This window comes from Lathyrus oleraceus, chromosome 1 (genome assembly GCF_024323335.1).
Source record: "Lathyrus oleraceus cultivar Zhongwan6 chromosome 1, CAAS_Psat_ZW6_1.0, whole genome shotgun sequence".
Lineage (NCBI taxonomy): Eukaryota > Viridiplantae > Streptophyta > Magnoliopsida > Fabales > Fabaceae > Lathyrus > Lathyrus oleraceus.
The window spans coordinates 96,043,743-96,115,831 of record NC_066579.1 but is presented as its reverse complement, the minus strand read 5'-3'; the positions used below and the strand labels follow the sequence as shown (position 1 = coordinate 96,115,831).

At 33.2% G+C, this 72,089-nt stretch overlaps 2 pseudogenes; both read right to left on the bottom strand.

Annotated features, from left to right (window-relative positions):
- Positions 1–30,250: 30,250 nt before the first annotated feature.
- Positions 30,251–58,952, bottom strand: LOC127093447 (uncharacterized; annotated as a pseudogene).
- A 759-nt stretch (positions 58,953–59,711) lies between these two features.
- Positions 59,712–66,096, bottom strand: LOC127093437 (uncharacterized; annotated as a pseudogene).
- Between the last annotated feature and the right edge of the window lie 5,993 nt (positions 66,097–72,089).

Sequence of the window (72,089 nt, the reverse complement as noted above, 5' to 3'; positions counted from 1 at the left end):
GAAGATGATCGACAATGGTCAGATGACGTCAACCCAAAAGCAGAAGCAGAAGTGGACGTTGTTGATGAAGAAGAAGAGGAAACCGAGATACAGGTTGATCACATGCTGAACAACGATGATGAAGATGATGATCAACCACCACCAATACCTCTTAGTCATGTCTACAATCCGCCTCAACATATGACAAATATGGATCTTCACGACGATGAAACATCCAACAGTGTTTTCTATAATCTGTATCCGAGATCAGAAGGCGAATTAAAGGTGGGAGACATGTTTCTTACCAAAGAAGAATGTGTTCTGGCAATAAAAAAATTCCACATGAACAACTCTGCTGACTTTACAGTGAAACACACTGATTCTAGAAGGTATGTTATCGAATGTCGTAACATGCTTTGTAAGTTTCGTTTGGCTGCGTCTTACAAGAAGAAAAACGACTCTTGGGAGATCGCTTCAATAGACCCACCGCACAGTTGCATTGCAACTAACGTTGAACAAGATCACTGTAAACTAAGCGCAGCTTTGATATGTCAAGACATTCTGCCGTTGGTTAATAAAGACCCATCAGTGAAGGTGAGTACAATTATATCCCATATCAGAACAACATATAATTGTACTCCATCTTACAAGAAAGCCTGGATTGCAAGGACAAAGGTTGTTGAACAAGTTTTCGGCAACTGGGAGGATTCATACAAGGAATTGCCACGGTTTTTATGGGCACTAAAAACATATGTCCCAGGAACTGTGGCAATTATGGAGACATTGCCAGAGATGATGCCAGACGGAACTTGTGCTACAAGTAATAGAATATTTCACCGTCTCTTTTGGGCATTTGACCCGTGCATCAAAGGTTTCGCATTCTGCAAACCTATTATTCAAATTGATGGCACTTGGTTATACGGAAAATACAAGGGTACTTTGCTCATGGCGGTTGCACAAGACGGCAACAACAATGTCTTTCCCATTGTCTTTGCTCTTGTTGAAGGTGAAACGGCTGGTGGATGAGGTTTCTTTCTTCGACATCTCAGAACGCATGTGGCTCCACAAGCCAATCTCTATTTGATTTCTGATAGACATGCTGCCATTGAGAGTGCCTACAACAACCATGGCAACGGATGGCATGATCCTCCTTCTACCCATGTCTATTGTATCAGACACATTGCACAAAACTTCATGCGTGCTATAAAAGATAAGAATCTTCGCAAAAAGGTGGTGAATGCTGGGTATGCTTTAACTCAGCCGCCATTTCAATATTATCGTGATGAAATTAGATTGTGTAATGAAGACGCAGGGAGATGGCTAAATAACATACCAGTAGAGCAGTGGACAAGGGCATTTGACAGAGGTTGTCGATGAGGCCACATGACAACAAACATTGTGGAATGCATGAACGGGGTACTCAAAGGAATTCGAAATCTGCCGATAACCACCTTGGTAAGATCAACCTATTATAGGTTGGCTTCTATGTTCGCAACCAGAGGTGAAAGATGGAGTGCGGTGTTAATGTCCGGGCAAGTATTCAGTGAGTGTTGCATGAAGGTCATGAAAGAGGAGAGCATCAAAGTTAGCACACACGCTGTAACAGTCTTTGACCGTCATATACAAAATTTCAGCGTCCAGGAAACAATAGACCATAACGAGGGGAGACCAAATTTAACCTACGTTGTTAGACTAAACAGAAGTTGGTGCGATTGTGGAAAATTTCAGGCCTTCCGCATACCTTGCTCCCATGTCATGGCAGCATGCGCTTATACTCGTCAAGACGCTTACAACCATTTATCTGATGTGTACAAGGCCAACACCATCATGAATGTATGTACTCAAAGCTTCTCAGTACTACCAATGGAGGATTATTGGCCTCCATATGAAGGTGATATTGTTTGGCACAACGACGAGATGCGTAGAAAGAAGAAAGGAAGGCCAAACATCACATGTATCAGAACAGAGATGGATTCAACAGATAAAATGATAAGATTATGTAGTAACTATTGTCAACCAGGACACAGCAAGAACAACTGTCCCAATCGAGGAGCATCATCTAGGTCTTAAGCTTTTTGTAACATTGTATTTCTGTAACCTTCAATCATTATATATCATTAAGTTTTTGTTACAGCGAGGTTCACAAAAAACATCAGTACAAAACATCTGAAAACATATATATTTCTAACTGATTACAACAATCAAATTGATGTCGTCTCGACCGAACATCATTTCCCTAGCATCCTTATCAGTCTTCATTCGCACCCAACCAAAGATACTGTCAAGTCTCTCAATACTTCTGATTTTTCCCCTTCTGGTATTTTCCCATCTAACCAACGAACCAGCTCCCTCTTTAGTTGATCGAACGCGGTGATGTTCCAAAACAGCATCATCATTTGAGGTTTGTCTCTCGCATAAATCACATTTCCGTGTCGGCGACGAACACCAAACATGATTTCCAAATTATTATATGAGATGTGGAACAATTAGTCACACAACGCATCTATTTATAAGATAAAAAATGCATTTATAAGATAAAAAATGCATCTATTTTAAAACCTACATAGGGGCGCCAATTGGATTGGCTAGGGCACCTGCCCTAGCTAATCCAATTGGCGCCTCCATTCAAGTTTTAAGAGGAGTCTCCAATTCAATTGGAGACTCCTCCTAAAAGTGGGGTATTTTGGGATTTTTTTTGAAACCAGGGGTATTTTGGGAGTTTCCTTGAAAAAATGGGTTATTTTTGTAAAAAGAGCCTGGTTGTGCTATACATGAAAAAAAATTATAACTGATTCGTATAAGTCAAAGACGCATAAGGCTGAAAATAGACCTGACAACACAGTGGAGTAGGTTCGGTTTCTAGTATTACCAATCTCTTACTCGTCTTTTTATATCAACCTCGCCCCTGTCCTGAGTTGAAGGTAATAATTTGTCTCTCGCCTCGATCCTCAATAAGAAACGGCACCTGCATAAATTTTATTTTTTGATGGTTATTTTTTTATAACGATAAAACTTTATAATTAAACTAAATATTTAATTATTTTAATAATTATTATAATATTTGTCTATTTTCAATTAATTTGTATTTCTTTTTAAACAAGAATAATTAATTATAATAAAATTGATATTTTAAGAAAGGTTAATGGATAATAAAACTTATAAAAATTAAGGATAATAAATTAATTTTAGTAGACGGATGTGGGACGGGTACTAGCATCCCCTACACCTGCTCCGTTCCTGGAATTAAAAATCGAGTTTTCTCTACACATGCCTCCGCCTCCAACTTAATCAATTTTTCTCTGTTAGATTCAAGGGACGGGCAAATCCAGCTTGGTCAGAATTTCTTTCCAATGACATTCTAGATTGGATGATCTTTTTCCATTCTTCATCATCATTTGATAAGATTCTAATGGTCAATGTTTGAATCTTCATTTTGGTGATCTTCTATATGACTTTAATATATGTATCTTGACTTGTATCTTATTATTTCCCTTGATCTTTTTCTTGATTTTTGTCTTCCAGAGATATTTCCAAAATACTTATACAATCAATAACATCTACATCTACCTGCTTTGAGTTAGACTCATAAAAGGTAACATGGATTAATTCTTTTATAGACAATGTTCTTTTATTGAAAATTTTAAAAGTTTTACTAGAAGTGGAATATCCTAAAAATAAACATTCATAAGTTTTAGCGTCAAATTTTTCAAGATTATCTTTCATGTTATTGAGAATAAAACATGTGTATCCAAACACGTGGAAGTGATAAATATTATACTTCTTTCCTTTGTATAGCTCATAGGGTGTCTGGTTTATAATTGATATCATCAAGACATTATTCATCATATAGCAAGTAGTGATAACCGACTTAACCTAAAAGTAACTAGGAAGGTTAGTCTCATTGATCATCATCTTCTCTAACTCTTCAAGAGATCTATTTGTCTGTTCCACTGCCACTACAATATTTTCATCCTACCCAAATGAAAGAAAATAGTTGCTTTGACCCATTGTGAAAAGTCACATTAAATCAAAAGCTACACTTAAGTGCTTATTAAAATTACGACGAAAATTGTTGTGGACGCACCGTAGCGTCGACTCATTGGGCTATCAAACAAATACTAAGTGAAATATCACATGCTCGAACTCACACTCCTTTCTAATGCGGAATTTTGATCTCCAATATTTTTTTCAATTTATTTTTGGTCTAATAGTATAAAGGATAATATTTTACCTTTTAAAAATAAATAATTGAAATATTATTCAATTTTATTTACTTTGGAACCTCTCACATTTTTCAATTTAAGACCATTTAAACTAAATTAAAAAACTTTCAAAATTAGAAACTTAATTTATCATTATACAATTATATAAATATCAAATGAAAGTAAATAGATCTTATGTAAATAAAATAGAACAGTAATTTCTGTTGAAAATCCACCACAACCTATAGAGAATTTCAATCAATCTTGATGAACAAGATTGTTATCACACACAGAATAACAATGAAAAGAGAAGAACAATGGAGAAAGAAAGAAAGAAAGAACGAAGGAGAAGATTAATAAAACTCTGCAGAGTTTCTCTCAGCCCACAAATCGTGGAAAACTTCTTATTCGCTTTGCAACTGCGAAATACTGTAAATACAATGTTATGAATGCTCTATTCACACCATTACAAGAATAAGTGTTACTCCCTCTATTTATAGATTTATTTTAACTTGGACCCCAAGTCAAAGCCCAAAACCATACAAGCCCAAAATAGCTAACACTACTAAAATAGGCCTAAGTCAAAATCTTGTGTGAAGCAACATGCTTCGACACACTAACACAACTCAACACAATAGGTAGTTCGACACTTCCTTGTTATGTCAAGAAACTTGCTTCGACACAAGGAATTATAATTCAACACACCACCTAATTCATTATGTCTGAGCTATCTACATTCATCATAGCTTTTAGTCTTTTGAACACTTCGACATGCACTCCCTTTGTCATTATGTCTGCAATCTGATTCTCAGTTCTGTAGTATTCCACATTCATCTTCCCATCTGCTACCTACTCTCGAAGATAATGGAACCTTATTTATATATGCTTGCTTCGACCATGTGCTATCGGATTCTTCGCCAAATTGATAGCTGATATGTCGATCTTTATGGTAATTGCTCTATGACTCTTCGTTGTTATCTCTTCGACTAGATTCACCATCCACGCTGCTTGACATGCACAAAGGTAAGCAGTTATGTATTCTGCTTCGCACGACGATAATGCCACTAATGGCTCCCTTCTTGAACTCCAAGCAACTAGTGCACCACCTAGCATAAAAAACACATAGCTGTAATACCCCAAAATTTACCCTTCTTTTTTTTCCTGGAAGCATGGGATTATGTTTTACACTTCATTAGCATCATATTAGGTCATACTCATTGCATACTGCATTAGTGACATGGAGATCATGTTTTGATCGATCACTCCTTAACATAAGGAGCCCACACAAAGCAAGATTGAGAATTGGACTTCATTCTCTAAGTATACAAGTCTCAAGGGTCTCAGGGGGGTCCAAGTATCTTATTATGGTCCTCAGTTCATCAGTGAAGGATTCAAAGCTATCAGAGTGTTCATCTGGATTTAATCAGAAATTAGGGTTTCATGGCTACCTGCAACATGCAATGTTTGGTTGGAAGTAGAGGAGCTCATCTATGTCATGATTAGAGAGGCATATTGGCCTAGGAAGATTCACAATTATCTCAGAAAGATCCATTGGCAATCAGTGCAATCAGTTCTTGATCATTTTGCCCTAAAACTAGGGTTTGGTATAAAATCAGTTTATTTCTGATTCTTTGGGTGAAACTCTTTTCCATGGCCCTCCATATGTCCACAAGGGTCTACATACAAAAAATCAGCTCTTTATTTGAGCTAGAAGTGCTTCAATTAATCAATGGAATCGGGAATCTAACAGTTTGGGAAAAGTCAACTGTGGGGCCAAAAAAGTCAACTTTTGACATTTTGAGAGTGAAATCTCAAAATCCATGCCTAAGGGATCCTACATGTGAAATTTGATCAAGGTTGGATCATGGATTCATCATTTAATCAGGAATTGGAAAAGTTACTTAATTTGGAAATGGTTGACTTCCCATTTAGGGCAAGTTTTCATGATCGTTGCACTCACTTTAAGCCCATTTTTCATCAAGATAAAAGATCCATTTGAATATTTCTCCAACATGAAAGTTGTTCCTCTTGTTCCAAGATTTCTAGATATATAAAGTTTGCTCCATTTGGATTAGAATTGAGAAAGTTATGCTTAGTCAAAGTGAGACATTTATTTAGGACACTTAGAAAAATTTCAAAGTCCAAAATCTTCAAAATTTGTCAAGACTTCTTGGCCAGTTTTCTTGCACTTCAAGGCATTATTTGAAAATACTTTATTCAAAACAATTTTACCTTTACATGTCCTATTTCACATCCTTTTGGAATCATCTCATTTGGATCCATGGTTTGAGAGATACATTCATTTAAAGTGGGCACCATGACTTGATTTTCTAGGCAGATTTTGGGTTTGGCTGGCCCAATCAGATTTTCTAAGCATGCTGCACAAACAGTCATGTTTTTACCTCTTTTGGCCATGCATTGGACATCCATTCACTTAAGTTTGGCCCAAAATAACAACATTTTACACCTCACTTCACACTTTTATTCTTATGGATAAATCACTTATTAAAAAGCCCATGAGAACACCTAATTCACCCTATTTAAGAAGCTGAAACCCTAACTCTAAAGGAGCATTGGAATTTCGTGGCAAGGAGGCAAAACTTCATCACATATCAGATTCCACTCCACTTATATTTTCCATTAGGTAATCATCTCTTCCATGGCCATGTTTTGATATATCTATGCTTGCTTACCATGTTCATCACCATTAATCCTTCCGTTTTCATATTTCTTTTTGTTATTTAAAATATTTTCTTCGTCCATAAAATTACCCAAAAATATTTTTCACTTTTCTTAAATTTTTATTTAATTTTATATATTTTTTATTTTCGTATTTTTTTATTATTAATATTTTATTTTAATTATTTATACTAAATGGTCCATTTTAACACGCTTTTTTTATTGATTTTATTTTTATGACTTAAAATTATTGTTAGAATTTGATTTTTGGGATGAAGGTTGACCAATGTCCCATGGTCAACCTGACCTTTTCTTGGCATTTTATTTCATATTTTCAATTTATTTTGGATTTATTTTTGACCTAGTTTGGTTGGTTGACTTTTAATTTGACTTCTGTTTTATTTTAATTAATTCACATGCCAATTTTCATTATTTTTAAAATATTTTTGGGGGATGATGATTCCCTGACCCCAACTTATTTAACTTAATTTTTCATAATTTTCTTAATTAATTTACTATTTATTCTTGATTTATTTCTAACCTAGTCTTATTAATTGACTTTTGGTTTGACCTATGTTTTGTTTTAATTAATTCACGTGCCACTTTTCATTATTTTTAAAATATTTTTGGGGGATGATGATGTCTTGACCCCACTTTATTTATTTTAATTTTTCATAATTTTCTTGATTAATTTTCTATTTATTTGTTATTTTTTAAGTTGACTTGAATTTTCAGTTGACTTCTTTATGATCGATGTTTGACTTAGGGATTGCTTATGGCAATTGAAGAGATCTTTTGATCCTCCCTCGTTCATCTCATATGCCATGTATTAGAGGCCTTTTACCTTGATTTTATTTGTTCCTTACCTCATTTCCTGATTAAATTATTCAGTGGACCTTTCGTGTGTATATTTTCATCTGTTTGATTCATCTGTTATCTTTTATACTTATTTCCTCTCATTCATGCTTTCTATTGCTTGATTATTTAACATGTTCATACTCCCATGCATTGTTTAAATGCTCCATTATTTGATTCTTTGGTTTGATTATATATTGTTTATTTGTCCGATCTGATTGATAATTGTTGCCTACTTGTATGATGTATGAGGCATATATTCTTATTGTTTGTTTGCCATGAACAATCCCCATTCATAACAAATGTACCCCTCTCCCATAAAGTGTATAATATTTATTTCTTTATTTCTTTATTCATCTGTTAATACAAGAATTAAAACGAACATCCGATAACCATTTCAAAATAAGATCAAAAGCTCGATCCAATGTCGAGTAATCATTTTCAAAACTTAACAGAACCAACACGCATTCATCCATCCTCTTGTAAGTCAATTGCCTCAGGCATCGTCATCTACCTGTAAGTCGATTTCCTCCAGCATCGCCATCTACCCGTATCCATAACTCCTCTCCGCGCTCCATCCGTCGACTCTTGTTCCGTTTTGGTAGCATCCATTAGGTAGAACCCTTTGTATGATAACATAGGTAGAATTCCCCTATTCTTTGCATGCTAACATTAGGTAGATGTTCCTCTTTGTAAATCCTAACACATAGGTCCATATTGCATGACAACTCTAGAGCAGAGCTTCCCCACTTTTAGACCTTCCGCACGTCTTCGATCTTGTGGCATGTCAGCCCGTTCTATTGCAAAGAGGTAACTGCCTAAGACTCGATTCAGCGAGCTGTGACACCTACTGCTAGGACGTTGAACACACTACCCACCCTCCTTTGACACAGCTGGTCTCCTGTTTTGTAAGTCCATGTTTAGATGACAATCCTTAACCCCTAGTTAGCCGAACTACGACAACTCTGATTCTCATGTTCAGATGAGATACGTAGGCATGAGACGCGATGTCTTGCCGAGTTTGACTGACGACTAACAACTAATCCTTGCTTGCTTTCTCCCTTGCTGTGATTCTTTTCTCTCGCCCTCGTTGCGATCGAGACCGTCCCTTTCCCTTGCCCTAGTTGTAATCGAGACCATTGTTCCCGTAGTTAGCCGAACTACGTTTTGCTCTGATTCTCATTCCAGATGAGATACGTAGGCATAAGACGCGACGTCTTACCGAGCACACTTCTCTTTAACCCATAGGTATCCGAGCTACGAACAGTCTGATTCTCATACTCAGATGAGATACGTAGGCAGTGGATGCGACATCCTTGCTCATTTTCTTTTAACCTTCCTTTTAGTAAATAGTACTTTAGATATACCTACACCCTTTAGACCAGAACAACACTTATGAAAAGGGCTCCCTAGGAGTACCTAGGATGTTTTGGGTGCTTAAAACCTTCCCATTGCACAACCAACCCCCTTACCCAGATCTCTGACATTTTTACTATTTTTTGATTCGATAAAACTTTTAGGTTTTTGTTCGCTTTCTAACCATTCCTTTGGATAAATAGAAGTGCGGTGGCGACTCGACTAGTATGGTTTACCTTGGATTTAGTCAATATCTCTAATGGTAACGAATACCCCACTACAATAGCCAACTGTGGATTTTCGATCCTCAGCATCACTACACCAACTTGAGTCGGTGTATTCCACTAATTTGCATTATTTTCCTTCATCAACTGTAGGAAACAAAATGCCATAGTCGAGATTTCCTTTCAGATACCTGAGTATCCTCTTCGTCGCTGCTAGATGTGATACATTTGGCTTCTGCATGAATTTACTCACCATACCTACATTATATGCTAAGTCAGATCTTGTGTGACAGAGGTATCGAAGTAACCCAATAAGTCTTCTATATTGGGTTGGGTCGACATCATCTTCATCTGAATCTTTCAACAATTGTAATTTGGGCTCAGTTGGAGTCAAAGTTGGTTTGCAATCTTGCATCTCAAATCTCTTGAGTATTTTGCCTGCATACCTTGTTTGATGCATCATTAAACCTCTACCACTCTTATAGAATTCGATGCCAAGGAAATATGAAATGTCACCCAGATCTGACATTTCGAATTCCTTGTTGAGATCACCTTTGAAGTCTTTGATCTCCTTCATGCAGCTACCTGTTATCAACATGTCATCGATATAAAGACGTAGTATAAGAAATTCACTCTTGTTTCTTCTTACATATACTCCATGTACATATTTTCACTTCACAAGTTTATTCTCCCTTAGAAAGAAATTTATCTTCTTGTTTCAAGCTCTTAGAGCTTGTTTAAGTCCTTACAGGGCTTTATGCATCCTGTACACCTTTCTTTCTTCTCCTTGTTTCACAAACCCAGCTGGTTGTGCAACATAAACTTCTTCTTCTAAGGGGTCATTCAGGAATACACATTTCACATCCATCTGGCACATCTTCCAGTTGTTTATGTTTGCTAGACCAACAACCAACCTGATTGTTTCGATCCTAGCAACAGGTGCAAAAACTTCGTCAAAGTCGATTCCTTCTTTCTGAAGAAATCCTTTCGCCATAAGTCTCGCCTTATGTCGAGTCACTTCTCCTCTGGTATTCAACTTCACCTTGTATACCCACTTCACATCGATTTCCTTCTTGTCTTGGGGAAATTTGACAAGTGACAAAGTGTTGTTGACTTCAATTGACTTCAGTTCTTTGTTCACTGCTTTCATCCACTTCGAATCTTTCAATGCCTTAGTTGCATTGACTGGTTCGACATCTGCGTAGAAAGTATAGTGTATCATCTCACCTTCTCCATTGACCACATCATCTGATGTAATCGCACATTCTTGTAACCTTGCAGGCATGTGACTTATTGTTTGAGGTCTGCTTGGGCCTGCTTCACCTTTGACTTGTTGTCGAACTTCTCTTTTGACTTCACTAGTTGGTTCTTAACATAAGATTCTCACTAAGTCTTTCTTAACATTCTCGGTTTAATCCCATTCCTTAAGCTCGCATATGATCACGTCACTGCTGATCCCCACTTGCTTATTCAATGGGTCGAATAAGTTGTACCCTCCAGTCGAATGATATCCTATCAGGATCATCTGATTCGACTTGTCATCAAGTTTTCTTCTCAATTGATTTGGCATATGTTTATATGTTATAGATCCAAACACCTTCAGATGACTCAAGCTAGGCTTGACACCAGACCAACATTCTTCTAGCGTGATTCCTTCTAGCTTCTTTGTTAGACATCTGTTCAGGATATATGTTGCAATCAACACAACTTCTCCCCATAATTCTTTGGATAAATACTTTCCTTTCAACATACTTCTAACCATATTCATGATGGCTCCATTCTTCCTTTCTGCGTCTCCATTCTGCTATGGAGTGTTGGGTGGCACCACCTCATGCATAATCCCCTCTTTCACACATAATGCGTCGAAGCCTTTCGACACATATTCTCCACCATCATCAGTCCTCAAAATCTTGATCTTTCGACCGCTATGTCTTTCAATCATAGATTTAAACTTGACAAATACCTCGATCACTTCACTTTTCTTCTTGATCAGGTAAGACCACGGTTTTCAACTAAAATCATCTATAATTGTAACAAAGTATTTATTACCTTCAATCGAATCCACCTAGATAGGACCACATACATTAGAGTATATGACTTCAAGAATTGCCTTCGACCTGCTTTCTGCATCCTTACTGAAGTTGTTCTTATGATGCTTCGCTTGCACACATTCTTCACACACTTCGTTTGGAATGTCGATTTTTGACAATCTTGACACCATATTTCTTCTCTTCAAATCTCTGATTTCTTTGAAATTGAGATGGCGAAGTCTATAATGCCATATCCATTCATCTCTATTGGCTAATGTTGCAAGGCACTTATGCTCCATCACATTTAGTTCAATATTGAAGGTTATATTCTGAGACATTGGAGCCTTCAAGATCAACCTTCCATTTGAGTCAAGAACTCTCATCATCTTATCTTTGATCGACACCTTGTAGTTCTTTTCGACTAACTGCCATATGCTGAGCAAATTGCTCTTCATGTCTAGTATGTACAACACATTTGAAATTACTGATCTCTTGCCATCTTTCCTCATAATCAGAACATCACCAACACCTTCACCTGCTAGAGTGTTGTCACTTGCAAATTTCACCATGTTCTTCATTGAGAGCTTTATGTTGACAAACCAATCTTTCCTTCTAGACATGTGTGATGAGCATCCTGAGTCCAAGTACCACTGGTCCTTGAATCTCCTTTCATCTCTTGTTGTAACCATCAACAATGTCTCTTCTTCTTCATGGTTCGCCAGCTTTGCATAAGTTTCTTGATTCTTATGCTTTTCTGGAGAATCACTAGAATAATAACCATACTTCTGACAATTATAACACTGAATGTGACTCTCTTCTGGCTTTTGACCATCACCTCTTCCTCTACCTACAACATCACCTCTTTGGTTGTCTTGGTTCTAGGGTTTTCTCTGATTCAACCAATTTACTTCTTGTTGATTTCGACCAATCAAATTGTTGTAACCTCATCTACCTTTATTGTCATTCTAGCTTCTTTTGCCTTTCCTTTCTTTTGTTGATTGCGCCTACAAAGCCATATCACTCTTCGACTTTCCTGCAGCTCTTTCAGCCATTCTTTGTTCATGAGATTCAAGCGTCCCTTAAATCTCTTCCTTTGTTAGTTTTGACAACTCTTTTGACTCTTCTATGGCTACTACCACGTGGTCTAACTTTGGAGCCAACAACCTCAAGATCTTTCCAACAATAGATCTTGATGTCAACACTTCTCCACATACCTTGATTTGATTCACCAGTTTCGTAACCTTGGTGAAGAAATCAATTATGCTTTCATTGTATTCCATTTGAAGCAATTCATACGTTCTTTTGTGAGTTTGTAACCTCACCTTTTTCACCTTCTCCGCGCCTCCAAACAATTTCTCCAAAATTTCCCATGCTTCTTTCGCTGACTCTGCATCACTAACCTTTTCAAAGTTATTTGCATCAACATATTGATGGATTATAAAGAGAGCTTTATAATCTTTCTTCTTCAATTCTTTATGTGCAACCTTTTCTTGGTCTATCTCATTTTCTGCAAGTGTTGTTACTCCTTCCTTCACAAGATCCCAAAGATCTTGATGATAAAACATAACCTTTATCTGCTTGGACCAATTCTCATCATTGTTATTCTTGAGAATCAGAAGATTTTCTAGAAAATGCCCATTTGGATGATTCATTACCATCGTGATTTTCTTCCCACGAATCGTTTAAATCGGAGCTCTTGATACCAGATGTTGGAAATCCCCCACAACCTAGGGAGAGTTTCAACCAATCTTGATGAACAATATTGTTATCACCCACATAATAACAATGGAGGAAGAAAGAAAGAAAGAAAGAAAGAAGGAGAAGAGTAATAAAATTGTCCAGAGTTTCTCTCTACTCACAAATTATGGAAAACTTCTTATTCACTTTGCAACTGCAAAATACTGTGAATACAATGTTATGGATGCTCTATTCACTTCATTCAAGAATAAGGGTTACTCCCTCTATTTATAGATTTAGGTTAACTTGGACCCCAAACCAAATCCCAAAACTATAAAAGCCCAAAATAACCGACACTACTAAAATAGGCCTAAGTCGAAATCATGTGTGAAATAACATGCTTCGACACTTCGACACACTAATACAACTCAACGCAATAGGCGGTTCGACACTTCCACGTCCTGTCGAGCAACTTGCTTCGACGCAAGGAATTACAATTCAACAGTTTATAGCTATCCGCTATATTAAAAAAATGAAAAAGATTAAAGTCATCAAATGTATAGCAAAATCTAATTAACAATTCAAAAAATTTAGAACTATCATGATATATGGAACATACACATAATATAGTTAGAATATGTGCGGTATGTTTGAATATGAGGGTCAATACGAATTAATTTCATGATACATATCTTACTTATTATTCGCCCCCTTTATATTTTTTTAGAGTCATGCTAACTAGTGCTCCAGGACACTGGTTAAGAATTCAAAATAAAGAAAATATGATATGTTCAGTTCATTGAATACACATAATATTCTTTTAAAAAGTTGAATATTTATGTTTTCAGTGCATTGAATACACATATGTTTAGCAAAAACATATATTTTTAATCTTTTAAATAATGCTCAACTTATCGTTTTAACTTCTTAACCAGTGACCCGGAGACATTCGTTAGCATTTCCCTTTTCTTTATTATAGATGAATGATGGAAGGAGAAATTTCTTGCAAACCATGAAATTAAAGATTATATATAGAAGAAAGTAGAGAAGAAATCAATTTCATAAACAAAGAGATGCAATTATCTTTCATCACATTTGTGATCATACTTGTTGGAGTTAATACCAATACTTCATTGTTGCATAATAGTAGGAAGAATATGAAGAAGATGAAAGAATTACAGAGAGAGAGAGAGAGAGAGAGAGAGGGAGAGAGAAACTATTTGTAACTAACTTTTCAATTTCGAAAATATCTAAATCATTATTGTAACTAACTAAAACTAAATTAGTTCATATACAAACTCAACCAAGTCAAATGAAACGTAAATGTAACACACTTGAATTTGAATTACATTACAACACTATCCCTTGATTCATATTCAAGTTTAAAAATTAACAACACCAATTTCATCAAATTGATGAAGTGTTCAGTTTTGATCACCTTGGTCATCACATCTGCAAGATGCTTCTGAAGCTGCAATGAACAACCTAAACTCTCCATTCTAAACTTGATTGTGCAGAAAATGATACTTAGTATCAATGTGCTTTGTTCTCCCATGCAACAACGAATTCTTGAAAAGACTTATGGCTGATTTGTTGTCTACATCAACTTGACTAGTTTGCTCACCTTAAACTTCAGTTCCTACAACAAATTTATCATCCAAACAACTTGACATGCTGACAATGCACTATCTATGTATTCAGCTTCACAAGTTGACAACACAACCACTAGTTACTTCTTGGAACACCAAGAAATGGAATCTTCTATATACATACACATGTATCATGTAGTGGTTCTTCTGCTTACTCTGTCTCCACACCAGTTAGAGTATGAATATCATATCAGCTCAATATCATATAACACTCCAGATGGAAACAAAATTCCATACCTCGGAGTCTCTTTTACATACCTTAGCATCCTGACAGCAGCTTGGTAATGTGATAATTTTGGCTTACTCATAAACCTACTTACCATTCCAACTGCATAAATATGTCAGGCCTGGTGTTACACAGATATCTCAGATAACCAACCAACTATTTGAAGGTTATAACATCTACATCCTTACCATCAACATTGAAATCTAGTTTATGGTTTGTCTCAGCAGGTGTGATTGTTGACTTATAATTCATCAGCTCAAATCTATTTAGTGGATTAAGTTCATACTTCAATTGATGCACAATGACCCCCTTATCATAGTGTAAAATCTCCATCCCTATAAAACATACCATATTTCCAAGGTCAATCATATGAAATGCATTCATCAGCACCTTTTTGAACTTGTTTATCTCAGAAGTACAACTCCCTGTCAAAAGTATGTCATCTACATAAAGACACGCCAGAATCATATTACCATCAGAACATACACTCCATACTCTATTTCACATTTTTTGAAACCATGATGCTTGAAAAATGAATCAATTTCCAGATTCTAAACCCTTGGAGCTTGTTTCAGACCATACAAGGCTTTATGTAACTTATACCCCATCCCTTCTTTGTTCTCTTTCACAAATTCAGGAGGTTGTAACACATAAACTTCTTCTTGCAATAGACCATTTAGAAAATCTAATTTTACATATAAATGTATTAGAGGCCAATTTTTATTTACAACTATAACAATAATAAATCTTATGGTTTCGTGTATAGCTACATGTGTAAACACTTCAAAATAGTCTAAACCATACTTTTGTAGGATCCTCTAGCTACTAACCTTGCTTTATACTTGGCAACTGAACCATTTGGCTTTAGCTTTATCTTGAAAACCCATCTCACATCGATGGCTTTCTTGTCCTTAGGTGTAGCGGTAAATTCATGACCATCAGGCTATGGATAAGCTAGACATCAATAAAACCAGAGTCGCCACCGCGCTTTTATTGTTTCCAAGGGAAAAGGGAAAATTATGAACAAAACCCAAAAGATAAGAAGTTTTCAAATCAAAACTAAGTCACCTTCAAACTCCATAGTGGAAAACACTATTTCCCCATCTTATCCTTCCACCCCATGCACATTACTCCCTCAATCATTAAACACAATTGGTGTGCAAGAGATAGGTATGAGAGTGTGAGTTTTGCTTTTTTTGTGTTTTTTATTTTGCTTTGAAAAAAATTGTGTGAGAGGAAGAAATTTAGCGGTTTTGAACAACTTACTTGTTTCTTTGGAAATTGAGTGAGAGTTAAAAAGTTATGTTCTATATTACTTTAATGGCCGTGACAAGTGTCAATCAATGATTGTTTGATTCAAAAACATTTGTGGGGGGATTAAGCTAGTTGGTGGAGCGCAAACTCTCCTACTACAATATATTGCTTCTTGTTTCTTTTTATTTTTTATTTTAATTTTATTTTTTTATCATGTTTTTTTTAAGTTTTTGCTTATTATTATTATTATATCTTTAATTGTTAATAGGGTTTAGATTGTGTAAGTTGGGATGAAACCATATAGCTTTCTCCAATTACACCCCCGTGGTGGAATGTATATGTGTTATTTTTGTGATCATGTAAGGTTTCTTTGTTTTTATTTCAATTACGACAGTTTTTATGATTTTGTAAGATTTACTACAAATATTATAAATAATATTGAGTTGTTGTTGTTACATTCATCGCGTTGAATCATTGTTTGAATAGTGGATTCAACATTTTCATGTTGTTATGCCACCATATTCGTTTCAATATATTGATTGTATTTTGCCACGTTATAACCATTTGCATACAACATACCATTTATTGTCGATACACACAAATCGACCTTGAGCATATTAATTAGAATTTTGTGTGCATTTCTCAACTTTTCACTTATTTTGAATTTTGATTGTGAGGTTTACTTAATCACTGTTTGATATTGTTTGCCTTTCCATTGTTTGAATTAAGCTTCACTTTACGATTCCGCTTGTTGAGCGTGCGAGTTTATTCCCATTCCACGCCATTTTGTAATGATACATTTCACGTTAGCATTTCTTTCTATTCATGATAGCAAACAACAATCCAACATCATTGTTGTTTAAATCGAGTTCAAACTCCATTTCCATTTTCCTGGCACGTCCTTACATTATGTGACATTGATTCATATCCTTGCATCATGATCTTGATTCGTGCATGTTTCATTCTTGTTTTACTTCTTTCGATTTAATTAATATGAATTTGTGTTGTGCCTATGACGCGTGTGTTGCTATCTTCTCCTCATGGCTTACTCTTGGGCCTTCTTACAATGAGACCATTTCTTGTGCACGTACAGTCACTTGCTTGCGTTTGTTTGATTAGGTATTTCCTTAATCGTTTCATTACTTCATATCCCCATTTGACGAATGTACCCCCACTCCCATGACATGTAATAATTTTATCATTTTATTCTTTATTTGCTATTTGTTTAGTTAATTTTTAAAAACAAGAATAAAATCAACCCCTTTTCAAAAAGAACAAAATAAAAACTCGATCCAACGTCGAGTGTTTTCTCAAATACATCTCCAAAATCTTTTCAAACCCTTCATCCCAATCCATTTCTATCCATTCCAATTTTCTCAATTTTTCATTTTCAACCATTTCTAAATTTCCAACCATTCTATCAAACATTTTTTCAATCGTTAATCAAAAGTTTGATCCAACGTTAAGCCATTTTTTCAATAAAAATAAAAATACTTAATCAATATTTAACACTTTTTTAATAAAAAGGATGAAAGGAACAAGGTGTAGTCTAAAAGCTCCTGAGTGTTAAGATCCGAGATGTAGTTCTCGTCAATCTAAACACTCATCATCCTAGAATAAATTCCACAACACTTAATAAACCTCGATTAGCATCGAGTGCGCTTTCTCAAGCCAAACTTCAAAACATCTAAAAATATCAAAACTCTTTCACAAATAAGATGAAAAAGGAGTGGAGTGTAGTCCATGAATTCCCGAGAGTTAGGAATCGAGATGTAGATCTTGCCCCATTCAAACTCTCTAATCATCCAAAAATACTTCAAACCAATCAAACTCTTTTCTCACTGTTGTGCGATTGATCCTCAAACCTTTTTTGCAAACGAAAGGTACTTTGTCTTGAGATGACGCAAAAATAATGTTCCGCCTATTTGAACGCGTGAGTAAGCTTGCAACGTTGCTCATGAATGTCGATTTATAATTCCATTCGGTCGTGATGTGAACGTTCCCTTCTCCACTTGTTTTGGGCATCTAACAATGTTTTCGTCAATTGATACAGAGTAGCTTTTGCTAAAATAAACCAATAAATAAACATTTTCTACACAGAACTACGTAAGCCTTGAGTTCTCTATTGCATCCGGAGATACGTAGGAGCAGGAATTGTAAATCTTGTTAGGCACATTAATAAAAAATCGAAAAAAAGTTCTTTTTTCTTTTGTTTATATTCTTCTTCTTTCCCTCATAATAACTCGAGAAGCTTAACATTTCTAAGCTAACACTAATATGCATAACTAACCTAACGGTTCCGGTTAAGTACAACGAACATGTGGGATGCTAATACTTTCCCATTGAGTAATCCACTCCCGAACCCTGATTTTGGTTGCGAAGACCAATATCATTTTTGTTCTTTCTTGGGTTCTATCGATATTTCCCTTTTTCTTTTTAGGAATAAATAAAGTTCGGTGGCGACTCTATTTAGTCCATCACACGAGCGTGCGATCGCGCTTTGGTAATTCGTATTCTCATTTTCCGAGGTGCGATAATGCATCACAACCATAGCACCACACAAGTGTATCTCACGTCGCCTTCACGGTCGTCGAGTCAACAATCTTCTCAAACACCTTTGTAGTCACACGCTGATGGATATATATATATATATATATATATATATATATATATATATATATATATATATATATATATATATATATATATATATATATATCAGTGCCTTCTGATCCTTCTTCCTTATTTCACGTTGCACATTTCTTTGCGCTTCTGTTTCATTTTCTACAACAGGCATGCAACCGTTCTTGACGAGATCAGTAACATCTTGAGCACCAAACAATACACACATCTGAATCGACCACCGATTCCAATTCTTTCCATCGAATACCAGACGATTTATATTCAAGCTATCGTTTCCTTTGTTCATCTTTGCTATTGTGCAAATCACTCAGTTCTTACCAACACTTGTGTTTCCCAAACCCTGAGAATCAAGAGATGTAATTATCTTTGATTTTGATCTTCAATTCAGTACGAATTTGAGGAATGAAATCAATCACACACCTCATTACACTTGTGTTTCCCTGTGAATCAGAATCGGAGCTATGGATACCAATTGTTAGAGTAAACACTAATACTCCATTGTTTCACATGAAGAGGAAGAAGATAAAGAAGATGAAATAATATGTGTATGTGTGTGTGTGTGTGTGTGAGAGAGAGAGAGAGAGAGAGAGAGAGAGAGAGAGAGAGAGAGAGAGAAAGAGAGAGAGAGAGAATTTTGTAACTAACTTTTCAATATCAAAAATATCTCAATCATTATTGTAACTAACTGAAACTAATTCAGCTTATATACAAATTTAAGCAAGCCAAATGAAACTCAAATGCAACACACTTGAATTTGAATTACATTATAACAAAATTTGAGTATAAATATAAAGTAAAACAAAAATAACAAACAATTTGCACCAATGTCTTCCTTATTTTTTGTTTCTCTTATAAATAACCATGAAACCTTTCAATTGAAAATGTAATTAAAATTGCTCAACAATTTGTTGTAGACATGTTTATTGCAAAAAAACAAGTGATATAATTACTTTATAAATATTATTATTTGTTACTTTGCAGTTACTTTGTAAAAATTGCTAAATTGCATCTTGCAATTACTTGCTTTATTGTTCAATAAATCGTAAGGGAAATCAGATTGAATGAAAAGCCAACTCAAATAAATGAACAATTTTATCTAAGGGTAGTTTTGGAACAATCACACGTAATTCGATTTAAACTATTAAATGTATATAGTCAACACATGTGAGATTTAAGTTATATTTGTCTGATCTCCACTACATGCCACTGTGTTGGAGATCAACACCACCGCTTTAAGAGTTCAACATCATCGATCACCATCAATTATGGTTCCCGATCGGAATAGTGGTGCCTTCTTTGGGAATCAAAATTGAATTCTTGCAAAATTCCATGATAAAATCTCGTTTGGTCCCAATCCAAATCACAAAGAAATTGGATTTGAAGCTCATTTCATTCCCAACATTACGACATAGTATATTTCCTATATCTTCCCAGATCCAACTATTGATTTTGATGACTATAATTGAGAAGACCCAGAAGGAAGCCCTAGGATGAAGATGATCCATTTGTTATCATCATATCTCGCCTTATAAGAAAAGGGGAACCAAAAGAAGACGTGAATTAGTGCTACAATGGTTGGATAAACGAGTCTCTACCATGAATTCAATATCCTTCTTTATTATAGTAGAATACCGTATCATTTTGAGAAACTCAATTGACATTTGAAGCTCAACAAACCCAAATATAAATTAAAGATGAACACGAAAATAGACATCTTAAACACCAGCTGAAAACAGAGGGAGAAATAAAATCTCTATAGATCCAGTGGATCCGTTGACTGATTACAGAGTGAGACCTATCGGTCAAACCTACCCCTACCATCGAATACACTAAACTGATATACGCGACAATTCAAGAAAATGAGACGCCTCTTCTAAAGGACAAAGTTGCAAGGGTCATTACACCCAAAGTAGATAATATCTTGTAGTCGCGATAGGGAAGACTTAAGGTCAACCAGTATGAAACATTGGCGCCAATACGTACGGAACATGTTGCAAAAAATCCAAAAAACTCACCTCGACATAGAGAAGGGCGATAATCTACTTGTGGTCTGAGTGAAACACCAGATGCAAAAAATTACAAAGGGTCGAATCCCGTGACTCATCATAGAGAAAATGAGAAGGTATAGGAATAACATCCATTCACTCATATCCCTTCAAAGGTAAAACGAGTTGACCAATGGTCATGCACGAACCTCTTAGTGATGAGCTTCTAATAAAGGCATGTAAATCTTCTTCGCGCATAAGATAAATGTTTCTCAAGATTCCTCTAAGTTTGAATAAATAAATATTTTTCCTAAAAGAAGTGATATTCACATAAACAATATTATAATCCTCGACAATATGGCATATATTATGTTCAACAAATAAAATACGTCTAGGCGGAACACGCTTAAAAGCCCAACTGGTGCACCTTTGCTTAGGAATTAGCCACTCCAAGAGCGTAGATGGTGGAGCTCAAAAGACGCTCACCCCAAACCAGGATGAAACCTGGGGACAAGGAAAGCAGCTCCACCTTTGGCCGAGGATGGTTCCTAGTGACGCTGAAGACCTGCACCAACTCCCCTCGATTGGGACAAGTAATGATAAGCCTAGTAGTTACACTAGTTCCCTTCAACTGGGACAAGTAACGAAGAAGCTTGGCAGTTATTCCAACTCTCACTAATCAAGACAACATTGTTCAACTGTTATGCCAAATTTCTCCCAAGGAGCAGGTGATAACGAGCTTTAAAGGTCTTGCAAATTTCTCTCTCAAGAAGAGACCCAAAGAAGACAATACAAGTGATGCAAACTCCCATTTTATGGAACAATCTAATTCGATCATAGCAAAGACAGAAACCACAAACTTATTCGAATACAACAAAACTATAAAGAATATTAGACAAATTATTACAAGCCATGTGTTTGTCCCTCATCAACATTCTTCCTCAATCCAACCACCCGTCTCTCATAGACTACGCGATTTATAGCCCGATATTCCTTCTCTTATTAAAGAGCTCCCATGCCCTCTTCAGGACATGATTTCATCTTCGCAACAATAATGGTAGCCTCCTTTTGAGAAATTTTTCTCTGTTTCTAGAGAGAATTCAAGCCTAGAAATCCTGACAACAAGAGAGGAAGGGGATTCATGAACTTTCGCATCCTCCTAAAATTACTCTGCACGGCTAGTCTTCTCCCGAAGAGCCAACACTTCCGGTTGAAGCTTGGATCTCTTCTGTTTAATCGCCTCACCACCACTTCAAAAGTTCAACATCACCAATCAACATCAATTATGATTCTTGATTGTCACACACACACATACACATACGCACATGCACGCGCACACAAACAATTAAAATTTCTAATTTTTTTAACCTCAAAACATATATTTTATAAATTCTAAATAATTAAAATTTCTAAATTGTAAAATTTATTTATTCTATACAAACTAAAATTTATAGTTTATTAGAATTTAATTTTTTTAAACTATAATATTTATATCATTATTAAAAAATATTATAAATATTAATTAATTATATTATTTTATTTTTTACTCTAATCATCATGATAGATATTAATTAATACTATTATTATAGTTTTATCCTAATCCTCAATATACCTCTCTAAAAATAGAGGAGACTAAAAAAATCTCAAAAATTATGAAATAGACTGAGTTTTAAACTAGGGATTAAAGTATGGAGACTAAATTTAGATATAACAACAACCTAACAACGTAAAAAAAATAGAATCGAATTATAAAAACAAGGCATTCATGAGATTAAAGGAGGAAATAAAAAATTGACCTAAAAAATCCATTGGAACAATCAAAATTCACATGTATGATCAACAAGTATGAAAGAGTGTGACAAGTAATCTTGCAGAAATATTTTTTATATATAACTATGAAAATACTGAGAGAAGGGAAAAATGAGAGAAAGTTTGAAGGAGAAGAAAATGAAAGTCCAATGTATCTCTCCCCTTTTATAAGAAACTAATGTAAGAGATGATGAAATCAAAGAGAAGCTCACACAACAATTGTAATGGTTTTTAAGTGATACATGGTTTTATCTAATCGTTTATGGTCAATGCCCATATCATTATACTAAATAATAAAAATGGAAATAAGTCTCATATAAAAATTGTGGCTCTTCCTTTGATCAACATAGCCCACCCATGCATGTGTAATCATATGTCATTCAATTGTAGGTGTATGGTACCAGGGCCGGCCCAAACAATTTAGATGTCCTGTTCTTTTTTAAAATTAGGCCTTTAATAAATGAAAACGCAGTAAATTAAAAAAAATATTATATATATATATATATATATATATATATATATATATATGTGTGTGTATATATATATATATATATATATATGTATATATACACACACACACACACACATATATATATATATATATATATATATATATATATATATATATATATATATATATATATATATATATATATATATATATATATATATATATATTGTCTAGAAGTTTGATTCATTGAAATTTAATTTTTCTCATTTTTCTACCATTACAATTCATATTATATAGAAAAATTCATACTATTTGATGAAATAAAATAATTCCTGGAACAATTTTGACAATATTAATATCAAAGTGTTTTAATTAATAAAAAGCAAACAATGTGAAATTACAAATTTTCGAGGTCTCACAACATACCAAATTTATTAATGTGTTTATTAACAATGATAGAGAAATATAAATATTTTTCAAATTTACATTTTAAAAATTGTTATGCATTTATAAACTTTTAAAATTTTAAGATATTATACTATAGATTCAATTATACTTGAACAAGACAGACGATGATATTTACACATATTTATAAATATAAAAAAGTTAGGCTAAAATAAGTTAAAGAGTTCTTTTAAATCTAATAATTTAATTTACTATCTATTTAATACTAATTTAAATAAAAAACTATAATAATAATTTTTAAAATATTATTCAAAAATAAGTTAAGCAGTGCAACTTTATATATATATATATATATATATATATATATATATATATATATATATATATATATATATATATATATATATATAATGGATTTGATGTGGTGGTATTTTTTTTATTAAAATGAATAATATAGATAAAATGTTGTTAAAAGGAATCAAACCCACGTATTTATACCATCAAGACTTAACATATACCGCCCAGCTACATTAGATTTCATGATCTTTTTTGCAACTAATGCTATATAGGAAATTTTACCTTATACCCCTACATTTATCCTTATACCCCTACATTTATCCTTATACCCCTACATTTTATAAAAAATACCAATTTTATTCTTATATATTTTTAAATAATTTATTATTTTATTATTTAAATATTTTTTAAATTTTATTTTACATACCGAAAAACTTTGTAAAAGAATTCCGGTAGTCATTTTTCACGTATTTTTTAAACTTTTTTTTATGTACCGGAAGACTTTACAAAAGAGTTCCGGTACACAAAAATTGACTACCGGAACTCTTTTACAAAGTCTTTCGGTATACAAAAAAAAAGTCAAAAAATGTTTGAAAAATGAGTATCGGAACTCTTTTGCAAAGTCTTCCGGTTCACAAAAATTGACTACCAAAACTCTTTTGCAAAGTCTTTCGGTATACAAAAAAATGTTAAAAAAATATTTGAAAATGACTACCGGAACTCTTTTGTAAAGTCTTCCGGTACATAAAATTTGACTACCGGAACTCTTTTGCAAAGTTTTCCGGTACACAAAAAAAAATATTAAAAAAATATTTGAAAAATGATTATCGAAACTCTTTTGCAAAGTCTTCCGGTACACAAAAATTGACTACCGGAACTCTTTTGCAAAGTCTTCCGGTGCATAAAAAAATATTAAAAAAATACTTGAAAAATGACTACCGGAACTCTTTTGCAAAGTCTTCCGGTACACAAAAATAAAATTTTAAAAATATTTAAAAAATAAATTAATAAATTAATTAAAAATATATAAGGATAAAATTGGTATTTTTTATAAAATGTAGGGGCGAAAGGATAAATGTAGGGGTATAAGGTAAAATTTTCTGCTATATATTAGTAAATATTATATTTATATTTGGCCCATATATCAAATTTTGAGGCCTTAAAATTTGGAGGCCCTGTGCGGTGGCACTCCTTGCACACCCACAGGGCCGACCCTGTATGGTACCTTACATGTTGAACAAAGGCAATCCTAAGTCAGTATTGAGTCAAAACTATTACAAAATATACCTATCGTAACATGTTATCATCTCGGTTAATCGATCAACCAAAGTAACATATCTTAACTATACACTTTCATTTTTATTTTATTTTATTGAAAGATATATCAATACAGTCCATACTAGTAATCATGGTGATATGTTAAATCTTACATGTTTCAAATCCTAACACCAATATTTTTCTATTTTTTATATACAACAAAGACCGTGTTCATAATGTCTAAATTTAGATAAAAAATAAAAATAGTTTCACCACGGTTGTATCTGTCAACTGTGGTTATATGTCACCTAAAATTAATATATTTCACTATGGTTAGTGTTATCAACCGTGATGAAATGTGTTTCATTATAATTAAAACATATCAGATTTAGTTTATTTCTTTTTGAACACAGATGCCCTAGCGAAAAACAAACGAAAGTGATAGCGAAACAAACTTCCAAACTTCATATTCTTACGTCTCATTCATTACTTGGAATATCCTCTTCTTCAATTTACACGAATGCGTTTTACTTGATCTATTTCTTCATCTTCGACGAAAGCGGGCACAAGCATACATGAATGGTGTTTCTTGGTCACAACCTCTCTTTAATTTACAATACTTTATCTATTTCTTCACTTTTATCACCATTCACGTTGAGTTTTAGGGATTGGAGGAAAATAGTAGCTCCTTGCCAGCAACTTCAAATTCTACAGTGGTTCAGTCTGATTCGTTCACCCACAAGAAAGGAAATGAGGATTTTCACAAATGTTATATTATTGTGATTGAACCATATCCCTGTGTAGTGTGTGTATGAACCTCTAGTATATTTTGTGAATGTAGGTTGTATATATGTGAGAATGTTGTTGTATATATGTGTATGCAACATATTAGTATGTGAAAATGCTGTGTAAATGTTAGTATGTTATGTGTAATATTAGTGTACCATTTGTGTTATTGTGATTGAGTGATATTAAGATTGTTTTTATGTTGTTGGAAATGTTATATATTGTTGTGATTGAATGATATAAGGATGAAGATTTTTTTATAACTTATTATGTTGTTATATTGTTAAATGATTATATAAGATTTTGATATAAATTTCAGAATTTATTATGGATTGTAGTTGAGTGAAAGTTGATATATTAGGTCCATTGTGTGAGAAATGAGTTATTGAATTTCTTGAATGTGTGAATAAAATATTCCCAACAATAATGGACTGTTCTATTGTATCTGTGTTGTATGCGATGATATCAAAAAATGTCCAAAGGAAGAAATATTCCATCACCAATATTGTGATGGAATTTGTCAAAACTATACAATATGGATGTGACACGGTGAAGTGGATAAAAATCAAAATGCAATGTCAAAAAGAAATGAAGTTGATGAGGATATGTATGATCGATTAAAAGATATGATCTGTGATATTGTAGAATATTCTTTTAGGAAATATCATATTTATGATACTTTATATAGTGATAAAGATGCACCTTGATACAAGGGGTGCACAAGTTTTACACGATTGTCCGAGGTGTTAAAAGTGTTTAATCTAAATACAAAAAGTGTGTGGAGTGATAAAAGTTTTACGAAATTGCTTGAATTGCTAAAATAAATGCTACCAGAAGATAACAAGTTGTCGGATCGTTGTTATGAGACCAAGAAGATATTATATCCAATGAGTTTGGAGTATAGAAAAATACATGCATTTTATAATGATTGCATATTATACATGAAAGAGTATGAAAAATTGAATCAATATCTAGAATATGGTGAGTCGTGCTACAAGATGAAGGACAACAGTGAGGATGACTATGACGATTTTAGCAAGAAGCATCTTCCTGCTAAAGGGTTATAGTGCTTGCAAATAATATAATTGATATTAAGACACTCTAGTCTTATAGTGAGACTAGAGGCATTCAGCATGAGATGTAATGGAAAAGTGGAAAATAGTAGAAGGATGGTGATCACAATGTGAGTGTGAATGAAAGCCATTATTGTTAAAAATGTTCTTGAGTGCATTCCTCGCTGCTTTGATCTTATAACAAGAATTTTTTTATGCTTCATTGTTGATAGCTCATATAGCTGAGAGCAAATTTGGAATCATAACTCACAAAAATTATGTGATCTCAGGTACATAAAAATTGCATTTCCAAAATGAGATAGTGAGACTTTTCAACACCTATGTTTATGTAATAATTAGGATTTGTCATGAAATAAATCAAGCTTTTCATTTAATCTTAACCCATATTAAATGTAAGAACCACAACAAACCATGATAAAACAAACTACCAAACAAACAAATCAAATTGGAAAAAAAAAACTCACACAAAAATAAAATACATTAAAAACAGGAAATGAATATTTGGCTCCTAATGAAAATCAACACTAAAAAAACAAATTTAATAGAAGCCAGACAATAAAAATACATATTTTATCGAGACTTATTTAGTCTTTTATTTTCAACAATATTTTAGTAATAATAATAAATATTTAGTAATAAATAAAAATATTTCTTTATCTATATCTTTATCTCTCTTCCTCTCGAATATGCCCACTAATAATAATCCGGAACATCAATAATATTTTCCAAACTTAATAAAGGGCAAGCATAACATCCAAAATTAAAAAAATAGAATAAAACAATTAACATAATTAAATTACAAATTTGAAGAAAAATATTAATAGTATATAGTAGAAAAATGAAAGGATATAATATACATAAACACGTAGCAATTCACGATTGGTTACAACCATTTTTTATTTATTTTAAAGAAGGAGAAGGATATTCATAAAAATTCTTTATAAAAGGCCAGACAACTTAGTGTCGCAGTGTTAATTGTCTTTTCTCCTTCTCTCAGTAAGATCCGACATTGACAAAACATAAATTAGCATAAAATAAAAAATTAGTATCAATATTCTATCTAATAAGAATAAATATTTTTTCTTGGTCTCAATGAATGAAAAAATTTGTTTAAAAAAAAACTACACAATGAATCTATGCAACAATAAAGTTATGCATATTGATCAGTGATCATATAAAAATCGAAATCGTCCTTCCCTAACATTCTTTCTAGTCCAATTACTTTTGTCTCACATTCACTCTCAATATTGTAACATTTGCCTACCATGATTTCGATACTCCCATGAAAGAAAAAGCCCAAAGTAGTAATAAGTATAAAATCAATTTCATAATAAGAAGTAAGGAATTAAAATTAAGAAACATAATCAGAACATATACAATTAGATACGTGATTATTTCAATATGTGTGGCTTTTTCATGGTAGGTCAAATTGTCCTTGTGAGTCACTCTCATTGTCCTTTTACCATTTGAAACAATTAAAAAAAATCGCAAAAAAAAATATATAATAAAAAAATTGAATTATTTGAAGACCCATATGTAATCTCATTAAAAATTACACACAAAATATAAAAAAAAGTTTTAAAAATAAATAACATTTGTTTTAAGTATTTTTAAATGCCTCTTAGTTTGTTCCATTTTTTCTCTATCATTCTATTTTCTTAGATTCTCATGAATGTGTTTCTTATGCAGTTTATGTGTTGGAAAAATTAAGAGTAAAATGGCATTTGGTAACTGCTCAACTTCTTTCTAAGTCTTGAGATCACAAGCATATATGTAGGGACAAAATTCTGATACAATATTAAATCTTAGACGTTTCACAAATGTCATTTGAATATATATGGACATATGTAAGGACATCATTATGATACAATATTAAATCTTAGAGATGTTTTAAGGATGTCATTTGAGCAAATCTAGAATGCATGATATTCTCTAAATAAAATTAGTGTGTTCCCACATTTTAACTTCATCAATGACCTAAAGCAACTTTATAATAATATATCTAATCATATTCAACAAACTTGTAATTACATCCCACCAATAAGTAAAACCCTAAGAGACCACTTAGAATAATTGGTGGAGCCTGATAAAAGAAAGGGATGACTGTAACACTCTAAACCTCAATACTTATATATATTAAGCTTTACACAACAATCTAAGGTGTCACCAACGACAAAACCTTTATCAAATCAAACAATTAACAAACACGCATGGAAAAGTATCAACGTCATACAACATCTGTCATCGCACACACACTTTCACTTAGGGTAGCATTGCAGCGATGTCAATCTTATTTCAAATAATAAGAACATTGCAATTTAGGCTTTTAGTCTTAATATTTAAATCATGATAAATGATTTTCAAAATAAAGATATATCATATTTCACTCTTTAACAACTTCAACATAAACCGAATAAAAACGACTAACCTCCAACAAAACATAATAAGTAAATAAACTTTCCCAACCCTAGTGTTACAGGATCAGAGCAAGACTTCTAAAACAATGATGAAACTAAACGAAGTAACTCCAGGATCTAACTTTCACTTATAGCAGCAGACTCTACTCCTGAGTATCTACAAGATGTCCATGGTGGACAACATGAAAGCAAAGGAGGTGAAAAATAACAAACTCTTCAATGAAGTTCTTCCTATGCCCTAGCCTTTGCCTCTTCCTCTTCTCACTAAATTCTAATTTTACGTAAAAACTCATAAACCCTCTTACTAGCTTTTTTATCTTTAACTTAATCTATCTCAATTAGAGACTTCCAATAATACCCTCACTCAGGGCCGACCCTGTGCATGTGTAGCATGTGCTGCAGCATAGGGGCCCAAATATTAGAGGGCCAATTTTTTTTCTTCATAAATATTAATATTAATAAATAAAATGTTATTAAAAAAACTCAATAATCAAAAGAAATGTTATGACAAAAACTCAATACATACAAAAATCAAGATTGATCAAAACTCAAAATAATTATAATTATATTTATTTTTAATTTATATATAAATATATTTTTGATATATTTTTTAAAATTATTATAATTATGTTTAAAAAAAATTAGGTCCATTTTTGTAATTAGAACGGGTCTCCAATATAATTGGGCTCTGCCTCACTTATCCTCTTATTTACCACCATGCCCATTTCGATTCTATTTTCTCCACTAACTCTAATTCTTCTCCAAATTTTATATTTTAATATTTAAATACACACCATCATCAAATAATTAAATAAAATAAATTTAAATAATTCAATTAAATAATTTAGTCAAATTCGAAGTGTTACGGTGACCGTTAATGTGAAATAAAAATTATAAATAAAAATAAAAATAAATTTTTTTATTTAAAAAACATTTAAGTAAACCTAAATATAAAATTGATTATCAAAAAATTAAATTACATAATTTAAAACTATATTATAATAACGCTTTACGCGTTCTGGGTGACTTGAAATAATCAATAATAGACTCAAAACTTATGCTTGCACTAATCTCCCTTTCAATATATAATGGCATGTTATCTCCTAGAAACCCATCATCCATCTTGTTTTTAAACTTAGTCTTGATAATTTTCATTATTAAAAAAGACCTCTCAGTTGTGGCCGTAGAAACTATAAGAGTCATGATAAGGCTGGGTAATTTATCAACAAAAAGGTAAATTTTAGCATGTCCACTTGCAACTAAACATGAACACAGTGCTTGAATAGTTGATAAATTATTCAAATTTGATTCCTTGCGAGAAACAAATAAAAAATGTTGGAGTTGAAATTGCAAATTATTCTTCTCTTGATCACTAAAATCCATATGATAATATTTTTTAACTAGAGACCAAATAGTACCAATGTTAAGAGCTTTATATCCATCCTTAGGAGAAAAAACACAAGAAAAGGTTAACAAATCCATTGTTTGGTCACTAAATCTACTAATCAACTCTTGTAATTAATTATCAATGGTAGTGAAAAAGATTTCAACTTTAAAGTAATGTTGAATTGTGACTTGATTCTCTTCAAGATGAGATCGTCCAAATCTTATTGTTGAATGAATATCATTAAGATCAGGAATCTCAGTACCATTTTTTTTCACACAAAAAATCTCACTTTAGTAAATAATATACCCCAACCATTTTCTCTAAAGTCTAGAAAAAAAACCTTTCTTGATTGAACAAACCAAGTGCATAACATTAACTACATCTTGATTTTGTTTTTGTAAGGCTTGATAAAGCATATATGTTATCACCATAATTTCTTTCATCAAATGAAAAATAAATATAAAATCAAATGCCTTCAAATAGTTATAAGAACTATCAATATCCCCACATGTAGCATAACTTCCTCTTTCTTTTGCATTTTTTTTTAAAACTGAACAAGTTGCTTCATACATGTTTATCAAGCTACAAATAGAATTGTAATGTGATCCCCAACGAGTATCTCTCACTCGTTTCAAACTACCAACTTGATTTGCACCTTTATAGGTTATAATCTCATCAATCTCTAATAAGTATGCAATTTCTTCTAATTGGTCCGCTTGTAACTCTTCATGGCGCTTCATAGAAGAACATTGACAATAAAAATCAGCCTCTCAAAGAATTGATGAATTAATTTGACCTCTCTTGGTGATATAACCAACGTAAGTTGCAACTGACGAGCAAAGAACATAGTATGCATAAGAACAATCCTTCATAAAGAGTGTTTGTAAATCATTCCATTCTCCTCTCATGTTGCTAGCAACATCATATCCTTGGTCGCGAATGTTAGAAATATCAAGGTTATGTCAAGAAAGTATATCACATATTGCTTCCTTAAGAGTTAAAGATGTGGTGTCTTTAACATGTGTCACATCAAAAAAAAATCTCTTCTGTTAACCCAACTTTATCAACAAATCTTAATACAAGAGTCATTTGTTCCTTTTTTTACTCATTATGAGTTTCATTCACATCGATACAAAATTTGGAAACACCAATTTCCTCATGAATATTCTTTTTTAACCTACTTGAAAGAATTTGCAAGAGCTCTTTTTGAATTTGATATGAAGTATACCTGCAATTTTATCGAGGATTTTCCAACATAACTTTTAAAATTTCATCATTGTAAGATGCTAAAAGTTTTATCGTGACCCCTAAAAGCACAAGCTTGAAGTGTTAATCAATGGACAATGTCAATTTAAGTCTTGAGATGTAGCGATTATTCATTCTTTGACTCGAACTTTGCACTTGAATTATATGTCTAATATGACCGTCTTGATTCAATAAGTCTTGACAAGCTTGCATTACATTGTTGTGTGGTGAGAAAGGATCATTCTCTATGTGTTTAAGAAAGGAACAATGCTTTCCATTCCTAACTTTATTCCAACTTCTAAAACCCATAGAAATGAAGACATGTGATTCGGGACATCCACTTGATTTTTTGCTAAAAAGTTAACATTATAAGAAATATGCAGCATCTTCAGATGGTGAATATTCTAACCATGATGGAAATATGTTAAACCAAGTTTGTTGAAACCTTCTTGGATGATCCTTATTATCGAACAAAGGATAGTTTTCTAAATGAATTTGATATGGATCCCGTTTTAGGTAAGCTCGTTGGATTGCATCCACTTGGTTTGATGGATATTGCCAAATCGGGGGACGCTTCAAGGATCACATTCCAAAGAATTTTCAAAGCCATGATGTTCTTAAATTATTGAATTCTCAATAATTGTTTCATGTTCTAATATCATGATTATAATTTCTCCATCTCTCCGTTCTCTTTAAATTTCATACGCTTTCCTCTTGAAAAAAGAATCAATATTTTCTATTATTCATCTTTACTTTTCTGATGAAAATTACAAACATAATATAATATCAGCAAAAATTCATCCAGTTTATACTAATAAATTTCATGTCTACAAAAATAAGAATTTACATTCAATTCATATTTTTCTATAAATCTATTAGCAAAATTACCCAAGAGTAGTGGTCCTCTTATTTCTCCGTATACAAGTCATAATTTTATATTTATTTGTAGTTAAAATATTTCAAGTTCTTTCTAATAAAATTGAGATTCAATTCTCAATCATTAAATGGAATCTCATTCAGTAACTTGTTGTAGTTATATAGTAATAGTATGATGACAATCTATAACTATCTATAAAGAGAATATTAATTTTTGGAGTAACCTACTTTTTCTTCCATTATTGCCCTTGAGTAACTACCTTTTCTTCCACTATTGCTCTTAAGTGACTACTTTTTTTGTTTGATTTTATTTACACACCAATTTTTACTTTTATGTATTTCAAAAAAGCTTTAAATTTTAAAAATAAAAAACTGAAAAGTGTATGTGAGAAAAGTTGAGCGGTTATCGAATGTCATTTTACTCTTAATTTTTCCAACACATAAACTGCATAAGAAACTAAATCATGAGAATCTAAGAAAATAGAATAGCAGAGGAAAAATGAAACAAAATGAGAGACATTCAAAAAATACTTAACTCAAATGTTATTTTTTAAAAACTTTTTTTTATGCTTTGTGTGTAATTTTTAATGAGGTTACATATAGGTTGCAAATAATTCAATTTTCTTTTTGTATTGATTTCTTTTTTATGATTTTTTTTACCATTGTTGCAAATGATGAAAGGACAATGAGAGTGAAAAAGCCATGATAGACAATATGACCTACCATGAAAAAGCCACCTACAATGAAATAATCATGGTATCTAATTTTATATTTTATGATTATGTTTCTTAATTTTAATTTCTTACTTTTTATTATGAAATTGATTTTATAGTTGTTGTTACATTGGATTATTTCTTTCGCGGCACTAATAAATTCATGATAGACAAATATTACAATATTGAGAGTGAATATGAGACAAAAGTCATCCCACTAAAAAGAATGTTAGGAGGCTGAATAATATATATCTAATAAGAATATCTTTCTCCTTTTTTGAAATAGAAAAAATGGTTGTCACTAATCGTGCATTGGTGCATGTTTATGTATATTATATCCTTTAATTTCTTTATTATATACCATCAATATTTTTCTTTAAATTTATAATTTAATTATGCTAATTGTTTTATTTTATTTTTATATTTTGTATGTTATGATATCCCTTTTATTAAGTTTTGAAAATATTAGTAATGCCCTTGATTATTATTAGTGGGCATATTCGAGATTCGAGAGGGAGAGAGATAGAGATATAGAGAGAGAATTTTATTTATTTATTAATAAATATTTGTTATCATTAGTAAATAAAAATCAAAGTCATGACAAAACACAATTTGAATCAAAATTAAATTAAAGTAAAAAATACTATATATATTTTTACGCGTGTGCGCAATAAGTAAAGCGGACAGACGGGTAGAGTGTCCCTCTGGACGCTAGTAATATAAAAAATATATATATTAGAACCACTTGAAACAATACGATGAAAATAATATTAATCTGAATCTCATCAAACTGGTCATAATATTTCTCCATTGTTGTGAAGTTTTCTACGATGCATAAAAATTGCAGTTAGTGGCAAAGGAGATTGCTCAAACTATCATTTCAACCTTGAAGCTATAAGAAAGAGGGTTTCTCTTTTCTTAACTTCCAATTTAATGGGCTGCTTACATTAATAGATAAAAAAGAAGAATAGAAATCTAACTTCTAAGAATCTAGACAATGGAGAAATCTAACATCCCCAAACCATAAATCTAACAACCACAAACTTAGAAAATGTATAATCAGTGCCCCTTTTAAAACTCTTAATGGAAAAAGAAGAAGAAGATAAAAACCCTAAAAACTTAAACTACACAAAGGAAGAAGAATATCTTTTGCAACAGAGAGGATTGTAAGGGTTCCAACTTCCAACGACGACGACAATGATTTTTGCAATTTCTACAAGATCAATTCTTTTTTACAGTTAGGAGAGGATGCAACCTATTTTTCTTAAGCTCTTTTATTGTAACCTAAAAAAACTGAATCGTAAACGAATAATGAAAGATGAAAAAGGAATTTTCACTTAAATCAAGGCTATATTAGTATTTTTACAATATATAATTTTTTTTAAAATTAATAAGTAAACGAGGGTCATGGCTTTCCTCTGTACCCCTGCCTCTGCCACTGTCTGTAATCAACATTCCTTCCACATCCAATGGTCATAGCGGTCTAGAAACTTCATTAGCTTCACTCTGACCCAAGAATAAATTCGCATTTGCTTACCATTATGGTGACAAAGTCAGATATTAAGTCATCAAATAAACTAGGTGAACAAATCAGGACTGTGTCATCAAAATCTTTTGTGAAATGTCAACAACTATTTATGGAGAGAAATACGTCCAAATATGGTTATAAGCCTAAACCCCTAACCCTCTTGATATAAAGCCTAACTAATGGGTCATATTTAAGTACACAATTTCCAACCCTAAAACCTCGACTCACAACTCTTACTTACTTGATCGTCAAAATGTTTGTAGTCACATCATCTCTCACAGAAAAATAGTGATCAATTGGTGCTACCTTCAATCACTTAATCAACCCTTACGTCGTATGTCATATTTTACTAACACATTTAGTTTGATTATTAAACCTCAACAAATCAATCTTACATTATGCATTCTCTCACTAATGGATGCTATCTTTCTAAACTGGATGTAAACAATGTTTTTTTCATAGTTGACTTACATAATATGTTTGTATGATACAATTTATCGTCCTTATTCATCCATAATGGAAAATTGTTTATGAACTTCATTTCATATTCATTCATATGTTGAAGTTACCTTCTTACAATGTCATGTCTTCTATAAATAGCTTCTCATGCATGCTTGATTATTGTTAATACACATGATGAATGCTACACATACACATGGCTATCATGCATGCTACACTATGCCATATTTACAAGAGTTCCATGCATGTTATATCATGGTGAAATCGCTATACTATATTACAATATATTCTATTACTCCCAATAAGTTCAAGGAGGGTCAAAAATCACGACTTTGAGATTGGTGTGCAACCCTTAAAATGCCATGGTATCAAGTGGCTTGATAAGAGTATTTGTGACCCGAAGTGAGTTGGGAACATATTCTGCCCTATAATTCAGATGTAGTGTGTGCTAAGGCACAATATTCAGCCGGTTGTTTCTTAGAACTCTATAAAACCGTATTCGCACCAACAAAAGTGCAAGAACCAAATGTGAAAAAAAGATCAACAGGATAAATCGCCCAATTAGAGTCACTATAGGCACAAAGAGATAACTTGCATGAAGAGAGAGCTGATGAAAGTAGAAAACCGTGATGGATGGTGCCACTCAAGTAACACATATGACTTTGACTGTAGATCAATGAGTTTCTAGAGGTGAGGCCATGAGTTGACACACCTTGTTGACACTAAAGAAAATATTTGGCCATTTAAGAGTCACATATTGAAGCAACCTAGCTGTCGTGCCGTGAAAAATACATGACCGCATCGCACGCTCGAAGATACAACAGAGTTGCTACCAAACTTTATTTATTCCAGAAAGGAAAGGGAAAATATCTATAAAACCAAGGGGAAGAGAAAAAGGGTAAGGAATTCAGTTATGCAAGGGAAAGGTATTAACATCCCTCACATATATTGTACTAAACGGGAACCATTTTGATTGTTTTTTGCGCATATGGATGATATCATCTAAAGATTACTTACGAGTGGTAAAAGGGGAAAACATAAGTTTATTAATCAATGTGCTCTCCAAGGATTTGAAACCTCGTGACTATGTATTCTTATAGTGAAATAAGAAAATCAGAGCTCTGTAGTTCATGGTAGAAAATACGGATTTGTTGGTTGTTTTTAGGGAATGATTATTATCGTATTTGAAGCTAGTAAAAATATACCCGAATACATCGCACACTCGAACATACAACAGAGTCGCCATCAAACTTTATTTATTCCCGAAGGAAAGGGAAAACATCTCTAAAACCCTGGGGAAAGAGATATGTTGGGTAAGGAAGTCGGTTATGTAAGGGGAAGTTATTAGCACCCCTAACATCTATGGTACTCCATGGGAACCGTTTTGATTGTTCTTGCTCGAATAGGTGTGATATTTAAAGATTACTCGCGAAAGAATAAGGGGAAAAAGAAAGAAATAGATAAAATGCTCGGTGAGGATTGGGGCCCCCATGCCTACGTACCCTCATAGTGCAATGAGGAATTCAGAGCTCCGTAGTTCATAGAACTAATGATGGGAGATGAAAAGAATAGTGATAAACGTATGGTCTAAACAAAGGATAATATGATTTGAACTCCAAAAAAGGATTAAAAATGAACCCAAGAGTAAAAATGGCATTGACCAACATGTGGATTGTCTGAACATTCGCCACTATATGGTATAGCTGAAAACAAAGGGAATTAAGTGTTTGGGTACGAGCCAAACAGCTATTGGTTCACAAGGTGACACAAGATGAAGCTCAAAGGGATAATGTATTTGGCTCAAAGCAAGAGTATATCACATGGAGTGAATGAAGGTAGAATATGAATGTATCATGGAGATGAATGGAGAAATGCCCTAAGCCAAGAATAATAAATAAGTATGCTCGAGGAGGGTTTGAACCCTCGTGCCTACATATTCTCATTGTGCAATGAGAAAATTAGAGCAATCATAATTCAACCTACTATGGCTGAAAGCAAAGGGATATTTGATAGGATTGCCCAGAGGCAAGATAGATTGCTTAACAAGCAAGAGTGTAGCACTAACCAATGATGGTAATCAACCACAAGGTATCAATGAAGGCATGGTCTGAACCAAAGATACTACCAAAGTCTGAGACTCCCTGGGGTAGGAAAGGATATTTCCAGGGTTTGCAACCACAAGGTAGAATGAGATATAACCAGAGTCTGAACTCCACAGAGCATGATAAATAATGCCATAGTCTGAATTAAATACAAGGCAAGGAACAAATTTCCAGACTAAACTTAATAAGGGAAAAAAGAATATAATGCCAAAGTATGAACTTCATAATAATGGTTGCCAGGTCTGGACTCCATGGGTAAAATGTATAAGCATGCCATAGCCTGAATTATACAAGGCAAAGGAACTGATCTGAATTCCATAAGGGAAAAAAAGTATGATGCCTAAGTCTGAACTGTAAGGCAATGAAAGAGGTAGCCAGAGTCTGAACTCAATGGGCTGGATGAGTGAATGCCAAAGTCTGAACTATAAGGCATAATGATATGTCAAAGTGTGTACTATATAGACAAAATCAGGGTGGCCAGAGTCTGAACTCAATGGGGCAAGGATGCCAAGATATGTATCTTATAGGCAAATAATAAAGCCAAAGTATGTACTCCATAGGCTAAGAGAAGTGCCAAGGTCTGCACCTTGTGGGCAAGGGAAAAACCTAGAGTCTGTACTCTATGGGATGAATACCAAGGTTTGTACCTTATAGGCAAAGGATAAAGATGCCATAGTTTGAACTACATGGGCGAGATGCCATAGTTTGAACTACATGGGCGAGATGCTAAGGTCTGTACCTCATAGGAAAAGAATAAAGCTAGAGTCTGAACTTCATGGGCTGAAGGAAGTTGCCAAGGTCTGCACCTTTTGGGCCCGCAACAAAGTATGCCATAGTCTGAACTGATAGGTAATGCATGAAACAAACGATTGAGAAATGGGTATGTGACCCCAAGATAATGATCCCAAGAAACATATGAACATCCAGGAGGGGAGTCTGATATTGAATCCAAGAAGAGAGTAATGGTGCTTTAATGTTGAAGGAGGATAGATGTGTAATGATGTTTCACTGTTGAAGTGTTGAACGATTGGTGCTTTCTTAAATAATACTTGTCAACCGCATGATTAAAATCGTACTAAACTCTATAAACAAGGATTAATGCTTTGAATAGCTAGGGCCTACGCCCCATACACAAAGTCACTCTAGACAAGGGTAGGAGAAACTCTGTCTCATCATTCCTCATTACTTAAGGCTCATGGCGTATAACCCTTATCATGATTGACATGTGTTGTTAGCCATGTTGTTTGTTATATTGCAAAGACTTGACAATTGTTTGATATGAATTCGATCTACATTGATTGGAGAAACGAGCCTCTACCGCGAATCCAATATCCTCCTTTATCATAGTAGAAAACTGTATCATTTTGAGAAACTCAATTTACATTGGAAGCTCAACAGATCTGAATATAATTTAAAGATAAACACAAAAATAGACCTCTTACACACCACCTGAAACAAAGGGAGATATAAAAGCTCTATAGATCTAGTGGATTCGTTGAATGCTTACAGAGTGAGACCTATCATCCAAGTCTTTTGACTCATATCCTTTCAAAGGTAAAACCAGTTGACCAAAGGTCATGCACAGACCTCCTAGTGTCGAGCTTCCTAGAAAGGCATGTCAATCTTCTTCACATATAAGATAAGTGTTTCTCAAGATTCCTCTAAGTTCGAATAAATAAATATTTTTCCGAAAAGAAGTGATGTACACACAAACAATATTATAATCCTCGATAATGTGGCATATATTATGTTCAAGAAACAAAATCCCACAGGTCGAACAGGGTTAAAGCGCAATTGGTGCACCATTGCTTAGGAACAAGCCACTCCAAGAGCGTAGGTGGTGGAGCCCAAGAGATGCCCACCCCAAACTAGGATGAAACCTGGGGAGAAGGAAAATAACTCCACCTTTGGTTGGGGATGGTTCCTAGTGACACTGAAGACCTGGACCAACTCCCCTCGACTAGGACGAGTAGTGACAAGTTAAATAGTTAAACTAGTTCCCTTCAACTAGGACATGTATCGATGAAGCTTGGCATCTATTCCAACTCTCACTTATCGAGACAACATGGTTCAACTGTTATGTCGATTTTCTCCCAAGGGCCAAGTGACAACGAGCTTTAAAGATCTTTTCATTTTCTCTCTCAAGAAGAGACCCAAAGAAAATAATACAAACAATGCAAACTCCCACTTAATGGAACAATCTAATTCGATCATAGAAAATGTAGAAACCACAAACTTATTCGAATACCACAAAACTAGAAAGAATATTAGATAAATTATTACAAGCCAACTGCTTGTCCCTCATCAACATCCTTCCTCAATCCAGCCACCCGTCTCTCATAGGCTTCGTGATTTATAGCCCGAGATTCCTTCTCCTATTGAAGAGCTACAACGGCCTTGTCAGGATAGGATTTCATCTCCACAACAATAATGGTAGTATCCTTTCGAGACTTTTCTTTGTTTCTAGAGAGAATTCAAGCTTATAAATCCTGACAGCAAGAGAGGAAGGAGATTCATGAACTTTCGCCTCCTCTTGAAGATACTTTACACGATCAGTCTTCTCTCGAAGAGCCAACATTTCCAGTTGAAGCTTGGATATCTCTTGTTTACTCGCCTCACCACCACTTCAAAAGTTCAACATCATCAATCAACACCAATTCTGATTCTTGATCGACAGACGCACATGCACACGCACAAGCAAACGCGCGCGCACACACAATTAAAATTTCTTTTTTTTTTTACCTCAAAACATATATTTTATAAATTCAAAATAATTAAAATTTTTAAATTGTAAAATTTATTTATTCTATACAAACTAAAATTTAAAGTTTATTAGAATTTAATTTTTTAAAACTATAATATTTATATTATTATTAAAAAAATATTATAAATATTAATTAATATTATTATTTTATTTTTTATTCTAATCATCATGATAGATATTGATTAATACTATTATTAAATTTGTATCCTAATCATCAATATCACATCACTATTACCTCTCCAAAAATAGAGGAGACTAAAGAATCTCAAAAATTATGAAATAAAGAGATCAAAAAGTGAGTTTTAGACTAGGGATTAAAATATTAAAAATAACAAAGACTAAATTTATATATTACAACATAAAAAAATAGAATCGAAATATAAAAAGAAGACATACATACGGTTAAAGGATGAAATAAAAAACTGACCTAAAAAGTCCATTGGAACAGTCAAAACTCACATTTTATAATCTTGCAGAAATATCTTATATATAACTACGAAAATATTGAGAGAAGGGAAAAACGAGAGAAATTTTGAAGGAGAAGAAAATGAAAGTCAAATGTATCTCTCCCATTTTATAAGAAACTAATGTAAGAGATGATGAAATGAAAGGGAGACTCACACACCAATTGTAATGGTTTCTAAGTGATACATGATTTTATCTAATCATTTATGATCAGCTCTCATATCATTTTACTAAATAATAAAAATGGAAATAAGTCTCATATAAAGATTGTGGCTCTTCCTTTATCAACACAGCCCACCCATGCATATAATCCTATATCATGCAATTACAAGTGTATGGTACCTCACGTGTTGAACAAAGGAAATCCTAAGACCATATTGAGTCAAAAACTACTATAAAATATACATATCGTAATATGTTATCATCTTGGTTAATCAATCAATTAAAGTGATATCTCTTAACTAGTCACCTTTATTTTTATTTTGTTTTATTAAAATACATATCACTACAATCTATACTAGTAATCATTGTGATATGTTAAGCCTTACATTTTTCTATTTTTTCTATACAACAAAGAGAATGTTCATTAATGTCTAAATTTAAAAAATAAAAAAATAGTTTCACCACGGTTGTATCTATCAACTGTGGTTATATGTCACCTAAAATTAATATATTTCACTATGGTTGGTGTTATCAACCATGGTGAATTGTGTTTCATTATAATTAAAACATATTAGATTTAGTTTATTTTCTTCAGAACACAAGTGTTATAACAAAGAACGAACGGAAGCGATAATGAACAAACTTCCAAACTCCATCTTCTTACCTCTCATTCATTACTTGGAATATACTTTTCTTCAATTTACACGAACGCGTTTTACTTGATCTATTTCTTCATCTTCGACGAAAGTGAGCGGAAGCATACACGAATGGTATTTCTTAGTTACAACCTCTTTTTCAATTTACAATACTTTATCTACTTTTTCACCTTTATCACCATTCACTTTGAGTTTAGGGAGTGGGGGAAAATAGTAGCTCCTTATCAGTAGCTTAAAATTCTACAATAGTTCCGTCTGATTCGTTCATTTGGAAGAAAGGATATGAGGATTTTCACAAATATTATATTGTTGTGATTGAACCATATTCCTATGTAGTATGTGTATGAACCTCTAGTATATTGTGTGAATGTAGGTTATATATATGTGAGAGTGTTGTTTGATATATGTGTATGCAACATATTAGTATGTAAGAATGTTGTGTAAATGTTAGTATGTTATGTGTAGCATTAGTGTATCATTTGTGCTGTTACGATTGAGTGATATGAAGATTATTGTTATGTTGTTGAGAATGTCATATATTATTGTGATTGAATGATATAAAGATGAATATTGTTTTATAACTTATTATGTTTTTATATTGCTAAATGATTATATAAACTTTTGATATAAATTTCAGAATTTATTATGGATCGTAGTTGAATGAAAGCTGATATATTAGGTCCAGTGTGTGAGTTAGGAGTTCTTGAATTCCTTGAATGTGTGGAATAAAATCTTCCCAATAATAATGAATATATTTTTTGTCTTTGTCTTTGTGTTGTATGCGATAATATATAAAAAATTCAAAGGAAGAAGTATTCCATCATCAATGTTATGATGGAATTTTTCAAAACTTTACAATATGGATGTGACATGGTGAAATGGATAAAAATCAAAATATGACGTCAGAAAGATATGAATTTGATGAAGATATGGATGATCGATTGAAAGGTATGATCTATGATATTGTAGAATCTTCTTTTAGGAAATCTCATATTCATGATAATTTATATAATGATCAGAATTCACCTTTATAAAAGGGGTGCACAAGTTTTACTCGATTGTCTACCGTGTTAAAAGTTTTACGTAATTATTTGATTTTCTAAAACTAATGCTACCAGAAGATAACAATTTTTCGGATCGTAATTATGAGGCCAAAAAGATATTATGTCCAATGGATTTGAAGTATATCAAAATACATGCATGATATAATGATTGTATATTATACATGAAAGAGTGTGAAAAATTGGATCAATATTTAGAATATGGTGAATCGCGCTATAAGATGAAGGACAACAATGGTGATGACTATGACAATTTTAGCAAGAAGCATATTCCTGCTAAAGTGTTGTGGTACTTGCAAATAACATAGTTGACATTAAAACACTCTAGTCTCATAGTGAAACTAGAGACATCAGCAGCATGAGATGTAGTGGAAAAGTGGAAAAGAGTAGAAGGATGTTGATCACAATTTAAGTGTGAATGGAAGCCATTGTTGTTAAAAATGTTCTTGAGTACATTGCTCACTGCTTTGATCTTATAATAATATTTTTTTTATGTATCATTGATGATAACTCGCATAGCTAAGAGCAAATTTAGAATCATACCTCACAAAAATTATGTGATCTCATGTACTTAACAATAACATTTTCAAAATGAGATAGTGTGACTTTTCAACAACTATGGTCCTGTAATAGTTAGGATTTGTCATGAAATAAATCAAACTTCTCATTTAGTCTTTAACACATATTAAATGTAAGGACTACAACAAACTATGATAAAACAAACAAATCAAATTATTAAAAAAAATCCCACAAAAATAAAATACATTTAAAAAAATTAGGAAATGAATATTTGGCTTCTAATGAAAATCAACACTAATTTTTTTTAATAGGAGTCGGACAATAAAAATACACATTTGATCAAAACTTATTTAGTCTTTTTATTTTCAGCAAATTAAATTAATTTTTTTTTATTAAAAATATCTTTATTTCTAAAAATAATGACTGACACACTACATAAAATAGTCATGAGGCAATAAATATTGTTGAGATTCATAAATAGTTGATGTGATTTATTAAAAAGCATTCCTCTTATAAACTTTTTAAGTGGAGGTTGAGTGGTTATAATTTTTTTATTTGAATAGTTCAATCTAAAATTAGTATTTTTTAATTAATTTTAAAATAACAAAAATATGGAGACTGAATTTAGATATAACAATAACAAAACTATATATAAAAAAATAGAATCAAAATATAAAAATAAGACATATAATAAGATTAAAAAAGGAAATAAACCTAAAAAATCTAATGAAACAATCAAAATTCATAGATATGATCGACTAGTATGAAGGAATGCGACGAGTAAGTTTGTAGAAATATCTTTTATATAACTACTAGTGTTCACAAGGGTACTCATGTGCTCGTCTGTCCATTTTTCTTAATGCGCACACGCGTAAAAACATATAAAATAGTTTTACTTTAATTTAATTTTGATTTAACAGTGTTTTATTGTGGAACTATGATTTTATTTAATAATAATAACAAATATTTATTAATAAATAAACAAATTTCTCTCTATATATCTCTATTTCTCTTCCTCAAGAATATGACCACTAATAATAATCATTGGACATTAATAATATTTTCCAAACTTAATAAAGGGCAAGCATACCATCCCCAAAAAAAACAATTAGCATAGTTAAATTACAAATTTGAAGAAAGATATTGATGATATATAATAGAAAAATAGAAAGATATAATATACATAAACATGCACTAATGCACGATTGGTTACAACCGTTTTTTTATTTCAAAGAAGGAGAAGGATGTTCATAATTTTTTTTATAGAAGGCCGGACAACTTAGAGTCGCAATGTTAACCGCATTTTCTCCTTATCTCAATAGGATCCTGCATGGACAAAACATAAATTGGTATAAAATAAAAAATTAGTATCAATATTCTATCTAATAAGAGTAAATCTTTTCTTCTTGGTCTCTATGAATGAAATTTTTTCTTTAAAAGAAAAACTACACAATGAAATTATGTAACAATAGTTTATTTGGCTCAAAGCAAGAGTATATCACATGGAGTGAATGAAGGTAGAATATGAATGTATCATGGAGATGAATGGAGAAATGCCCTAAGCCAAGAATAATAAATAAGTATGCTCGCGGAGGGTTTGAACCCTCGTGCCTACATATTCTCATCATGCAATGAGAAAATTAGAGTAATCATAATTCAACCTACTATGGCTGAAAGCAAAGGGATATTTGATAGGATTGCCCAGAGGCAAGATAGATTGCTTAACAAGTAAGAGTGTAGCACTAACCAATGATGGTAATCAACCACAAGATATCAATGAAGGCATGGTCTGAACCAAAGATACTACCAGAGTCTGAGACTCCCTAGGGTAGGAAAGGATATTTCCAGGGTCTGCACCCCCAAGGTAGAATGAGATATAACCAGAGTCTGAACTCCACAGAGCATGATAGATAATGCCATAGTCTAAATTAAATACAAGGCAAGGAACAAATTTCCAGACTAAACTTAATAAGGGAAAAGAGACTATAATGCCAAAGTATGAACTTCATAATAATGGTTGCCAGGTCTGGACTCCATGGGTAAAATGTATAAGCATGCCATAGCCTGAACTATACAAGGCAAATGAACTGATCTGAATTCCAGAGTCTGAACTCCATAAGGGAAAAAAGTATGATGCCTAAGTCTGAACTGTAAGGCAATGAAAGAGGTAGCCAGAGTCTGAACTCAATGGGCTGGATGAGTGAATGCCAAAGTCTGAACTATAAGGCATAATGATATGTCAAAGTGTGTACTATATAGACAAAATCAGGGTGGCCAGAGTCTGAACTCAATGGGGCAAGGATGCCAAGATATGTATCTTATAGGCAAATAATAAAGCCAAAGTATGTACTCCATAGGCTAAGAGAAGTGCCAAGGTCTGCACCTTGTGGGCAAGGGAAAAAGCTAGAGTATGTACTCTATGGGATGAATACCAAGGTTTGTACCTTATAGGCAGAGGATAAAGATGCCATAGTCTGAACTACATGGGCGAGATGCTAAGGTCTGTACCTCATAGGAAAAGAATAAAGCTAGAGTCTGAACTTCATGGGCTAAAGGAAGTTGCCAAGGTCTGCACCTTTTAGGCCCGCAACAAAGTATGCCATAGTCTGAACTGATAGGTAATGCATGAAACAAATGATTGAGAAATGGGTATGTGACCCCAAGATAATGATCCCAAGAAACGTATGAACATCCAGGAGGGGAGTCTAATACTGAATCCAAGAAGAGAGTAATGGTGCTTTAATGTTGAAGGAGGATAAATGTGTAATGATGTTTCACTGTTGAAGTGTTGAACGATTGGTGCTTGCTTAAAGAATACTTGTCAACTGCATGATTAAAATAACACTGAAGTTTATAAATAAGGATTAATGCTTTGAATAGCTAGGGCCTACGCCTTATACACAAAGTCACTCTAAACAAGGGTAGGAGAAACTCTGTCTCAACATTCCTCATTACTTAAGGCTCATGGCGTATAACCCTTATCATGATTGACATGTGTTGTTAGCCATGTTGTTTGTTATATTGCAAAGACTTGACAATTGTTTGATATGAATTCTATCTATATTTGTTGGAGAAACGAGCCTCTACCGCGAATCCAATATCCTCCTTTATCATAGTAGAAGACCGTATCTTTTTGAGAAACTCAATTTATATTGGAAGCTCAACAGATCTGAATATAATTTAAAGATAAACACGAAAATAGACCTCTTACACACCACCTGAAACAAAGGGAGATATAAAAGCTCTATAGATCTAGTGGATTCGTTGAATGCTTACAGAGTGAGACCTATCATCCAAATCTACTCCTACCACTAAATACAATAAAACTGATATACACGAAAATTTAACAAAATGAGATGCCTCTTCTAAAGGACAAAGTTGCAAGGGTTATTACACCTAAAGCAACCAATATCTCGTAGCTTCAATAAGGCAGGCTTGAGGTCAACCAGTACGAAACATTGGCACCAATATGTACGGAACCTGTTGCCAAAAAAAATCACCTCACCATAAGGAAAGGTGATAATCTACTTGTGGTATGAGCGAAACACCAGATGAAAAAAATTGCAGAGGGCTGAATCCCATGACTCATCATAGAGAGAAGGAGAAGGTAGAGGAATAAAGTCTTTTAACTCATATCCTTTCAAAGGTAAAACCAGTTGACCAAAGGTCATGCATGGATCTCCTAGTGTCGAGCTTCCTAGAAAGGCATGTCAATCTTCTTCGCATATAAGATAAGTGTTTCTCAAGATTCCTCTAAGTTCGAATAAATAAATATTTTTCCTAAAAGAAGTGATGCACACACAAACAATATTATAATCCTCGATAATGTGGCATATATTATGTTCAAGAAACAAAATCCCACAGGTCGAACACGCTTAAAGCGCAATTGGTGCACCCTTGCTTAGGAACTAGCCACTCCAAGAGCGTAGGTGGTGGAGCCCAAGAGATGCCCACCCCAAACTAGGATGAAACCTGGGGAGAGGAAAATAACTCCACCTTTGGCCGGGGATGGTTCCTAGTGACACTGAAGACCTGGACCAACTCCCCTCGACTAGGACGAGTAGTGACAAGTCAAATAGTTAAACTAGTTCCCTTCAACTGGGACATGTATCGATGAAGCTTGGCAGCTATTCCAACTCTCACTTATCGAGACAACATGGTTCAACTGTTATGTCGATTTTCTCCCAAGGGCCTAGTGACAACGAGCTTTAAAGATCTTTTCATTTTCTCTCTCAAGAAGAGACCCAAAGAAAATAATACAAACAATGCAAACTCCCACTTAATGGAACAATCTAATTCGATCATAGAAAATGTAGAAACCACAAACTTATTCGAATACCACAAAACTAGAAAGAATATTAGATAAATTATTACAAGCCAACCGCTTGTCCCTCATCAACATCCTTCCTCAATCCAGCCACCCGTTTCTCATATGCTTCGTGATCTATAGCCCGAGATTCCTTCTCCTATTGAAGAGCTACAACGGCCTTGTCAGGATAGGATTTCATCTCCACAACAATAATGGTAGTCTCCTTTTGAGACTTTTCTTTGTTTCTCGATAGAATTCAAGCTTATAAATCCTGACAGCAAGAGAGGAAAGAGATTCATGAACTTTCGCCTCCTCTTGAAGATACTTTGCACGATCAGTCTTCTCCCGAAGAGCCAACACTTCCGGTTGAAGCTTGGATATCTCTTGTTTACTCGCCTCACCACCACTTCAAAAGTTCAGCATCATCAATCAACATCAATTCTGATTCTTGATCGACAGACGCATATGCACACGCACACGCAAACGCGCGCGCACACACAATTGAAATTTCTATTTTTTTTTACCTCAAAACATATATTTTATAAATTCAAAATAATTAAAATTTCTAAATTGTAAAATTTATTTATTCTATACAAACTAAAATTTAAAGTTTATTAGAATTTAATTTTTTAAAACTATAATATTTATATTATTATTAAAAAAATATTATAAATATTAATTAATATTATTATTTTATTTTTTATTCTAATCATCATGATAGATATTGATTAATACTATTATTAAATTTGTATCCTAATCATTAATATCACATCACTATTACCTCTCCAAAAATAGAGGAGACTAAAAAATCTCAAAAATTATGAAATAGAGAGATTAAAAAGTGAGTTTTAGACTAGAGATTAAAATATTAAAAACAACAAAGACTAAATTTAGATATTACAACATAAAAAAATAGAATCGAAATATAAAAAGAAGACATACATACGGTTAAAGGATGAAATAAAAATTGACCTAAAAAGTCCATTGGAACAGTCAAAACTCACATTTTGTAATCTTGCAGAAATATCTTTTATATAACTACGAAAATATTGAGAGAAGGGAAAAACGAGAGAAATTTTGAAGGAGAAGAAAATGAAAGTCAAATGTATCTCTCCCATTTGATAAGAAACTAATGTAAGAGATGGTGAAATGAAAGGGAGACTCACACACCAATTGTAGTGGTTTCTAAGTGATACATGATTTTATCTAATCGTTTATGATCAGCTCTCATATCATTGTACTAAATAATAAAAATGGAAATAAGTCTCATATAAAGATTGTGGCTCTTCCTTTATCAACACAGCCCACCCATGCATATAATCCTATATCATTCAATTACAAGTGTATGGTACCTCACATGTTGAACAAAGGATATCCTAAGACCATATTAAGTCAAAAACTACTATAAAATATACATATCATAATATGTTATCATCTTGGTTAATCAATCAATTAAAGTGATATCTCTTAACTAGTCACCTTTATTTTTATTTTATTTTATGAAAATACATATCACTACAATCCATACTAGTAATCATTGTGATATGTTAAGCCTCACATTTTTCTATTTTTTCTATACAACAAAGAGCATGTTCATTAATGTCTAAATTTAAATAATAAAAAAATAGTTTCACCACGGTTGTATCCGTCAACTGTGGTTATATGTCACCTAAAATTAATATATTTCACTATGGTTGGCGTTATCAACCATGGTGAATTGTGTTTCATTATAATTAAAACATATTAGATTTAGTTTATTTTCTTCAGAACACAAGTGTCATAACAAAGAACGAACGGAAGCGATAATGAACAAACTTCCAAACTTCATCTTCTTACCTCTCATTCATTACTTGGAATATACTTTTCTTCAATTTACACGAACGCGTTTTACTTGATCTATTTCTTCATCTTCGACGAAAGCGAGCGAAAGCATACACGAATAGTATTTCTTAGTCACAACCTCTTTTTCAATTTACAATACTTTATCTATTTTTTCACCTTTATCACCATTCACTTTGAGTTTTAGGGAGTGGGGGAAAATAGTATCTCCTTACCAATAGCTTAAAATTCTACAATAGTTCCGTCTGATTCGTTCATTCGGAAGAAAGGATATGAGGATTTTCACAAATGTTATATTGTTGTGATTGAACCATATTCCTATGTAGTATGTGTATGAACCTCTAGTATATTGTGTGAATGTAGGTTATATATATGCGAGGGTGTTGTTTGATATATGTGTATGCAACATATTAGTATGTGAGAATGTTGTGTAAATGTTAGTGTGTTATGTGTAGCATTAGTGTATCATTTGTGCTGTTATGATTGAGTGATATGAAGATTATTGTTATGTTGTTGAGAATGTTATATATTATGGTGATTGAATGATATAAAGATGAAGATTGTTTTATAACTTATTATATTTTTATATTGCTAAATGATTATATAAACTTTTGATATAAATTTCAGAATTTATTATGGATCGTAGTTGAATGAAAGCTGATATATTAGGTCCAGTGTGTGAGAAAGGAGTTCTTGAATTCCTTGAATGTGTGGAATAAAATCTTCCCAACAATAATGAATTTTTTTTTTGTCTTTGTCTTTGTGTTGTATGCGATAATATCAAAAAAAAAAATCAAAGGAAGAAGTATTCCATCATCAATGTTATGATGGAATTTTTCAAAACTTTACAATATGGATGTGACATGGTGAAATGGATAAAAATCAAAATATGACGTCAAAAAGACATGAATTTGATGAAGATATGGATGATCGATTGAAAGGTATGATCTATGATATTGTAGAATCTTCTTTTAGGAAATCTCATATTCATGATAATTTATATAATGATAAGGATTCACCTTTATAAAAGGGGTGCACAAGTTTTACTCGATTGTCTACAGTGTTAAAAGTTTTACGTAATTATTTGATTTTCTAAAATCAATGCTACCAGAAGATAACAATTTTTCGGATCGTAATTATGAGGCCAAAAAGATATTATGTCCAATGGATTTGAAGTATATCAAAATACATGCATGATATAATGATTGCATATTATACATGAAAGAGTGTGAAAAATTGGATCAATATCTAGAATATGGTGAGTCACGCTATAAGATGAAGGACAACAATGGTGATGACTATGATAATTTTAGCAAGAAGCGTATTCCTGCTAAAGTGTTGTGGTACTTGCAAATAACATAGTTGACATTAAAACACTCTAGTCTCATAGTGAAACTAGAGACATCAGCAGCATGAGATGTAGTGGAAAAGTGGAAAAGAGTAGAAGGATTTTGATCATAATTTAAGTGTGAATGGAAGCCATTGTTGTTAAAAATGTTCTTGAGTGCATTGCTCACTGCTTTGATCTTATAATAATATTTTTTTTATGTATCATTGATGATAACTCGCATAGCTGAGAGCAAATTTAGAATCATACCTCACAAAAATTATGTGATCTCATGTACTTAAAAATAACATTTTCAAAATGAGATAGTGTGACTTTATTAAAAAGTTGATGTGATTTATTAAAAAGCATTCCTCTTATAAACTTTTTAAGTGGAGGTTGAGTGGTTATAAATATTGTTGAGATTCATAAATAGTTGATGTGATTTATTAAAAAGCATTCCTCTTATAAACTTTTTAAGTGGAGGTTGAGTGGTTATAATTTTTTTATTTGACTAGTTCAATCTAAAATTAGTATTTTTTAATTAATTTTAAAATAACAAAAATATGGAGACTGAATTTAGATATAACAATATCAAAACTATATATAAAAAAATAGAATCAAAATATAAAAATAAGACATATAATAAGATTAAAAAAGGAAATAAACCTAAAAAATCTAATGAAACAATCAAAATTCATAGATATGATCGACACGTGTGAAGGAATGCGACGAGTAAGTTTGTAGAAATATCTTTTATATAACTACTAGTGTTGAGAAGGGTATACTAGTGTTCAGAAGGGTACTCATGTGCCCGTCTGTCCATTTTTCTTAATGCGCACACGCATAAAAATATATATAATAGTTTTACTTTTATTTTATTTTGATTTAACAGTGTTTTGTTATGGAACTGTGATTTTATTTAATAATAATAACAAATATTTATTAATAAATAAACAAACTTCTCTATATATCTCTATCACTCTTCCTCCAGAATATGACCACTAATAATAATCTTGGGACATTATTAATATCTTCCAAACTTAATAAAGGGCAAGCATACCATCCAAAATTAAAAAAAAAGTAATTAGCATAATTAAATTACAAATTTAAAGAAAGATATTGATGATATATAATAGAAAAATTGAAAGATATAATATACATAAACATGCACTAATGCAGGATTGGTTACAACCGTTTTTTATTTCAAAGAAGGAGAAGGATGTTCATAATTTTTTTATAGAAGGCCCGACAACTTAGTTTCGCAATGTTAGCCGCCTTTTCTCCTTCTCTCAATAGGATCCTGCATGGACAAAACATAAATTGGTATGCAATAAAAAGTTAGTATCGATATTCTATCTAATAAGAGTAAATCTTTTCTTCTTGGTCTCTATGAATGAAATTTTGTCTTTAAAAGAAAAACTACACAGTGAAATTATATAACAATAAAGTTATGCATAATGGTCAGTGGTCATATAAAAATCGAAATCATCATTCCTTATCTACTAAGAGTTATATGTTATTCAGACCTCATAACATTCTTTTTAGTGCAATGACTTTTGTCTCACATTCACTCTCAATATTGTAACATTTTCCTACCATGAATTCATTACTATCATGAAAGAAAAAATCCAAAGTAATAACAAATATAAAATCAATTTCATAATAAAAAGTAAGGAATTAAAATTAAGAAACATAATAAGAAAATATACAATTAGATATTATGATTATTTCAATGTGTGTGGCTTTTTTATGGTAGGTCAAATTGTAAAAAATCACAAAGAGGAAATCAATACAACTAAAAAGTTGAATTCTTTGAAGACCCCTATGTAATCTCATTAAAAATTACACATAAAGCATACAATTTTTTTTAAAAAAAAAATAACATCTGTGTTAAGTGTTGTTGAATGCCTCTCAATTTATTCCATTTTTTCACCATTTACAACCATGATAAAAAATCACAAAGAGGAAATCAATACAAAAGTTGAATTCTTTGAATACCCATATGTAATCTCATTAAAAATTACACATAAAGCATACAATTTTAAAAAAATAAAAAATAACATATGTGTTCAGTGTTGTTGAATGCCTCTCAATTTATTCCATTTTTTCTCTACCATTTTATTTTCTTAGATTCTTATGATTGTGTTTCTTATACAATTTATGTGTTGGAAAAATTAAGAGTAAAATGACATTGATAACTGTTCAATTTCATTCACATACACATTTCAGTTTTTTATTTTTAAAATTTCTAGTCTTTTTTTCGAAGGTGGTGTTTAGAGTAAGGGACCAATTAAGTCCCTCATTGGTAAAGCATAAACAAAATAGAAAAAATAACAATTATAGAATGAGTGTGATAGAAGATTTTGAAACTCAATGTCCAAACACTTTATTTTTTTTAATTAAATATTTGGAAACATTGTCACATTTTTATTTCATGTTTTAGGGATTAACTACATATTTTTGGAAAGTTAATGAAATCCAAATGGAGAAGATAGGATTGTGTGTACAAATATATAAATGTTTTCATTTTTATTTAAAATAAATCCAAACGATTGATTAAATATAATGGATTTTTGTTAATGTTTCACCAATGATGGATTTAATTGGTCCCTCACTCTAGATGACACCTTTTTTGAAATACATAAAAGTAAAAATTGGTGTGTAAATAAAATCAATAAAAAAGTATTTACTTAAGGGCAACAGTGGAAGAAAAGGTAGTTACTCAAGGGTAATAGTGGAAGAAAAGTATGTTACTCCAAAAATTTGTATTCCTTTTATAGATAGTTATAGATGAAAATATTGAGAGAAGAGAAAAATGAGAGAAAGATTGAAGGAGAAGAAAATGAAAGTCAAATGTATTTCTCCCCTTTTATAAAAAACTAAAGCACGAGATGGTACTAATGTACGAGATGGTGAAATGAGAGGGAAATTCACATAACAATTGTAATGGTTTCTAAGTAATACATAATTTTATCTAATCATTTGTGATCAGCTTACATATCATTGTACTAATTGATAAAAATGGAAATAAGCCTCATAAAGATTATGGCTCTTCATTGATCAAAACAACACATCTAAACATACGTAGTCCTATGTAATTCAATTATAGGTGTAGGGTACCCCACATGTTGAACAAATGCAATCCTAAGATCACATTATTATAATACACTTTCTAATTCTCGAGATCACAAGCATATATGCAAGGACAAAATTCTGATATAACATTAAATCTTAGACGTTTCACAAATATCATTTGAACATATCTGGACATATGGAAGGATAAAATTATGATACAATATTAAACCATATAGATGTTTTAAAGATGTCATTTGAACAAATCTAGAATGCATGACATTCTCTAAATAAAATTAGTGTGTTTCCACATTTTAACTTCATCAATGACCTAAAGCAACTTTATAATAATATATCTAATCATATTCAACAAACTTGTAATTACGTCCCACCAATAAGTACAACCCTAAGAGACCATCCAAAATCATTGGTGGAGCCCGATAAAAAATGGGATGACTGTAACACTCTAAACCCCGATACTTATATATATATATATTAAGCTTTACACGATAATCTAAGGTGTCACCAACGATAAAACTTTAAACAAATCAAACATTTAACAAACACAAAAGGGGAAGTATCAACGTCATACAACATCTGTCATCACACACTCACCTCCACTTAGGGTATCATTGCAGCGGTATCAATCTTATTTCAAATAATAAAAACATTTCAACTTAGACTTTTAGTCTTAATCTTCGAATCATGATAAATGGTTTTCAAAATAAAGATTTATCATATTTCACTATTTAACAACTTCAATATAAACCGAATAAAAACGTCTAACCTCCAACAAAACATAATAAGCAAACAAACTTTCCCAAGTCCAGTGTTACAGGATCAAAGTAAGACTTCTAAAATAACAATGAAACTAAATGAAGTAACTCCATGATCTATCTTTCACTTACAGCAGGAAACTCTACGCCTGGGTATCTTCAAGATGTCCATGATAGACAACATGAAGGCAAAAGGGGTGAGAAACAACAAACTAATATAAATAGTGTAAAGAATGCTAAGGTAGAGAACACACAACAAACACATATTCATTACATAATCAACGACAACATATTCTCACACCTAATCAGAAAAACATGTACATATTATCAATCAATCCATAACAACATGAAAGATCAACTACATATGAAAACACATATGCATTGTACTCCACATTTGACCCATTATGCATGTGGTATTATTCAATAACACCCAGGTTCATCTCGCTCCCAATCCCCATCATAAGATCAGAGCACACCAAATCGTTACCATCGCCATAGGTAACACTTCACTGATTCCCACTTGAAACTGACTACCCGCTCTTGATCCCCACCATAGGACCAAAGCATACAAAAATTTGTTACCATCACCATATATAACGCTTCACTAATTCTTCGTTAGAATCATCTACTCACTCTTGATCTACACCACCGGACCAGAGCACACCAAAATTGGACCAAAATCCGTACACTATGATACATGATTCTTGATAACATGCATTACCACAAAAAAGTTCACCAAAAAGATCCCCATACACATATCGCCATTTATTCACAACATCATTCATCATAAGCAACAATTAATCAATTTTACGACCTTAATAAATAACAACAAACAATAGCAACTCAACATATGTAACTTCATAAGAATTTATTCATGTTACTTCACTAAAACAACAATACATCATCGTATAAACATAACGATTCGTTATCTGACCATACAAATCATCACAAACATCCATACAGTAGGTAAATGACAATAACTCAAACATTTCACCAGGCACTACCATGAGGTAGCTTTGTGCATTAGCTTTCTAATGCTTCGAATAATGTCTCAATTGTATATATAGAATGAAGGATACAACCAAAATCTTCGGACAATGCAACTGAAACAAAAGCATAATTTTTCACCATTTTTCCTATGACAATTGATTGTCATAGGGTGACAATCGATTGTCATCAAAACATATTTCTCTTCTGACTTCACAAAAATCACTTTTCTAGCTATGATAATCGATTGTAATATTGTGACAATCGACCGACACTGTGTTATTTTCTATAAAAAAAAATCAGTTTTTCATCATATGATCTCCATCCCTCTTACCTCTAAACCTTCATACATGTCTCCAACTAATCTTTTCCAAAATACGTTGATTCAAAAATGAATTTGACAGTGATTCTTGTTAGCATAATCATTACCATAAACAACACTTAATTCATCACAATCCATATCAACTTCATCAATGATTTTAACAGCAGATTCATCATCAATCCTAAATCAAACTCAACCTTTCACATCCTCATCAGTGGTAAAACATCATACATACATATTCATGCTTATTCAAACATTGATTCAGTCATAACAACGCCTATAAACATAAAATCAAACAACCAATTTCTAGAATTTCATCATATAACACATCATCAAAAGAAAACCTAGGACCCTTATGAGATTAAGGACTTCTCATCTCTACCCTATCATGCAATATACCTAGATTGATATCCCTTTCTTCCCCTTACCTTTATTTTTCAGCAAAAGTTCCTTAAAGCTCTTCAATGGAGTTTGTCTTATGCCCTAGCCTTTGCTTCTTCCTCTTGTCACCAAATTATAGTTTTACGTAAAAACTCCCCAACACTCTTACTAGTCCTTTTATCATTAACCTAATCTATCTCAATTAGAGACTTCCAACAATACTCACTTATCCTCTTATTTACCACCATGCCCCTCTTGGCTCTATTTTCTCCACTAACTCTTATTTTTCTCCAAAACTATTATTTTGTTAATAATAATAATAATAATTATTATTATTCTGATTATTCTAATTATTATCAAGCTTATTCTATTTTATCACCACACCCTACTAATTCTACTACACCCATCAACATATAAGATCATATCATTTATTTAAGGGTTAAATATACGATACTCCTCTTCAATGTTAGCGAAATTCAGTTTACCCCTCTGTAAAAAAATGTTTTGGATCCCCCCCCCTTAAAATGTTAAAATTTTATGTCTTTTGCCTCCTACGTGCAAAATTACCCCCCTGTAATATTTTTTTTTGGTTTACCCCCCAAATTCAGTGTTCAAATTGTATGCTTAGGGGGGGGGGGGGATAAAAAAAACTATTATAGGGGGGAGGGGAATCCAAAAAAATATATTACAGGGGGGTAAAGTGAAATTCACCTACATTGCAGGGGGATGTCGTATATTTAACCCTTTATTTAAGTACACACCAACATTAAATAGTTAAATAAATAAATCCAAACATATAAATTAAATAATTTAATCGAATTTGGGGTGTTACAACTCTCTCCCACTTAGAAAATTTTCCCCTTGAAAATTACCTGAAGGAAACAGAGTCGAATACGACTCTCTCATATGACTCTCCAGCTCCCAAGTTATGCTCCCACTAGCTGGTCCTCCACACACTACCTTCACCAAGGCAATCTCCTTACCACGCAACTACTTTATATCCTGATCCACCATCCACATGGGTGATGCCTCAACAATTAGGTTCTCTCTCACCTGTATATCATCCTATTGGATCATATGAGACATATCTGGAATGTATCTCCTCAACTAAGACACATGAAACACATCATGAAGATTAGCAATCGACAGTGGCAAGAGAATCCTATAGGCTACCTCTCCCATCCTTTAAAAGACCTGGTATGGACCAACGAAACATGGTGTGAGCTTTCGAGGCTTCAAAGCTCGACTGACACCGGTTACAAGAGTAACTCTCAAAAACACATGGTCTCCCTCTTGGAACTCCAGTGCCTTCCTCCTCCTATCATGGTAACTCTTATGGCGACATTATAAAGCTTTTATCTTCTCTTGGATCATCTTGATATTCTCAAAAGTTTGTTGCACAATCTCAGGTCCAATCACCACACTCTCGCCAGATTCATACCAACACAGATGTGTCCTACACCTCCTACCCATACAACGCCTCGAACGGGGATATCCCAATATTTGAGTGTAAACTGTTATTGTAAGTAAACTCGACCAACGACAAGTAGTTATCCCAATCACCTTCTTGTTCTAGCATGCAAGCCCTTAACTGATCCTCCAATGATTGGATAGTCCCGTCTGTTTGACCATATATTTTTAGATGATAAGCAGAACTCAACTTCAGCTTAGTACCCAACCCTTCTTGCAAGCTATGCCAAAACCTCAACACTAACTTTGGATTTCTATGCGACACAATGCTCGACGAAATACCATACAAGTTGACAATATTCTCAATGTACAACTCAACCAATTTCTACAATGGATAACTAATCTTAATCAGTATAAAATGAGATGATTTAGTCATTCTATCAACAATTAACCAAATAGAATCACATCATTTCGTCTTATTCGAAAAAATTGTCACGAAATCCATGGAAATGCTATCCTACTTCTACTCCAGAATACTCAATGATTGCATCAGACCCAATGTCTTGTGATGTTCAATCTTTGACTTTTGGCAAGACAAACAAGCATACACTAACTCAACTACTCCCTTCTTCATTCATGGCCACCAAAACAGTTTCTTCAAGTATTGATACATTTTAGTAGCACCTGGATGAATACTCTACCCACTTTTGTGACCCTTCTCAAGAATACTCTTCTCAATATCGGGAACATATGTACACAAACCTTGTCTCTGAACCTCATCACACGATTCTCATCAATTATTAAGTCACCACCCTTATCTTGATTGATTAACATAATTCGGTCAACCAATACCACACCGGTCTTCTGACTCTCTCTGATCTCTTCAGGGATACCATTGACCAGCTTCAACATTCCCAACTTTATACCATTATGAGTCTTTTCACATACCAAACTCATGTCTCTGAACTTCTCAATCAATTCCAACCCTTTGACCATCAACATCGACATATGCAACAACTTCCTACTTAATTCATCAACTACAACATTAGCTTTACCCAGATGGCAACTCAAGCCAAAATCATAGTCATTCAAAAATTCGAGCCATCTTCGCTGCCTCATATTCAACTCCTTCTGATTGAATAGATACTTCAAACTCTTGTGATCACTGAACACTTCAAATCAGGAGCCAAAGAGATAATATCTTCTAATCTTCAACACGAATACCACTGTTGCTAACTCAAAATCATGCGTAGGATAATTCCTTGCATGCACCCTCAAGTTTCTAGAAGCATAAGCTACCACCTGACCATTCTGCATCAACACACCTCCCAGACCCATCTTTAAAGCATCACAATACACAACAAAATATTCACTTGGATTCGATAAAATTAAAACTGGAGCAGGCGTCAACTTCTTCTTGAGTTCTCTGAAACTTTCTTCACAATGTACATCCCAAACATAGGCTTGACCCTTTCGAGTCAACTGAGTCAAAGGTAACATTAACTTCTAAAAACCTTCAATAAACTTCCTGTAATAACCATCCAACCTAAGAAAACTTCTAATCTCAGTAATAGAATTTAGTGTCTCCCAATGTAACACAACATCTATCTTCGATGGATCCACAAATATACCACCACTAGAAATCACATGACCAAGGAAACTCACTTCTCGCAATCAAAACTCGCACTTTGATGACTTTGTGTATAATTGGTTCTCTTTCAATGTCTGCAATACAACTCTCAGATGTTCCACATGCTCTTCATAAAAATTTGAATATATCAAGATGTCGTCTATAAACACAACCGTAAACTGGTCTAAATACGGATAAAGGATTCTATTCATGTACTTTATGAACACTCCACGCGCATTAGACACCCCAAACAACATTACCAAATACTCGTAATGACCATACCTTCTTCTGAAAGAAGTCTTCAGACTTTACACGAATCTGATGATACCCCAATGCAAATCTTTCTTGCTAAACACACAAGCACCTACCAACTATCCATCAAATCATTAATCCTCAGAAGTGGATACTAATTCTTGATAGTCACCTTATTCAGTTGTCAGTAGTCAACACATAGCCTAATACTATCGTCATTCTTGTTCACTAACAACACCGACGCACCCCACGATGAAACACTTGGACAAACAAAGCTTCTTTTCAAGTAGATCTTCCAGTTGCTTCTTCAATTCACTCAACTCTGAAGCAAATATTCTATAAGGAGCCATCAACATCAGACTAGTACCTAGTACTAAGTCTATAGTAAACTCAACTTCGCGCTCTGGAGAAATTTCATTGATATCACGAGGAAACACTTCTGGAAAATCACACACCACATGTAATTCATCAATCACAACTTTACTCTCTGCCTTCATAGGAGCTAATATCATAAACATTATAACATCATCCTTCATAAACTCATCCACTTTCTTGGCCGACACGAACAACTCATCACTTGCATCTAACTCAGGAAATAACACCGTCTTGTTGTAACAGTTGACATGAACTTCAAATCTTCATCTTTAACAAACTCAAGAAACAACACTTACTTATCCAACAACCTACAGTCTTAAAAACTACTGCATGATGAACTAACTATTCACACCTGAAACATCTCAGAGAAGCAAAAGCTTCTCCCCCACTTGTTTCAATCCTGCTCCTGCCAACAAGCGGTTAGAAAAATAGACGAGTACCGACAGTGTTTCACAAAAAAGTCACGTACCAGGGAACAAACAACATAACAAAGCCTGGTCGGACGGACCAACCTGCTCTAATACCATAATGTAACACCCTAAACCCCAATACTTATATATTAACCTTTACACAACAATCTAAGGTATCACCAATGACAAAACTTTTAACAAATCAAACATTTAACAAACATGCAGTGGAAAGTATTAACGTCATACAATACATGTCATCATACGCTCACCTTCACTTAGGGTATCATTGCGGCGGTATCAATATTATTTCAAATAATAAAAACATTGCAACTTAGACATTTAGTCTTAATCTTCAAATCGTGATAAATGGTTTCCAAAATAAAGAGTTATCATATTTCTCTCTTTAAAAACTTCAACATAAACAAAATAAAAATGATTAATCTCCAACAAAACATAATAAGCAAACAAACATTCCCAACCCCGATGTTATAGGATCGGAGCAAGACTTCTAAAACAATGATGAAACTAAATGAAGTAACTCCATGAGCTACCTTCCACTTACAACAACAAACTCTACGCCTGAGCAAGACTTCTCAATCAATTCACAACATCATGAAAGATTAACTACATATGCAAACATGTATGCAATGTACTCCACAACTGACTCATTATGCGTGTAGTACCATTCATGAACACTTAGGTTCATCATGTTCCCGATCCCCATCTTAGGATAAAATCAAACCAAATCATTAACATCGCCATATGTAACGCTTCACATATTCCCACTTGAAACCGATTACTCGCTTCCGGTCCCCACCATAGGACTAGAGCACACCAATTTTTTTTACCATCATCATAGGTAACGCTTCACTAATTCTTCATTAGAATTAGCTACTCGCTCCCGATCCACACCACCGGACTAGAGCACACAAAAATTGGACCGTAGTCCATACATTATGGTGCATGACTCTTCGCAACATGCATTACCACTAAAAAGTTCACCAAAAGGATCCCCATACACATATCACTATTTATGCATAACATGATTCAACATAAGCAACAATTAATCAATATTACGACCTCAATAAACAACAACAAACAACAACAAAACAAATGTAATTTCATAAGCATTCATTCATGTTACTTCACAAAAACAACAACACATCATCCTATAAACATATTGATTTACTAACGACCATACAAATCATCACAAACATCCATACAATAGTTAAATGACTACAACTCAAACATTTCACTAAGAACTACCATGAGGTAGCTTTGCGCATTAGCTTTCTAACACTTCAAACAACATCTTAATTGGTCCTACAAAAGAAAGATATAACCAAAATCATCGAACACCACAATAAAAACAAAAGTATAATTTTTCACCTTTTGGCCTATGATAATCGATTGTCAAAGTTTGACAATCGATTGTCATCAAAACATATTTTGCCACTGACTTCATAAAAATTACTTTTCTAGGCATGGAAATTGAGTGTAATGTTGTGACAATCAAATGTCATTGTGTTATTTTCTATAAAAAAATCATTTTTTCATCATACAATACTCACCCCTCTTACCCTTAAACTTTCATACATGTCTCCAACTAATTTTTCCCAAAATCCATTTATTCAAAAATGAATTTGACAATGATTCATGTTAGCATAATCATTAGCATAAACAACACTTAATTCATCACAATCCATAGCAATTTCATCAATGATTTTAACAACAAATTCATCATCAATCATAAATAAAACGCAAGCTTTCACATCCTTATCAATGGCAAAAATTCATACATACATATTCGTGCTTATTCAAACATTGATTCAATCATAACAACACCTATAAACAAAAAATCAATCAACCAATTTCCAGCATTTCATCATATAACACATCATCAAAAGAAAACCTAGAAGTCTAATGAGATTAAAATTCTTATTATTCTAATTATTATCCAACTTATTCTATTTTCTCACCACACCCTACTAATTCCACTATACCTCATCAACACATAAGATCATATTATTTATTTAAATACACACCAGCATAAAATAATTAAATAAAATAAATCTAAATAATTCAATTAAATAATTTAATCGAATTTGGGGTATTACAATGACCGTTAATGTGAAATAAAAATTATAAATAAAAATAAAAATAATATTTTTTATAGAAAATATTTAAGTTAACATAAATATAAAGTTGATTATCAAAAAATCAAATTACATAATTTAAAACTACATTAAAATAACGCTTTACACGTTCTGAGTGACTTGAAATCATCAATAATAGACTTAGAACTAATGTTTGCACTAATCTCCCTTTCAATATATATTGTCATGTTATCTCCTAGAAACCCGTCATACATCTTGTTTTTAAACTTAGTCTTGATAATTTTCATTACTGAAAAAAACCTCTCAATTGTGACTGTAGAAACTAGAAGAGTCATGATAAGGCTGAGTAGTTTATCAATCAAAAGGTAAATTTCAGAATGTCCACTTGCAACTAAAATGAACACAGTTCTTGAATAGTTGATAAATTATTCAAATTTGATTCTTTGCGAGCATCAAATAGAAAATGTTGGAGTTGAAATTGCAAATTCTTCTTCTCTTGATCACTAAAATCCATAGGATAATATTTTTTAACTAGAGACCAAATAGTATCAATGTTAAAAGCTTTATATCCATCCTTAGGAGAAAAAGCACAAGAAAAAGTTAACAAATTTGGTCACTAGATCTACTATTCAACTCTTGTAATTGTTTGTCAATGGTAGTGAAAAACATTTTAACTTTAAAGTAATGTTGAATTGTGACTTGATTCTCTTCAAGATGGGATTGTCCAAACCTTATTGTTGAATGAATATCATTAAGATCAGGAATCTCAATACCATACTTTTCACACAAAAAATCTCACTTTAGTAAACAATATATCCCAACCATTTTATAGAGTCTTGAATAAAACCCCTTGTTTAACGAACCAAGTGCATAATATTAACTACATCTTGATTTTATTTTTGTAAGGCTTGACAAACCATATATGTTATCACCGTAATTTCTTTCATCAAATGAAAAATAAATATAAAATAAAATGCCTTCAAATAGTTATAAGAACTATCAACCTCCCCACATGTAGCATAACTTCCTCTTTCTTTTGCAATTTTTTTAAACTGAACAAGTTACTTCATACATGTTTATCAAGATACAAATAGAATTGTAATGTGATCCCCAACGAGTATCTCCCGCTCGTTTCAAACTACCAACTTGATTTGTATCTTTATAGGTTACAAATTCTTCTAATTGGGCCGCTTGTAACTCTTCACAGAGCTTCGTAGAAGAACAAACAACATTGATAACAAAAATAAGCCTCTCAAAGAATTGATGAATTGATTTGACCTCTCTTGGTGATGTAACCAGCGTAAGTTGCAATCGATGAGAAAAATAATGAACATAGTATGCATACGAACAATCCTTCATAAAGAGTGTTTGTAAATCATTGAATTCTCTTCTCATGTTGCTAGTGCCATCATACCCTTGGTCGCGAATATTAGAAATATCAAGGTTATGTCGAGAAAGTATATCACATATTACTTCCTTAAGAGTTAGAGATGTGGTGTCTTTAACATGTGCTACATAAAAAAAATCTCTTATATTAACCCAAATTTATCAACAAATCTTAATATAAGAGCCATTTGTTCCTTTTTTGACTCATTGTAAGCTTCATCCACATCGATACATAATTTGAAAACACCAATTTTCTCATGAATATTCTTTTTTAACCTACTTGAAAGAATTTGCAAGAGCTCTGTTTGAATTTGATATGAAGTATACTTGCAATTTTATGGAGGATTTTCCAACATAACATTTGAAATTTCATCATTGTAAGATGCTAAAAGTTTTAATAACCCAAGAAAGTTTCCTTGATTTCTTGGATTGCTAGTTTCATCGTGACCTCTAAAAGCATAAGCTTGAAGTGTTAATCAATGAACAATGTCAATTTAGTCTTGAGACGTAGCCGATTATTCATTCTTTGACTCGAACTTTGCACTTGAATAACATTTCTAATATGACCATCTTGATTCAACAAGTCTTGACAAACTTGCATTGCATTATTGTGTGGTGAACAAGGACCATTCCCTATGTGTTTAACAAAGGAACAATGCTTTCTATTCCTAACTTTATTTCAATTTCTAAAACCCATAGAAATGAAGACACGTGATTCGGGACGTCCACTTGATTTTTTGCTAAAAAGTTAGCATGGTAAGAAATATGTAGCATCTTCAGATGGTGAATATTCTAACCATGATAGAAATATGCTAAACCAAGTTTGTTAAAACCTTATTGGATGATCCTCATTATCAAAAAAAGGATAGTTTTCTAAACAAATTTGATATGGACCCCGTTTTTAGTAAGCTCGTTGTATTGCATCCACTTGATTTGGTGGATATTACCAAATCGGGGGGACGCTTTCAAGGATCACATTCCAAAGAATTTTCAAAGCTATGACGTTCTTCAATTATTGGATTCTCAAGAACTGTTTCATGTTCTGGTATCAGGATTATAATTTCTCCATCTCTCTTTTCTCTTTAAATTTCACACTCTTTCCTCTTGAAAAAAGAATCAATTTTTTCTATTTTTCATCTTTACTTTTCTGATGAAAATAACAAAACATAATATAATGTCAATAAAAATTTATCTAATTTATACTAATAATTCCATGTCTACAAAAATAAGAATTTACATTCAATTCATATTTTTCTATAAATCTATTAGCAAAATTACCCAAGAATGGTGATCCTCTTATTTCTCCATATACAAGACATAATTTTATATTTTTTTGTAGTTAAAAGAATTTCAAGTTCTTTCTAATAAAATTGAGATTCAATTCTCAATCATTAAATGGAATCTCATCCAGTAACTTGTTGTAGTTATATAGTAAAAGTATGATGACAATCTATAACTACATATGTCATACCCCGATTTTGATCCTAAATTGTTTCCATTTTTTCATTTTTTTTTCGGCACTTAGCCTAAAGTTCATTTGCATACATTCATTCCCAAATCCATATTTTGTGATAAACATTGGTTATTATCTAGCTTTTTGATCATGGTGCTTTGTGATTACAAAATGGATTTTAGTTATTTGACTTTTTTTAATTTTTCAATTTTAATTTAATTTCAAAGTAAATCTAATTCCAAATTTCAAGTTAATCTTAATTGTATTTTACTAATGATTCAAACTCTAATTGATTTTAATTTCCAAATGAATGTAGAGTTGATATCAAAGTAATTTTAACAAATTATAGATTGATTCGATTTTAATTGGTTTTGTTGGTTTTTTGATTTTAAATTGACATTTTGATTAGTCTTAGATTTATTTCTAAAATCCATATCCATTTTCATTATCCATTTGGAACCAATTTAAACCATTTCATATCCAAAATCCATTCAATCATAACAATTAACCAACTAACCCAAAGTTCATTAATCCAAAACAATTATCCAACAAAAACAAAAAGACTTTACTTTATCACGTGTGGATTGGCTAAATTGAAAGTATGCATTAAAGATACACATATGTTGCTCTTGTCAACTTACCAGAAGAGGGAATACAGAGAGAAGCTAAAGCAAATAAAAAAAAGAAGAAGACTAATTTGCTAAGCGAATTATCTAATGGTGCTGTTCACAAACACACTGCATTCACGCTTCCACTCTCCTCTTTTCCCATCCAAAGTGCCGGTGATCCAAAACCTCACGCTTTCAATCTCTTTTTCTTCATTCACATTCTTAGCTCCATCCAGAATTTGTAAACGCATCGCTACACTCCGAGAAGCTAAGACTACTTACAAGGCAAGGGTCTCTCGCGATGGAAACTTGGGTAAACTTTAAGCCGGCTACCTCTTTTCTGAGATTGGCGGAAGAAAGTCTACACACTTGCAACCATATCACCATGCCATGATACACCTCCAAGTCTATTCGTTAGTCGGCGCATCAAGAAAGCAAGCATGTGGTTGTCCATTGCCGACCCTACCAATTCACGAAGCAATAATGTCAGTCGTATAGCACCAACAACAGCTGTTAAATATCATAACAAAGAAATAATACACAAACACAACAAGCTAACTGATGAGAATACATCAGAAAAACATGAAGAAAATTCAATGGATACAAGTGATGGAAAAAGCCGTGCTTTGGAAGCATCAAACAGCCGGATGATTTCAATGTAATCAACTCAGACGCATCAATTACGAGAGAAATCAGTGCGGCATGTGGTGATGAATCTCTTGTTTTGAATAAGTCAACAGATAGATTTACTGAGTCACCCTCCAAAGATAATTTCGGGAATCAATCTGAACATAAGGTAACAAAGACCAATTTAAACAGACCATTAATAACCTATCAATGTTACAAAGGAAAAAGTGTATGAATGGAACTGATAAGAAAAACAATTCATTGCACGAGAAGGAAAACATTCCAGTTCTAGCCAGGTGGAGTATGCTTGGAAATGCTAATCCCTCTTCTAGCGACGGATCATCCTGTGACGAGTGTCCTGTAAACAATGTACCTGATCCTCATCAGCAGCTTCTACCCCAAACCATTCAAAATCATGTTGCATTGCATAATGTTGGATATGATTTGGTATGCTACTGCTTGGTCCTGCTTTCAGCAAGGGCATAGCAAGATGCCCCAATCTCATCTTGGCCAGTCATGAAGATAAGGATGTCACCTAAAGGGCCTGTTATATGAATAGTCCTAGCTTGCAGCTTCAACATAACCTCCACATGGAGTTTTTCTCTATAATACATTGGCAAGAAATGTTCTCCCAGGACTATGACAGATCAAACCACTTCCAAAGACATTTGATAATTTATGTGCATTCAGAGTTGCTGATGTAGCGATCAGCTTGCAATCACGGCATTGGGCTACAACTTCCTTCAAAGACATTTGTGCTTCATGATCTTCCATGGGCCTCGTCCATCACAATGACCTTGTACTTGTCTGAACCAGAATTTTTAAGTGTTTCCTGCATAATGTCAGCACCGGACAACCCTCCATTTTATGATACCAAAGGTTCTGATAGCCGCTGTAGCAACCACTCAATGTTGTGAAATCTGCAAGTGCAATTACAGGAAAAAATTGATTTTGAAAAGAAGACTTGGCAGTGGACATCAAAGAGCTTCCTCCACACCAACCATAACCTGCAAAAAAAACACACCAAACCAGAACAAATTTGCAATTTTGAGCCAATAGTGCATCTCGTCAGTGCCGACATTTTTGGAATAAATGTATTTCGTGATCCACAGCCAGATTTTAACTTAGCAACATAATATTGAAGGTATCTCACGAATTACTGCTTTGCCACCATCATCACTATCTATTGAATCCCCAACAGCTATCTGCACAAGGTCTCTCTCCAACTGGTCTGCTGCTCTTAACACTTGAACAACATCTGGTACAAACCGAGGCTACTCATACTTGTAACCATTTCACTGCAGTAACACAAAATAATTACCAAACGTTAAAATTTCAGAAAAATCCCAATTTGGTATTGAGACAAAGTTAGGGCGAAAAGTGCGTAGCTAAATTTACCGTTTCCGGATTGTAGCATCAAACAGGACAACCCAATTCTGAGCACAAAAAGCACTTCTGGAAATTTTCTCTATTGAATCTCTGGGTACCAAATCAAAACCCTAACTGCAGAACATAAATAGAGAGGAGGAGAATCAGTAAAGAGGGCGAAACAATTAAGAGGCGACCACCAAAAGAAAAAACCCTAATCTAAAAATAACGTATACGATAAACACCAAAGGAACGAACCTGGTTGCAATCAACGGCGGAGAACTTTGAAACCTAACGAAGAGAGCCCATTGCAAGCTCGCTGCCACCGCCGAATCACCTCCAAAGGTGAGCTTTCGCATTGGATTTTTTCCTTTTAAATCTTTTTTTTTCCGCCTTTGGGTGGGAGATATCGATTGAGAGAGAGAAGTAAGGTTGAGAGAGCAATTTCAGAAGCGAGGTTGAGAGATGAATTTTGGTGTGAGATTGTGAGAGAGACGCAATTGAGAGAGGGTTTTGGCGAGAGAAACGTGAAGTTGAGAGCGAGAGAGATTTGATGAGAATGAGGAAACAGGAGAGAGCCTTCGTGAATGGACTTTGAGTGTTTCAAAGAATGTTTTTGTTCCCAAATTTCTTTTATTTACTTTTAAGAAAATAGCATTTAAAATATGATTAAAGACCATTTACCTTTGGTATTCCTTGGTATTAATTTTAATTATTGGTAATGTTATTTAGTGCACCTTTTAATTTCTCTTTGGAAACCCAACAGCCAGGCGGCTGGGTTCTTTTTGGTAATCCAACAGACCTTTATTATTATTATTTTAGTTTCTTTTTCTTTATTTTTATTTTTTGTTCCAATCTAGTATGGTTTATATATTTAAGTTGTTATTTAAATGATAACTAATCATAATTGGTCTAGTGGAGAGGGGGTAGTTTCATGGTCTTTAGTGGGGTGGTTTCAATACCTATATATAGCATTTTATTTCTTTAGCATTCATTTTTTTTATGTTTATGTTTTATTATAATTTCTCCTATACTCGTAGTGGCATTATTGTTTAATAACACATATTTTTTTTCTTTTAATTTCATCATCCACTCAAACCGCTTTAAATTTTTAAAACCACACTTTTCTCGATTCAATGTCGAGCCCATTTTCATACCCTTGTAAGTCGATTGCTTTTAAGCATCGCCATCAACCTCACATAGCTTACTCTTGGGCTTTCTTACAATGAGCCGGTTCTCTTGCACTTACACTCATACATTGCATTATCTGTTGTTTGGGCCTGATTTAATTATTTCATGATTTTTGAATCCCCATTTGACAAAATGTACCCCACTCCCCCGATGTGTAATAATTTTGTACTGTTTTATTTCTTTATTTGTTTGACTGTTTAGTTAGATACTAACACAAGAATAAAATCAACCATTTCCAAAAAAATACAAAAATATGACTCGATCCAACGTCGAGTATTTTCTCAATAAACAAGTCAATTCATTTCTCCCTCCAATTCTATTCCACTTATTTTTCAAACTTTCATCAAACGCTTGATTTAATGTCAAGCCATTTTTCCTGATAAAAACTCAAAAAATATTAATTCATAGTCAAGACTTTTTCAATAAAGATGGAAGTGGAACGTGGTGTATACCACGCACTCCTGAGACTAGGATTCGAGATGTATATCTCGCCAATCCTAGCTCTCGCCATTATTCAAATTCATTCACTTTGCTCTCTCAAACATTCATTCAAATTTCTCTTAAACGTCCATCAATACTTGATCTAGGGTCAAGTCATTTTCACAACAAAACTCAAAATACCTAATTCTTATTTAACACTTTTTCAATAAAGATGGAAATGGAACATGGTGTATACCATGCACTCCTGAGGTTAAGATTCGAGACGTATGCCTCGCCTATCTTAGTTCTCGCCATCGTCTAAAATTGTCAATGCGGTTTCTTCAAACCCTTTCTCAATCAAATTCCAAAATACTTAATTCCTATCTTAACCTCTTTCAATAAAGATGGAAATGGAACATGGTGTATACTGTGCACTCCTGAGACTAGGATTCGAGATGTATATCTCGCTCATCCAAGTTCTCGCCATCACTCAAAATACATCAAACCAATCAAACTCTTTTCTCGCCGCCGTGCGATTAATCAAAAACCTTTTTCGTAAACGAAAGGTATCTTGTCTTAAGAGGTACAAAACAATGTTTCGGCCACGATTGCTGAGTCGAGATAATGACGCTTTTCCGAATGTAGATTTATAAATCCGTTCGATGTGTGGTATGCGTCCACTCCTCATTTGTTTTGGGTAAGACAATGTTTTTGTCGATTAATACAATATAGCTTTCGCTAAAATCGACCAACAAACAAACATTTTTTACCCAGAACTACGTAAGCCTTGATTTCTCTTTTGAGATACGTAGGAGCAAGATTTGTAAATCTTGTCAGGCCCACTAATAAAAAACTTAGGTTTAGTCCTTCGTCAAAAATCCAAAAACATTTCTTCTCTCTTATATTTATTCTTTCCCACCTAATAATTTAAAAAACCTAACATATTTAACTAACACTAACGCACACAATTGACCTAATGGTTCCCGTTGAGTACAACGGACGTGAGGGGTGCTAATACCTTCCCCTTGCGTAATCGACTCCCGAACCCTGATATTGGTTGCGATGACCATATCTTATCCTTTCTTTTGTCTTGGGTTTTATCGATATTTCCCCTTTCCTTTTTAGGAATAAATAAAATTCGGTGGCGACTCTGTTCAGTCCATCATTGCGAGCGTGCGATCACGCTTCGCTTTGAAGTCGTATCCCCATTTTTTCGAGGTGCGACAGATGGCGACTCTGCTGGGGAAGAACTAATCCCTAAGTGAGTCAAGCCTAGTTAGGACGTTTGTGTGCCTTTGTTTGTTTAATTTTTGTGACTTTTCCCTTATTTGTTGCCTTTTAATATCTTTATTGTTATATTGATATTTGTTGTATATTGGTTCCACCGTGTTGGGTACTTGGATTTTGATTGCAAACCATGTGGGAAAGACTCTACACCCGAGTCTAGAGTGGAAAAAAACATAAGATAGGACGATGGTTGAGTAGTACGGACTCCCGAGGTGAATACTTCGTAAGAGTCGGTACGAGAACCTCACTTAGAGTAGATCCTTTTGCAAATATTGTTGCCCGAGGTGTATACCTCGTAAGCTTCAATGTTTCAAAGGGGTCCATGACTCTAAGAACCTTTTAGAACATTGAACTTTGACCAACTAGAAATGATGGTTGCGTAGTATGGATTCCCGAGGTGGATACTTCGTAAGGATCGATACGAGAACCTCGCTCAGAATAGATTCTCTAGATGGAGTTGACGATCGGAAAGTATTTTCCGTAAGCGTCAAACAGTCTTTTGAATCCATGACTCTGAGTACCCTGTCTAGAACCCAGTCGACGGTTGCGTAGTACGGACTCCCGAGGTGAATACTTCGTAAGGGTCGGTACGAGAACCTCACCCAGAATAGATTCCCTTGATGGAGTTGACGACCGGAAAGTATTTCCTGTAAGCGTCAAACATTCTTGTGAATCAGTGACTCTGGGGATCCTTTGTAACAAAGCCCTAGATCATACCCGGTGAGAACCCCGTTTTGGAAAAGCAATCAAATTTATCCATACCTCGGACCTTTGAACCTATCCAAAGAAAAAAAGACAAAAAAAACATTACATCCATTCATTCATTGCATACGCATAAAAAGCAAAACTTTTAGTTGTTTCGCATTATTTCAGGAATCCGAGACTTGTTAGCAAGATGAATCCTGAGAGAAGAGGCACTTTTCAGTTCAAATACAAGAACGTGGACCTTACCAGCCTACAGAAGTTGAGTGCCAAAGTAACACCCCTCAAACTCAACAGCTTTGTACAAAACTATGGAAGAATTCTGGACATCCTAAATGAGAAGATGGACATGATGACCGCAGTGACTATTGCTCAGTTCTATGATCCACCTCTACGTTGTTTCACGTTTTCTGACTTCCAGTTGGCTCCTACCTTGGAGGAGGTTGAGAGAATCATAGGCCATAATTTGAAGGATCATAATCCATTTCCTAAGCTCGATGAAGATATTCCTCCCAAGAGGATAACTTCAGCTTTGGGTCTGAAAGTTTCTGAAGTCGTGAACAGTTGGGATGTGAAAGGACCTTTCAGTGGTTTTTCTAGGAAGTTCTTGGAAGATCAGGCCAAGAAGATGGAAAAAGAAGGGAATTGG